Below are 72,089 nucleotides of genomic sequence, written 5' to 3'. Positions count from 1 at the left end.
TGCACAGCTCGTAATGAGAAAAGGCGTTTTCCCATACGATCATGTTGATACGTGGGAGCGTCTTGATGAGCGGCAACTGCCTCCCCAGGACTGCTTCTTTAATATTCTTACCGACTCTGACATTAGTGATGCCGATTACGACCACTCCAAGACTGTCTGGGACACATTCAAGTGCTCTACTTTAGGTGAGTACAGTGATGTGTACCTCAAGTCTGACGTCCTGATCCTGTGCGACGTATTTGAAAACTTCCGCACACTTTGCCTTTCTACGTATGGCCTGGACTGTGCGCACTACATCCGCGCCCCCGGATTATCGTTCGATGCTATGCTGAAGTACACTAAGGTGCAGCTCGAACTTCTTACAGACTACGACAAATATCTGTTTGTCGAGTCGGGAATCCGGGGAGGTGTGGCGCAGTGCATGAAGAGACACTGCGTGGCCAATAACACCTATGTGCCAGAAACCTACGATGCGAGCAAACCAATAACACAACTTCAGTATCTTGATGCCAACAACCTCTATGGGTGGGCCATGTCTTGCCCTCTGCCGCACAATCAGTTTCAATGGGTCGCCGACACAACCATCGACTTTTCTGATGTACCTGATGACGGCCCCATCGGTTACATTGTGGAGTGCGACATCGAGTACCCAGCAGCGTTTCATTCGTCCCACCGCGACTTGCCCTTCCTTCTGTGAGACAATGCCCTTCAAATACATCTCAACCGAAACTCCTCACCACCCTTACCGACAATTCCCACTATGTTGTTCACCATGTAAACCTCAAACAGGCCCTTTCCCACGGACTCCGCATAACCAAGGTGCATAGAGTCCTACAGTTCCAGCAGTCACCTTGGCTGAAACCATATATTGACCTGAACACCGTCAAACGCCAGGCAGCACAGAATGACTTTGAGCGGGACTTTTTCAAGCTGTGTAACAACTCTTGCTTCGGGAAACTTATGGAGAATCTTCGCAAGCGACAGAAGATGGAGCTAGTGTGCAGTGATGAGCGTCTGAGGAAACTTGTTGCACGTCCCACATTCATGGATCGTACAGTTTACGACGACAGTCTGGCGTTGGTTCGTCTATCTAAAGATGAAATTTTATTCAACAAACCGATATATGCAGGTTTCGCAGTTCTCGATCTGTCGAAGAGTCTAATGTACGACTTTCACAATGGTACCATGAAGCCCAAGTACCAGGATGACATTGAATTGGCTTACATGGATACTGATAGCTTCATATATCACATCCGGACAGTTGATTTTTACCAGGATCTCCAGAACGACCCCAATCTTCTGCAGAAGTTCGACATGAGTGGCTACCCCCCTGATCATGCACTACACTCGACTGCCAATGCGAAGGTTGTTGGCAAGTTTAAAGATGAGTGTAGTGGGAGGTCCATGGCCGAGTTTGTTGGGCTACGTGCCAAGCTGTACGCTTTGCGGTGTGCGGGGGTAGTTACTAAGAGAGCGAAGGGAATCCAGAAATGTGTTGTCAAGAAGACCATCACCTTTGACGACTATCTGAGGGCTCTTCGGCAGGAAGCGAGGCTGCGTGTCCAGGTCCGCACCATCCGTTCACGACAACATGAAGTGTTTTCAGAGTGTACGAACAAGCTGGCACTGACATGGAACGATGACAAAAGTATCATCACGAACGATGGCATCCACACGCTGCCCTATGGCTATACTGTATGAAAAGCGATGCTACGATTTTATTAATGTACTTTTTTGGACATAATATGTAAGGTCTTATCTTCCCGACCTCTTTGCTGTCATCTTTTTGTTGTTTTTTTTTTTGTAATTAATGCTGGGAAGTATGTTTCAGCGATGGTTATTTTTCCCTCAATGTTTGCACATATTTACCCTCCCCTTGTATGTTATTATGGAAATTAATTAATTTTCTGCTTTGGGGGGGGGGGGGGGTAACACAGCCAGGCATGGCACTTGGAATAATGTAATCGGATGGATGGTTTGTTTGTCGCAAATATAAATGAAAAGCCATTCCCTTGCATTACTCTTCTGGTACCATGCTTGCCCGGTGCCAAGTCCGGGTAAAATTGTGGAGGCATTATTTCTAAGTAGTGTCGAGATGTAGTATAGCGGTTCAAAACTGGCTCCAATTGCTCCAATTGCTCCAATTGCTAAACACAACACTATTCAAAACACCAATATTTTATAAATACTCTATCATTAAACCTAAACATATAAAGGCATACATATATAATAAACGTAGTTTAGAATATGGCTTCATGTTCCAAACTTATCTCGACTAGCCTCGACTGGTTACACATTGCATAACACTTGTAGGTTTTTAAATTCAAACTTAGCGTCATCTGGCGACAATGCCTTGAATTAAATATGGCCGACAGTGGCGCCATCTGGTAGCGACTTTATAAATTTAAGATGGCGGCAACAGAGAACTTGGTGAATACAGGCTACCGACTTGTCTCGTCTTGTCCCCCCGACTTGTCTCGACTGTCTAGACTTGTCTCGACTCGTTCCCGACTTGTCTCGACTGAATACATAACACTTGGCGCCATCCGGCAGTAACTTTAAGAATTAAAGATGGCGACGGTGGCACACTCTGGTAGCACCAGTAGGAACTAAAGATGGCGACGGTTGCGTCATCTGGTATCGATTATATGAACTAAAATATGGCGACGGCGGCGCCATCTACCAGCCAACTTGAGAACCAAGATGGCGGCGCCTCTGACAACTAATTTTTGAATTTGGCGCGCGATACTAGCGACATCTACCAGCCAACTTGAGAACCAAGATGGTGGTGCCTCTGGCAACTAATTTTTGAATTTGGCGCGCGATACTAGCAACATCTACCAGCCAACTTGAGATCCAAGATGGCGGCACCTCTGTCTACTAATTTTTGAATTTGGCATGCGATACTAGCGACATCTACCAGCCAACTTGAGGACCAAGATGGCGGCTCCAATGGGAACTAATTTTTGAATTTAGCACCATCTGGTAGTCTGTGCTGGAATTAAAGATGGCGGCTGTATAATAATATTAATTTCAAATGTGGCGCCTTAGGTATGCATTAAGGAAGGCAAAACCCCCCTTTCCCCCATTTATCATATACTTGCCGTCAGTACGTAGCATATATAGATTATTTATTCCATTATATCCTAACTGGTCTCGTGGTCTGGTTGGTAAGGTGCCTGCTTTCTAACCTCGACATCCTGGACGTTTTCACGTCCCATGGATCGAATCCCAGCCTCGGCACTGAAAATATTTTAGTTAAAGAAAAAAATAAAATAATCCCTGCTGCTACCTGGTGGCGACCAACAGAACTATATGACGTCACAAGATGGCTGCCTCCAGCAGACGAAAACAAGATGGCGGCCCCCAGCAGACGAAACAAGATGGCGGCCATCAGCAGACGAAACAAGATGGCGGCTGATGATTACAACGAATTTCGAAAAGTTGAAGTTCGAAAAAAAAAATCGAATCCAAGATGGCGGCCGTGACGAAAAGTGCAACGGTGACGTCACGATTCGAAGTTGGTGGAAATTTCTAGAAAAACAAAATGGCGGATGGATTAGCATGGATTAACATATGGATTAGCATAGATTGGCTTGGATTAGAAATCTATGCTAATCCAAGCCAATCTATGCTAATCCGTATGCCAATCTATGCTAATTCGTATGCCAATCTATGCTTATCTGTATGCCAATCTATGCTAATCCATATGCCAATCTATGCTAATCCATATGTTAATCCATGCTAATCCATGCTAATCCATCCGCCATTTCGTATTTCTAGAAATTTCCACCAACTTCGAATCGTGACGTCACCGTTGCACTTTTCTTATACGGATTGGCATAGATTGGCATGGATTAGCATAATTTGCATACGGATTAGCATGGATTAGCATACGGATTAGATGACGTCATCCAAGATGGCCGCCGGATCCTGGATCCTGCGCCTGTCCTTGAATCGGTATTTCCTATCTACTCATATTCAATAAATTATAATATTCAGTTACATGCCACATTTAAAAATAACTGAAAAATAGTTTCAAAACTATCATATGTCCCAATAATTATTTCTTTATACACAGGAATATAAATTATTCTTGTTTCCATTTGTTTCTTTTAATACATCCCTAAAAAATATACGAATGAATGTATTATTATTTATGATTTTATAAAAATAAATTAAATACACAACTGCACATTTACATAAATGCTATATATTGTAACGCCCCTCGTGCCTCAAAGTTTAATTATTTTAAATTAATTAAAAAAGCCTTGGAAACTGCTGGGCAAGAAAAATGAGACAATTAAGTTATTGTCCAGAGGTGGCACGAGGTGGAGAACAAGATAATTTGGAACTCCCTGACACAAGCAACTGGGGAGTTGGTGGATCTTTTAAGGGAACAAGGTATATCATAAATAAATTAACACTACACAAGTAGCTTGGTCTATAGGTTCCCTGTTTTATTATTAAGGAATTTTGTGTTCGTATTATTCAAACCTGACAATAAAAATCTTAGTAAATAACAAAGTTAAAGGGGGCGCCCCAGGATTAATTAAAACAGTACATGTTACACCTTAGCCAAAATTATTACATAATTAAAAATTTGACAATTGCACCAAATTTGAATGTCCCAACAATTACATCGATGATTAGTTTAATTGATTCTACATATTCTTGAGGAAAGCACTGTTCGCTGGTAGGCTATTCATTCGATTAATGTATTTCGTAGCTAGAAAGTGGGGGGGGATGTTGATTTCACATTACCACCCGGGTCTTCAAAAAAAACGTCGGGTCGCGGAAACCTCTCTTCTAACGTGACCCGCAGTGGAGGTGCAGGACCACGAGCTGGGGGCAATATGTCTCTCCAGCACTTCGACCCTGTCTGAAATCCAAATCAAATCCAAAACGAATTTGACTTGCTTCCAGACAGTCCTATACCGTCGGCGCAAAAGGCCAACAAACGGGAATGGGGGGAGGAAAAGAAAAAAAATTACTCACCAACCATGGTGTAGAGTTTGGAGCTCACTAGGTGTCTCGCGCCGACATCAGGATGCCGCGGACCGAGAAATCAGGATGCGCGGACGAAACCGGAATTTTTAGAATTAAATAAGAAGAAATAAAAATTTAACTACGCATGACTTTTCTAAAAACTACCTCTGCCTGGCTACTGTACAAACGGGATCACATCCCTTAAGCAAACTGACTACATTCTCGTGCACGCGAAAATCACCGTTCCCGCAAAAAGCCTCTTAGCGCAGAGGACGTAGATGAGACGAGGTCAGTAGCCGAGGTCAGAGGGCTGAGTCCCCGCAATCGGCCAAAACCCCTAATTAAATCGGGCGGTAAGGCCCCGGGTCAAAGGAGGGGGTAGGTTCGGTTCTAAGCCGAAAATTTCCGAAGGAGTCCGAGGCGGTCGTGGCAACAACACGACATGCGCGCTCTCTACCGGACCGAAACGAAAACAAAGAACAATCGACTTCTCCGGGCCGCGAGAGGAAAGCATAGTGCCTTATGGCACCACGACGCTGCCTTCTAGCGGCGTAAGGGGGAACTACTTGAGGTGGTGAGCAGACTTGCCACCAGGTGTCATGAGGGTAAGCTCTGCACGCTGGCGACCAGGCCCTCGGTTACTTTTTTTGCCGCTAGATGTCAGGGATGTCTCTGTCGGACCCGGGAGAAGGTTTTTGCATCAGGTCATCGTCCCGTCCGGTCACTGCTCTTAGCTTAATTCTCAGAACTAACGTGAGGAGGAGAGAGAGGAAGGGGGGGCAGAAATAGCCACTAAGGTGGGAACGCAGCTCCACTGGAGACTGCTTCGTGATGAGACATGCTTTTCTCAGCAGGCCTCTACAAGGTAGCAGCTTGCAGCCCAGGAGCTGCTCAAAGCAGTTTTGGTCATGCAGGGAATTAAAATTACAAACTCGGGGCGTGACTGCAGGCGAGAGAAATTTCAACCGGGCTGACCATGTCCACATTAGACAGCAAAATATCAGATTGGCCCCCTGGGAAGGGGCTTCGGTCCACTGGCACCAAGTTTAAATCGGTGGCGTACACCGGCCTAACAAAAAGTAAATCACCCCCATTAACCACCAGATAAATTAAAAAAAAGGAAGCCCCAAAAAAATTTAAAATTATAGAATAAATTAAAAAAGTGACGAAATGCCTAATTTCCGGCACATACTCCCCCGCTTGAATGCGGAGCATATAGGGAAGAAAAAAAAACAACACTTACACTGCTCAGTAAAACTAGTACCAGGTTCGCCTGTATCCTACTACTTACATAAAAAAATTTACGTTCAGTTCGAAAGTGTATTATAATTAATTAAATTACCCTTAACGGTGAATGATGTCATGAGGAAAGTTAATCTCAGATGTTGGGAATGGTGTCCCGTGACAAAAACTCTAAACATGGGCGCTGTGAGGCGGGCCTAAAACACTGGGCCGGAACCGGAACTTGGTCCGTCGGTTGCCAGGTAAGAAAGGTGGGGATTTGTGTACCCCTGAAAATAATGAAAGTGGGAATGTAAACCCCTGTACAATTGTCTTTCCATAAGAAGCCGAAGGCATTGGGACTTAGCCCTGCACAGTCAGGCGATGGAGAAGACAGTCAAATTTGCTGCTTGCTCGAAGACGAAACAGAGCCTCAGTCCCAGAGTGACACCGGGCCTAAGGGTGGTATTCCCTTGGCGGAATTTTAAATGATTGGGGATGAAAACCTCAAAAGATCAACAATCCGTAGGAAAGAATGAATTTAAAAATATTAAATATTCGATAAATTAAGAAATTTCAGTGCATACCACTATGATGTTTATTATTATTAACTAATATTTATTATTTAAAAGTATTCTGCAAACAAAACGATAAATTAACGACTCTTCGCACTCAAATTTAAATTATTTAAAGAAATGCAAAATGCAATAAACCAACAATTATAAATCAAAAAGGGGATAAATTATAATGGAGCGGTTAGATCTTCCATGACTGCTGATAGGCTTCGCACTGCCTGAGAGGGGGTTTGAACATAGGCCGTCCAAAGATGAGTGGTGGGAATGTAACCCAAAGAACACTCGAAAATGGTCGTGAGATATTTCACTCAGAGGACCTTGGTCATGGCTCGTTGGCTAGCTTGTCCTAGCTCCTATTTTAGAAAAACACATAAAAGAAACCAGTTTGCCATCTGGAAGTCACGTAGCTCTTACTTAAAAAAAAACAATCTTATCGATAACGATGTAAAAGAAATACAACCTTGGGGTAGAATGCAAAAGAAAAAAGAAAACTTGCTAGATGTGACAGCTTCAGTGCTCAGACTCTATGTACGTCTCTGTACATCACATTTACGTACAAGGAAAATAAAAAATATAAACTTTGTTAAATCAAAAGTCAGTTAACAAAAATTACTACAAAAATTATTCTTGCTTACTTTACGAATTATGGTAATTAAAAAAAGGAACGTAATCAGAAATTAAATATATAAACTCGTCGAACATGATTCATGAAGATTCAAAAAATATCAGAGAGGTATTTCTGAGTAAAAAAAAACATTAAAACTATTTACGTCAAGTAGCTTGTTAAGGACAGAACTTACGTATGTAAAAATTAAAAATTAAATTATTTTAAATTGCCTATAGTGTGCTAGCCTAGAAACGGGATGCTCAAACATACCCATATTAATTTAGGGGACCTCTCGTTGGAGGTTGAAAAGGATTTCACCACTCTCGGTGATTAGTATAAATATAAAATGAGGCTAGTCACCTCGTAGGTGCTTACTTTCGGTGAAAAACTTTTTTTTTATACGCTTGATTATATTATTATTATTATTTGTATAGTCAATATTGTTATAAGTTACATATATAAAATTATTATGTTATATTTTAAGTTCCCCTAGATTAAGAAAATACTTCGCTGCTAGATTTAGTGCAGTATAGATTAAATATAGTGCCTGGTTTCGTGACATGAAAATTATATTATTAGGACATACAAAGCATGGGTATTTTGTTTACAAAATACGTGGCACGTGGGTGGAGCACACAGGAGAGGAGAGTGGGTTCCGCGCAGTTGGCGGCCCTGTCATGAGGTGACGAGATAACATGTCGGCGCGCGTAAGACGCCGAGAGACAAAAGAAAAATACCACGTTATCCGAAAGGACTTCGATGATCTGTTTTTTTTACAAAGATGGCCTGGTTTGCAGGCGGATGTGTTATAAAAAAAACACAGATAAAGGGAAGAATTTAGACAAACTCAGGGCACTGTCGGCCGTGAGTAACAAACTAGATTGCAACGCATTGTTACGGTGCCGGACACGGGTCAACGACATGACCTTGTCTCCTCCAGCCGGTGAGGCGTGAAGGGGAGGGGTGAAGAGGATGACAGGGAGAATGACACGCGCGCCTGATAAAGCACGCTGCCTGGTCGTCGCACCGACGCGACGGAGGCCGCGCGGTGTCTGACCGCGCGCAAACACAATCACAGTGGGACGTAAAACTCAAAATAAAATTGAAAATTGAAAAGCAATATAACTACAGGGTGTACCAGCGATCATTTCACAATGTTATTATTACAAATTTGCTATCACAAAATGTAATTAAATTTTTTTTCTATATTTATTATTTTTTTATTTAGGTATGCCTACTCGATTAAGGTATGCCTATAGACCAAAACACGCTCTGCTACCAATTGTAACGTCCCTCGTGCCTCAAAATTTAATTATTTTAAATTAATTAAAAAAGCCTTGGAAACTGCTGGGCAAGAAAAATGAGACAATTAAGTTATTGTCCAGAGGTGGCACGAGGTGGAGAACAAGATAATTTGGAACTCCCTGACACAAGCAACTGGGGAGTTGGTGGATCTTTTAAGGGAACAAGGTATATCATAAATAAATTAACACTACACAAGTAGCTTGGTCTATAGGTTCCCTGTTTTATTATTAAGGAATTTTGTGTTCGTATTATTCAAAACTGACAATAAAAATCTTAGTAAATAACAAAGTTAAAGGGGGCGCCCCAGGATTAATTAAAACAGTACATGTTACACCTTAGCAAAAATTATTACATAATTAAAAATTTGAAAATTGCACCAAATTTGAATGTCCCAACAATTACATCGATGATTAGTTTAATTGATTCTACATATTCTTGAGGAAAGAACTGTTCGCTGGTAGGCTATTCATTCGATTAATGTAGTTCGTAGCTAGAAAGTGGGGGGGGGGGGGGATGTTGATTTCACATTACCACCCGGGTCTTCAAAAAATTAACGTCGGGTCGCGGAAACCTCTCTTCTAACGTGACCCGCAGTGGAGGTGCAGGACCACGAGCTGGGGGCAATTTATCTCTCCAGCACTTCGACCCTGTCTGAAACCCAAATCAAATCCAAAACGAATTAGACTTGCTTCCAGACAGTCCTATACCGTCGGCGCAAAAGGCCAACAAACGGGAATGGGGGGGGGGGGAAAGAAAAAAAAATTACTCACCAACCAGGGTGTAGAGTTCGGAGCTCACTAGGTGTCTCGCGCCGACATCAGGATGCCGCGGACCGAGAAATCAGGATGCGCGGACGAAACCGGAATTTTTAGAATTAAATAAGAAGAAATAAAAATTTAACTACGCATGACTTTTCTAAAAACTACCTCTGCCTGGCTACTGTACAAACGGGATCACATCCCTTAAGCAAACTGACTACATTCTCGTGCACGCGAAAATCACCGTTCCCGCAAAAAGCCTCTTAGCGCAGAGGACGTAGATGAGACGAGGTCAGTAGCCGAGGTCAGAGGGCTGAGTCCCCGCAATCGGCCAAAACCCCTAATTAAATCGGGCGGTAAGGCCCCGGGTCAAAGGAGGGGGTAGGTTCGGTTCTAAGCCGAAAATTTCCGAAGGAGTCCGAGGCGGTCGTGGCAACAACACGACATGCGCGCTCTCTACCGGACCGAAACGAAAACAAAGAACAATCGACTTCTCCGGGCCGCGAGAGGAAAGCATAGTGCCTTATGGCACCGCGACGCTGCCTTCTAGCGGCGTAAGGGGGAACTACTTGAGGTGGTGAGCAGACTTGCCACCAGGTGTCATGAGGGTAAGCTCTGCACGCTGGCGACCAGGCCCGCGGTTACTTTTTTTGCCGCTAGATGTCAGGGATGTCTCTGTCGGACCCGGGAGAAGGTTTTTGCATCAGGTCATCGTCCCGTCAGGTCACTGCTCTTAGCTTAATTCTCAGAACTAACGTGAGGAGGAGAGAGAGGAAGGGGGGGCAGAAAAAGCCACTAAGGTGGGAACGCAGCTCCACTGGAGACAGCTTCGTGACGAGACATGCTTTTCTCAGCAGGCCTCTACAAGGTAGCAGCTTGCAGCCCAGGAGCTGCTCAAAGCAGTTTTGGTCATGCAGGGAATTAAAATTACAAACTCGGGGCGTGACTGCAGGTGAGAGAAATTTCAACCGGGCTGACCATGTCCACATTAGACAGCAAAATATCAGATTGGCCCCCTGGGAAGGGGCTTCGGTCCACTGGCACCAAGTTTAAATCGGTGGCGTACACCGGCCTAACAAAAAGTAAATCACCCCCATTAACCACCAGATAAATTAAAAAAAAGGAAACCCCAAAAAAATTTAAAATTATAGAATAAATTAAAAAAGTGACGAAATGCCTAATTTCCGGCACAATATTGTTAGAATAAAAGAGAAAAATTAAGGGCTTTAATTTTAGGATAAATATTTATTAGTTTAACTTATTTAAAGCCTATAGCTACATAAAAAAAATTAACCATCTGAAATCCCTGAACACATACATTGTTTTAGAATCACTCAATTTCCCAACTGATCATAGAATTCATATTAACGAAAATCTTCTAAAATAAATATTTATGTTGGTATATGCTAAACTATTATCAGAAAAAATTTAGAGACTTTTGTACACTTCCAATTTTTTAGCATAAGCAGCACCAAAAACTGAGCTATACTAGAGCATCTTGGGTTGCAATTATTTAAGCAATTTTTCACATCAAAGATAAAAAAAGGAAAAGCTTTCACAAACCAATTTCATTAAAGTACTAAACATGAAACAGGTAGAGTGTTTTTTTATGAATCCTCGAATTTCAATAACCAATGTGTTTTTTTAAGTAGTAATTGACCGACTATTTAACAAACTGCAATAAATGGTACACAGGATGTAAAAATTGTAATTTGTACACAAAAGATTTACTCCTCTCTCTCATCATAAAAATGGTAAAAATGCAAAACAGTATGCTATAGCAGAAATTAATCGTAAGCAGGAATGATTACATTAAATTATGTGATCCCTGATACAAGATTATTTGGAGCTACAAACGAGTTTTTCAGATTTTAACCCGCAGTAAGGTGAATGCGCACCACTGCATCCATTGTCACAATCTCATACTGTGGACTGAAATCATCAGAGTTGTCTCCTTCCTCGGAACGGGGTGACCTTGCAGTCGTGGCCCTCCACCTCGGAGATGCACGGCCGGCGCCTCGAGTTATCCGGCAACAGTGTGCGTGTGGAGCAGCACACAACCTGGCAACACTGTCACGTTAGCACTGTGTCGACACTCGATACCGATTACTTACCAAATACAGGATGTACACACAACTCTGCAATAAAATGTCTCATAATATTTGACGTGACAACGTCTAATAAATCGATGAACGCCGGCTGCACGCACGAAAAAGTGTCCCGTTATGCACATTGTCCCGTTACGCTGTGTCCAGTTACGCTCATTGTACGCTTGCGCCGCATCTATCTATCTTACACTCGATTGGAACAACCGTCGGTTTGACGTTTTCGAGGCACATTAATCTTGAAACACTCCCATTAGTTTCCTACTTTTCCTATCATCGTCCTATCCTTAAAAGAATAACACAGATTGGAAGAAGGTAAATAGCAAACATGTATAAAAGTTATAGTTAAAATAATATCTTCGTTAATGTAATAAACATATTTCAATGAATGAGTGCAAATAAAAGTAAATTTATCAATTAAATTGTAGATTTCATTCACTCCTTCTTTGTATCCATACCAAATAGTGATAATTCAATAAAAATGATTCAATTTTATTCATAATAGTATGCAATCATTTCATCAATGTTTTGTTATGACGTTGTCACGTTAAACTATCGTCCGTAAACCGACTTTACAAACAACCAATTTTTTTTTTAATAATTTCAACCTTTTTGCAGTTTTCTCAAATAAATAAAATATAATACAAAATCAACCATTCTCATAGATGACTTAGTTGTAACTACATTGTCTTTATTTCTTTTAACTTACAAAATCTATTTGGAACAAAATTATAAAAAAAAATGAAGAATAAAAAAAACAGACTGCTACTTAGTATTTCCCTCCTCAAAATACTACCACTGGGAAATTTCCATGACTTTTCAAGTATTTTCAAATGAATCCCCTGACTCCTCCTAACCGATTCCCACGTCCCTGACATTTCCATGATCTTTCCAGAAACTCCAGAATGAGGACACTTTGATACTTAACACTTGAGATTTGCTTTCAGCTCTATATCTTTAAATATTTTTGCAACACCACACTATCAGCAAAAGCAAACATCACTTTCTTTATGCATTCCAAATTTTACAAACAAAATTTTTCGTGTCGCTGCAAAAAAAAAATGTTTGATAAAATAGGAAAATAGTAAAATAAACATAATTTTTTAATAAGGTAGACTAAAAATTATTTACATAATGACAATGTCTAATTCGAAAATAAAGCTGAGCCAAAAAAACATTGTTAGTGTTTGAGTCCCACAAAAACAAATATATCTACTGAGCAAAACACAAAAGGAAACTCTGTCAGGTTGAACGACAAGGCCTGCTGCACTGAACAGTTGTTCAGACTCAGCCGTAGCTGGCGGAGAACTCGAGACTCCCTCTCGGCTCGTGTGAACACGGAAACACACGGTGATTCTTCCAGCACAACTAGCGACGGGTATCCGTGCCGTGATGCGAACTTACAGGCACGCCCATCAGTAATTAACATTTATACATGCAATGAATAAGGACCGGAAAAATTCGCGGATTCAATGACCTCTAGGATAGCCTCCATTATCCTCTGCACTTCTCAAGTAAACACGCGTGTTCATTGGGTACTAAATTGTGAGGCGTCTCCACTGGGTAGCTTGTGATTCGACGCTTCTTTGGTCGATACTCGATAGTCTCTCATTGGCCCAGAGAGCTCCAGTTATACCGCGAGCCAATAGCAGAACCAGCACAATTATACACATGTTTGAATTTCAGCCTATCACGAAATGAATCGGCGAATTTTTCCGGTCTCTAGCAATGAAACACACGTACATCAAACGCGATCAAAATTACACCTAATACTAACTAAAGCTTAGACAGCAATAAGCTAAACCATCCATCATATACTTGAAAATTACACGGGACTAAAGGCAATATAATTTATAAAAAAAAGCTGAAATAAGTATCAGGATACATATTTCTGATACTGCAGCCTTTGTATGCTTGGATTCTTGAGTCTCCTTGGTGGGTAGATTTGTTTTTGTGGCACACACAATAATATGTATCAGATAAAACCAAATGGTATTTTATCAAAATTATATAATTTAAAAAATCATACATTCAAACATTAAAACTTGATACATGTATCAGTGGCAGATCTTAAATAAGCTGAGTAATAAATAGTTTATAGGGACAAGATCTTACAGTGAATTGTGATAAAATTACGAAATGACATTATAAAAAACATGCCAATACAAATATAACACCAAAATGCAATATAATACACCAAACAGCCACTAAAATCAAAGAAATTAAACAGCATTTTAACAAAACTTACCTCAAATCACAAAGTGTAATCACTAAATGAATTGAACTTGAAGAATGTCATTAATTTAGCATGAGGTTTGTACCAAAATATATTAACCAAGGAGACAGGATAATTTTAGACTGATTTTTTTTCTTTTCATTACTCATGGAATATATTTAAAATGCACAAATTATTATTCCTGAGTAGTTTTCATTCTTATAAGTATTTATGTTCTACAAACGCGTATAATGAGTTATTTTATGGCAAAAATGTATCAATGTAACATGCTAAAATTACGATATTTTGGTGAAATACGTATTAAGATACATTTTATCATATTTGCTGAATTATATACATTTTTTAATGAACAGCATTAAAAAATAAAATAAATAAACAACAAAAAAACTCCCTTTTTAAAATAAAACTTGGCCTAAAAAATAACACTGTAACTAACAGTCTTCACATATTTACTCACACAAGCATGTCCAAGCACACAGTACCTTTTCCCGAACACCATTGTAAACAAACATTTAGAAGCAAGATTATATGATGATAAAACATAAATAAAAGTGAAATTGAAGTCAATACACCGCAAAAAATCGAAATGGAAGTCAATACACAACATAATACTAAAATCCAGTTAAATATTCCTTAATTGCCACATTTCGTCTATTAAAATATAGAATTAATTTAAAACATCTAGTTTTGGCTTTAATTTAAATAGCTAAAATTTTATTTACTCAGTAAACATTTTTATGTAGTTTATATGTGTGTATTGACATTAGGGTGACTTACATTTTTACTGTCCTTAATACTTTTTCTGTGTTTGATACTTTTTAATATAGATATATACTGATATTTAATAAAATAATGTAACAAATTATTTTATTTATATTCAGTTAATTTATAAACGTGCGATGGTGGTATAAATTGGTTTTATTTTAGAAATTTTATTAGAAATAATTTTAACCATAACCTAATGCAAATAATCATGGTTTTAAATCAAATATCTAATTTAATAAACAAGGAAACTTAGCCTACACTGTAGAGACTTTCTTTAAGTAATGTTATCTATTGCGCATTCAAAAAATTGTCTATGCAAAAAACCGCAAACAAAATGCAACACAACATTATTTGATGTTTATTTTTTGAAAATTAACCTAAAATTTAGATACAAAATCTTTTGTGAATGACGGTATCAAATAGAAAATTCTGAAGTTTTTGTAAGGTACGTTCGAACAAATTTGAAAAATTAATTTTTTGGTTGAATTTATTAACATATATAAATTATTACTTAAGTAATAGCTCTTTCAAGATTTTAAATGTAATTCTCAGACAAATATTTGTTTCTGTCCAGCGAAATAACTTTAGCTCTATATTTTTCAACTTATTTTACGAGAGTGAGTTGTAAGGCCCACGATATTAATTTGTATAATAATGCGATTATCGTTTCGGTAGTTTTATTTTTGGTTGATAAAGGTGTCGGGGTTAAAAACCAACGACGTAGGGATCCGGTCGTGGGTACACGAAGACTGGACAGCTTCCAGTATCAACAGTTTTATTCCACAAGAGAACACAACAGCTACAAGTATAAAAGGGTTTATCATATACAAACATTCCAATTGCCGCAGTTCCTTCCCCCGTGGTTGGTGACACAGTATCTAACCAGATGATTACACGTTTATACACAGATACCACATAGTCAAACCACAACTGCTTGAACATTAATGACTTGTATAGGCTTTTCGGCAAATAAATAATTACATTAGTAAAGCTATAACACTCTCTCCAAGCACTCGTTGCCTCGGAAAAACAGACTAATGCGGTATTTTAATTATTTCCTGGGTAAGAGCGATTAACACACAACACCAGTCACCATTAATATTTAAAAAGATTTTTTTATTTCTCTCGTGGGCTTTTCGCAAATAAAATCCACTTATAGGTTTTTCTGATTAAAAATTTTAAATCACACTGCTCTAATGCAAAATGCATGACACTTAGAAACGCTCCTCTGTCTTTCACACTCAGCTTTAGAATGAAGTTCCCATAGTACTTCTCTTTCCAACTCCTCGCTAAACGAGTCAGGACTGCTTCTCTGGAACAACACGGCTGGCACTCGTTGGGCGAGTTGCGCGCTCGTCTGCCCCTGCTGGCTCTTGCCGGAACCCCGCACTCCCTGGGCTTGCTCGGCTTTCGCCTTGCCTTCTGCTGTGCCTGCGTGACGGACGGGAGACTCGCACTCGTTGAGCGAGTTGCGCGCTGGAAATATTAAGGAAACAGGTATTCAGACAACGATCGCAAATAAGGGGTGGGAAATGAAACGCAGATACGAAATAGGACATATAATAATGTTGGTAGAAGGTAGAATTTTTAGGTTAGCTAAATTAATTACACATTAGTTTTCTAAATATGTATAAAATATATCAATATCTTTTAAATGAGCTCACCTACCCAACTAAGTTTTCATTTGCGACCATCGACTGGAACTGATACTCGCCGGGCGACTCGCTGTCACCACGCTATTCACCTGGTCACTTCTTTTTGCTGCCGACCGGCACACGAGGCTGGCTCGTACGGGAGCGAGTCTCTTACCAGTTTCAGAGCTAGCTCGGGTACCCCCGGGGGTAACTCGACTAGCGACTAGTAGGCCGAGTGTCCTGAAGTTGGACTCCTGTCGTGTGTTGGCCACTCTGGCTCTGGCGACTGCTCGCTCATCGGTGACTGGCCACTGTTTTCCAGCAGCCTCCTCGCTGGGAGTTCTCTAGCATACTGGCATACTGGCATACTGGCACACTGGCTTCGTGAAGCCAGCTGATATTCTCCTTAGCTGCTCACCTGCGCCACCTGCGGAGACTTGGAGAGAGTTACTCTGCTCTTTAGGGTTACACTAGAGTTGTTAATCGAAGATACTTCATCCACTTCACATTACATTTTTTAACTAAACTACGTAGATTTTAAAGGGGCCTGCGCCCCGTTACAAATCTGTTAAAAAGGGTTTTACGATTTACAAAAGAAGCACACGAGTAACATTGTGTAAAAATATATTTTAAACACACTGCTTTACGTATTTCCTTTTGGCTAGCTTATTAAAATTATACTGGCTTCACAGAATAAAATTTATATGCCCCCCCCCCCCCCCCGTTTTTTTTAATCAATCCAATATTGTGACATCGATGAAACAAGTGAAAAACTTTATATTTTCACCTTACATTTATAACGGGAAAATACTTTTTGAAACTTTTGGAAACTTTTGATAATCCGTCCAAAATTATCTCGAGTGGTGTTATCTTCATACGTCGCTATTTAAAGACCGTTCAATAATTATATGCTCGACAACTAAAGGGATTGAGAAATATTTATGTGTGATGTATGGAGAGTTAAAATACAATCCTGTCATGAGGTGCATAAGCAAACCCCACAATGGAGTGAGCGTACATTACGTTTCTCCAAAATTACTCATAACCCCAGTTTCAGTAACCTTTAAGAAACGTAGGTGACAACTGTATAAAAAATATCAAATATATCCAGCCTTGTTGTAAATAACAACAGTTTTTAATAATACCCCTTTAAACATAAAATATTTATGTTGTATTTAAATTTACATTGGTTTTGGTAAACTAGTGTCTTGTAGTCAATATTTCATATACGCTGTGTGTAGGTTAGGCTCTGATAACGAATTTGTTACTCAAGCGGTGCCAATATTATAAAAAAAGATTTTTATTTATAATTTATATCCCTACATTATTAATGAAAATATATATTTAGACAACAATCGCAAACAAGGGATGGAAAGAAAAACAGTTATGAAATAGGAACTATAATAATGTTAGTAGAAGGTTGAATTTTTTGGTTAGCAAAATGAATTACAAATTAGTTTCTACATATGTATGAAACATATCGATGTATTTTGAAAAATCTCACACCCAACTAAGTTTTCACTTCGTGGCCATCAACGACTCGTGCGAAAACTTAACCTCTCTATTATTGAGTTGTTCTTATGTCGTAAATAATTTCTAAACGCTGCTTTCCCTGAATAATGTGCAGGAATACGTTAACATCAATAATATACTATATCGGGTGTTCTCGGTATTTTTAAGTGGTGCTAATACATTATCATATTACCCTCTTGTGTATGCTTATGTAATTAATTTTTTATTTATACTTACGTTTTACATGGAAAGGCCCACAACGATAATTGACCTGCAATTTACATAAACTGGAGCAGTTGTAGGCCTATATAATGGAAAATCATTTGTAAAATACAAAGAAAAAGTTATCTGCGTGATCTAAAAACATAACCTTAAAACAAAATGTTTAGAACTCAATACATTTTTCCTCCAACTGGTGTGCAACTTGAATGCGTGCAAATTTGGCCAAGAAGATTATTCCAATGATGGTACTTGCTTTAGTCTCTTAAAGGAAGTGCCACTGAAGGAAAATAATTCATTTGTAGTGTAAGAGTAATGTTTCAATGGTAAACCTGGATATTAAGGTCTCGGATTTATGTCTGAAAGCGTAAGGAGTGCCTAAGTTCAATACTGTAGTGATTTCAGAGCCACTTTTGTATCATTATGGTGCTTATAAACTGAAGCAGTATTGTCTCGGAATGTTGGCAGCGCATCTGGCATGGCGGGAAGAAGTGGCAGCGCGCCCCATTTGGAAACATCAACTAAGAGTGTAGTACTCGTGAGTATACTAACAGTATGTGTGTGTGTGCGTTCCTACGTGTGCGCACAGTCAGGTGTTCCACAATTCAGTCTAAACCTAGAGCATCAATTTAGGCGGATGTACGCAGATATGAGAGACTAGGAGCACGTTAACATGACACATTCCAACTATATATATATATATATATATATATATATATATATATATTCAGATACCGTGCTAACAATGTGATTACTAATTACTAGAGACCGGAAAAATTCGCGGGTTCAATGACCTCCAGGATAGACTCCACTATACACACTCGGGCAAATGCCACCTGTACATTGGCTGCTGACTTGTGAGTCGTCTCGACTGGGTGGCCTGTGATTCGACACTTCTATGAGTGAGTGCCTCTAATTGGCCCTCAGTTCTCCAGATTAACAGTGAACCAATGGCAGAAGCAGCACTATGGTTTAATTATTTGAATTTTAGCATAACAGGAAATGAATCCGCGAATTTTTAAGGTCACTAGTGATTACTGCTCGAATAAATTCCAATGTTCATGTGTGTTTTAAATTTTGGTTTTTATTACGATAAGCCTTTAAAAACATGCTTAATGCTATCATGTAACAAAATTGTGGTGTCGTGCTATCCTTTCACACAAACACAAAAAAAGCCGTTGGCTCATGTTATATATTTAAATTATATTTGCCTAGAAATTTTTTTCTGCAGCTGCAAGATTCACTTTGGCCATCGTTTAAGGGTGTACGTCCCGTTTCATATATATATATACATATACTAGCTGACCCGGCCACGCGTTGCTGTGGCTAAAGTTTTTGTTATATTACATTATAGTAAACAATCTAAGAGGAACAATAAGAGAATGTGTAATATGGTGATCTCCTTATTTGACTTTCTACTACTATAACCCTTTAGTACAGTGAAATTATTTACGAACAAAGACGAAAATATTGATGTTGGTATACAAATTCACTGGATTGAGATTTGAAGGGGAAGTACGTTGAACACAATTAATTAAAATGTTCTTACACTTGATATTAAGCAGAAATCAATAGGTACAAAATAAAAATTTATCAGATTTATTATTTCCATTTAATTTTATAACAAATAGCTGACCCGGCCACGCGTTGCTGTGGCTAAAGTTTTTGTTATATTACATTATAGTAAACTTTCTAAGAGGAACAATAAGAGAATGTGTAATATGGTGATCTCCTTATTTGACTTTCTACTACTATAACCCTTTAGTACAATGAAATTATTTACGAACAAAGACGAAAATGTTGATGTTGGTATACAAATTCACTGGATTGAGATTTGAAGGGGAAGTACGTTGAACACAATTAATTAAAATGTTCTTACACTTGATATTAAGCAGAAATCAATAGGTACAAAATAAAAATTTATCAGATTTAATATTTCCATTTAATTTTATAACAAATATAAGTATATTACACTATAATACAGTAAATAACATGTGACGCTTAAACTCATGAATGAGGTAGGCAAGTCAGACAGTCTTAAACTTTTAAACATTAATATCTATTTTTTTGAATTATAAATACTTTCAATTTCAATTTAATTTAACACCAATCGGTGCACAATGTTTTTGGTTAACCTGTCTTTAGCTAACACAAATAGATTCGACGGTTTCCCAACACGTGAACACGCAACATATAGTTGCCCATGAGAAAAACATGGATTTTCCAAATCTAAACCACAAATGGACATTGTTTGACCTTGAGATTTATTTATAGACATGGCGAAAGCTAAACGAATTGGAAACTGTAGCCTTTTGAAGGGTATGGTAGAATCTGATGGTATCATCGGAATACGTGGCAGCAGGACCACTTTTCCTTTAAACTTCCCAGCCAAAATGGTTGCTTCAAGAATGTTTCCGGTGATCTTTTTGATGACCAAACGCGTACCGTTACATAATTGAGGTGGATTCAAATTACGGAGGAGAATAATAGGGGAACCAATCTTTAATCGAAGATTATGTGGTGGCATTCCAGGGATATCTAATGAATTTAAAAATTCAATCGGAAAATTTACACTTTCATTTTCATCAACAACAGTATCGATTGATTTAAAAGACATCAGATCGCCTGGTAACAACTGTTGTATCTGGAAGTTAATTTCGTCAACATCAACGTTTTTGGCTGCCAAAATCGCCCGTTGACTAAGCCATTCATGATTCAAATAATTATTCTGTATATCCGGGAAAATACTCTGAATCAATTCATTTTTATCCTGAACAACAGTGCAAAAATTGTATGGTAGTTTAATGCATTGCGTATTTGGTTGCAGTTCTATTTTACCGTTCCCAATATCTAGTAGTTGTTCGGAAAATATTTGTGCCGATGGATCATTTTGCAATTGTACTCGCATATTTATGGTCAATCGAAGTGTTTCAACACTTCGCCATAAGAATGATTGTTTCAAACATGCATTAATCTCATCCGCGAAAGTAGAGCGAGGTATAACCGGTAAGGTCTGCCGGAAGTCACCAGACAAAAGTAAGATAGCACCACCGAAAAGTTTATTATTGCTGTTTAAATCTTGCATAGTTCTGTTTAATGCTTCAAGTGAATATTTGTGTGCCATTGTGCACTCATCCCAAATTATTATAGAACTCTTCCGCAACACTGCAGCTATTACACTATTCTTTTTGATGTTACACATTGCATCTGGTTTATTATGAACGTCCAATGGCAGCTTGAATATTGAATGTGCTGTTCGCCCACCATCCAGTAAAGTAGCCGCAATGCCTGGCGATGCTACTGCTAATGCGATTTTTTGTTGCGACCGTATTTTGGCAAGAATCAACGATATTAAAAATGTCTTACCGGTTCCACCGGGTGAATCCAAGGAAAAAAAACCGCCTTGTTCAGCAGCAACAGCCAGCATTATCCGATCATAAATAATTTTTTGTTCTGCTGTCAGTAATGGTTCACTGTTCATGATAATTGTTGCTAAACTTCCATGGTCATATTGATTTTCTCGTTGTAAATCGGTATTGACTAAGTCGGTGGCTGGACGATTAGGTGATGGCATACCATAATGATTAAGTGGTAAATTTGAAATAAGAACACATAAATCCTCGATCAAGACCAATGCTTCATTGTACATCTCTGGTGTATAATCTATGTTTTGGCATTGTTTTGATTGTCTAATTCGGTGCAAGATGTCTTCTGTCATACAATTTTTATATTTTTCCCACAAAGTTTGTGCTTGCGAGGGATAACATGTCGTCAAAATAATTGCAAACAACTGACGAATGTTATTCGGTGTTGATGTCAACGCAGCATCAGCAAGCGTTAAGTCCCAATGGTTATCGTCTTCTAGCAATTGCAATTCACGACATGCATCCTGGTATGTATTGAATACTCGACCATTAACTGTTCGTAAAAATTCAAAAGACGTTGGTCCGGGAACATTCACCAATAACAAACGTAAATAGAAGCACTCACGTTGCTTTGGATGTACCGTGTAAAGTCTCCCCAATGTGTTAGCTTTGAATATGCCTGTAATGGAAGGATGTGGTTTTCCTTGTTTCCGTGGCTCCCATTTTTTACTGGATTTGTTCCATGTGAAATAATGTGGAACATCACCATACACCAACATCTTCGCGATTTGGCCAAAAACATCAGGTTTTTGACACAATGTAAAAAATTCAGTTAGAGTCGTTTTCGGAGCTTCGAACGCTCTTTGGAGAACATTTTCTTCAGTGAAGTATACACGTTGACCGTTTTCAAGATGTATTGCCAGATGTTGGACAGCAGGATCTCTTTCGTGGATGGGAAAGCTGAGAATATGCCAAATAGCTTCATTGCTGCTAATGTATCTGCCCATTTGGTATCATGCTATTTCGTCATTTTTATTTATGTTTTGTACTTCAAATATGGCCAAATCACTGCCTTTGTTTACATATTTACAAATATACTTAATTGATTTAACAGAACTGCAAAGCTCAACATTGATATGAGCTTTGTAAGTTTTTGAAAGTAGTGGTGAGTATGGTACCACCCACTGATTATCAAACTTAACTTGATTTGGAAAGTTCGGCAGTCGCATTGTAAATGTGTGGCCACCATTCTCAGTACTTCTGCGGCGATACATTGGATAACCATCAATATCCGTGATCGTGTCATTCGTATGCGGCTTTGGGAAGTTTTTTTTACATTTTCCATTTTCCATGCACGGTGACGTCATGTTGAAAGCACCGCATGGCCCATGGATCATGTGTTTGGTGACAATATCAAATAATTCTTGATCAATTAATGGTTCTGGAATTTCGGCTGAAATTATTTGATCGATTTCTTCAGGACGGATTCTATCTTTAAGCCAAACCAAAATGTGGGCATGAGGCAAACCTCGCTTTTGCCACTCTATCGTATACAGCCAACAACGTGTGATACCAAAAATTGAATATTTAACAATAAAATCAATTAAGGATTTCAATTTTTGTTTAAACACACGTGCAGTTAAATCATGACGATGAATGGCTTGTTGTCCTGGCAATAGTAAAGTTTGTATCTCTTCCCAATTCGGATTACATGTGAATGTAATAAATAAATCCGGTCGGCCGTAATGACGTACGTAAGTCATCGCATCTTGTATGTATTCCTGCATGTTCCGTGGACTGCCGATGTAGCTTGAAGGTAAAATGAAAGCATTACCGATGTCATTGGGATTTAAATTTCCATCGATGTTTCCAGCAACAGCATCTCGTAAGTGAATATATTCTTCCGATCGTAGTTTTGCCTGGTTGAATCGAAGGAATCGCAAGCGTTCGCTTTCGACCTTAGCATACATATCAACAATGTATTGATGGAACAGCTGACGATATCGAAGGATATAATTGTCTTGATGTTGTCTAACCATTATTAGGTGTGCGTAGTAGTTCATTGAGCTAACTTTATTATTTCTGTAATCACCTAAAAAAATAAAAAATAAAATGCAATACGAAATTAAAATCTATACATACAGTAAGAAAGTAAATAGATAATTGTCAAACTTACCGGTATTTGGATCATACTGTTTGATATTAAGGTGATATTCATCTTGTCCTTGCCAAAATATCAATGGATATTGTAGTGCGTCATATGAACGGTGTAGATCCGAAATCGTACTTACAGTGTTGTCTCGCCGTGTAATTTTTATAGATCTTTTGTCAACTGGATCACCAACCATGATAACAGCAACCTCATCAACAGTTGGAGCGTTGAATCTACCAGCACGTTCACCTAATGGTACTTTGTCGGCTTTTATGACGATTTGATAATTGTCATTTTGCAGTCGTGGCGAAACTCTTTTGATCAATTGAATTAGTTGAATGTGATCTTCTAAAAAATTTTCCAATAATATCACAATTGCTCTTTCCTCTGCTTGTTCAATAAAATTATACAGGCACCGAGTCGTCACGCGCTCTTCACAATCGCCCATAAAATAAATTTGAAGAAATTTCGGATTGTTATCAGGCATTGGCATCAGTGATCCGATTTTATGGTACACCTGGCCTTGAATTTTGAATGTAGTTTCAAAATTACGTCCATCGGATGCACGATCGCAAATTTTAGTTGCCCCAAATGACGTCATTTGAAAGCAAGAATTAAATTTGCGTATCTTACGCAAAAATAATTTGGAATCATCTGAATTGCCAGTAAGAAGGGATAATAAAGGCTCCGGCGGAGCGGGTAGAGGTGACAGCACAACTTTTCCTGATGCGCAGCACATGCCGGCTGCTTCATTCCGAAATTTCAATGCCTGACAATATTGACATACTTTATCCATTCCACCGATAGCAATTTTTGAATGCGCTGAGTAGTTAATATCTGGTGCATATTCAAAGGCAAGCCGAACGAATGATGCACGTGTTAATGAGCGGCTGATCCGTTGCCTTTGTCGATCTAGTACTCGTACTGTAGCTATGTTTCGTTTTCGTGCCGCTCTTGTTCTCGTAATATTCTGTTGCAGACGTTCGTCACGCTGTTCTTGAGATTCTTGTGCACGACTTTCTGCTGTCCTGATTCTTTGAGCTGCATTTCTTGTTTCGATTTGTTCTGGTAATTGCTGAGCTCTTTCAACACGTTTGCGTCGTGACCCTTTGCTGCTCGCGTTGTTGAGGTTAGATTTTTTCGGTGGCATTTGACTCAAAATAATAATTTAAACGTTTAAATTTTAGAAAGAGGAACTGAAAAACATGTTATCATTGCACATTGAAATAATAAGTGCAAAATAATTTTCAATGGAGGTTAAATAAAAATAATATAAAAACTTTGTACAATTATTGAAAAAGTGTGGGGAGCTTTGTGCCATTTTCTCATTGATATATTAATTAACTTTTATAAAACTATATGATATTACTTACATGTATAAATTGAAATTATTGTTCCTGTGCTCCTACTGTGGCTATGTCTCGTTCTCCTGCTGCTCTTGTTCTTATGATATTCTCTTAAAGACGTTCGTTACACTGTTCTTGAGATTCTTGTGCATGACCTTCTGCTGTCCTGATTCTTTGAGCTGGATTTCTTGATTCAATTTGTTCTGCCAACTGATGGGCTCTTTTAATACGTTTGCGTCGTGCCTCTCTGGTGCTCGCGTTGTTGAGGTTAGATTTTTTCCATGGCATTTGACTGAAAATAATAAATTAATCGTTTAATATTTGAAAAAAAAATAATTGAAAATCATTCTAATTAACTTTTATAATTATGTGATAATACTGACATGTACATATTTAAATTATAGAGTTTAAATAATAATTTCAATAAGAATTGAAATACTAATTTAATCGTTTAAATATAAGAAAAATAATCTGAAAAACTTGTTATCATAGCACATTGAAATAATAAGTGCTAAATATTTTTTAATAGAGGTTAAATAAAAACAATAAAAAAATATTTGTACAACTATTGAAAAAGTGTAGGAAATTGTGTATCATTTTTGCATTGACATTTTAATTAAATTTTATAATTATGTGATAATACTTACATACATATAACTGATGGGCTCTTTTAATACGTTTGCGTCGTGCCTCTCTGGTGCTCGCGTTGTTGAGGTTAGATTTTTTCCATGGCATTTGACTGAAAATAATAAATTAATCGTTTAAATATTTGAAAAAAAAAAATTAAAATCATTCTAATTAACTTTTATAATTATGTGATAATACTGACATGTACATATTTAAATTTTAGAGTTTAAATAATAATTTCAATAAGAATTGAAATACTAATTTAATCGTTTAAATATAAGAAAAAAAATCTGAAAAACTTGTTATCATAGCACATTGAAATAATAAGTGCTAAATATTTTTTAATAGAGGTTAAATAAAAAGAATAAAAAAAAATATTTGTACAACTATTGAAAAAGTGTAGGAAATTGTGTATCATTTTTGCATTGACATTTTAATTAAATTTTATAATTATGTGATAATACTTACATACATATAACTGATGAGCTCTTTTAATACGTTTGCGCCGTGTCTCTGGTGCTCGCGTTGTTGAGGTTAGATTTTTTCCATGGCACGTTTGCGTCGTGCCTCTCTGGTGCTCGCGTTGTTGAGGTTAGATTTTTTCCATGGCATTTGACTGAAAATAATAAATTAATCGTTTAAATATTTGAAAAAAAAAATTGAAAATCATTCTAATTAACTTTTATAATTATGTGATAATACTGACATGTACATATTTAAATTATAGAGTTTAAATAATAATTTCAATAAGAATTAAAATACTAATTTAATCGTTTAAATATAAGAAAAAAAATCTGAAAAACTTGTTATCATAGCACATTGAAATAATAAGTGCTAAATATTTTTTAATAGAGGTTAAATAAAAACAATAAAAAAAAATATTTGTACAATTATTGAAAAAGTGTAGGAAATTGTGTATCATTTTTGCATTGACATTTTAATTAAATTTTATAATTATGTGATAATACTTACATACATATATTCAAATTAAATTATAAAGTTTTGATCAATGAAGCACAAATAAGTTAAAAACAGGATTAATTTCACTGTATTATCTTCATTATAATATGAATTCAATTTACACTTCAGTCTAAGTAACATGCTAACACCAAAAATTTAAAAAGTGGAAATAATTGAATTATACGGTATTTCGTTCACTACAAAATAAATTTAATTAATTTTATAGCGTCAACAACACGTGGTAATTATGCTGTTAAAATGTAGCTTATATGACACGTTCGTAGATTTACCATAGCAGCGCCATCTATTGATTACTTACTCAACCCAGTCGAAAGGTATCGACATCTGTTAGAATCATTTGGAGTTAACAGATAATTGTGACTGTCAAATAATAACAGACAAATAATTAGCTGAATTATACGGTATTTCGTTCACTACAAAATAAATTTAATTAATTTTATAGCGTCAACAACACGTGGTAATTATGCTGTTAAAATGTAGCTTAAATGACACGTTCGTAGATTTACCATAGCAGCGCCATCTATTGATTACTTACTCAACCCAGTCGAAAGGTATCGACATCTGTTAGAATCAATTGGAGTTAACAGATAATTGTGACTGTCAAATAATAACAGACAAATAAATAGCAATAAATTAAAATTGCGACTATAATTTGAGATTTAAACTATCCCATCTCTCAAGTTGGATCGAACTGCACATGGTGTGCGAATTTTATTATAATCGGTTAAGTGGTTTAGGAGTCCATTGAGGACAAACATTGTGACACGAGATTTATATATATTAAGACTAGTTTGAATATCTATTGTTTATTAAATACGACCTATAAATCACGTTTGTAATTTATTGTCTGTTTTATGTATGGTAAAATATCCCAATTCTCCTTGTTTCAACTGTCTAAATATTTGTCCTGAAAATTTCACAAATTTTCTCTTATGTGTATAATCTTATTTATTCTTTATAAAAACCTGACATTATATACATAAGAGTGGCGCCCATAATTAAAAATAATACAGACGTTGCAGTGGAGCGACCGATCAGCTGATCGATATAGAGCTAGGTGCAGAGCTATGCGATTGGCATAGAGCTAGCTGCAGCCATACCAAAAAAACAACATAACACAATATGTCATATTTTATATTTATGTATGTTTCTTCATCTGTTTTTACACAACTGTGTTAGATTGAGACACTACATATACTTTCTGTATTTACAGAAAGTGACAACCTAAGTGGAGATTAAGTAAAGACCACCACACACACATAATAGTATACATAAGTATATACACCTCTAAGGACTAATGGACTTGGAAACTGTAAACGGTAAAATTAACGCCGTGATTTTATAATGTAAATTATTATTTTAATATTTATTTATTTAAATTATAAGTGAAATTTTGTTATCCGCGCAATTATTGCGTTCGGTTTTTACGTTTTTGTTAAGAAATTAAGTAACCGATTTGGTTTTTTTGGCCAATCACGGACCACCATTTAAAAAGGTTGAGTCTTACTGGTTTATTTGAGAAGCTAGTAAGAAAGGAAGTTCTACCATGGCCAGCTGAATGAGCGGCTACTTCGTGACGTCGGCGATTTAAATCCTGAAAATTAGCTATTTAGCAACAGGCATCCCGGATAGAGGATAATAATTATGAACCATTAGGGAGTCCAGAATATTGGAATAGGATTTATCTAAAAAGATAAATAATATAGGAGTGAATAACGTGAGTAATAAAAGTGCCCAGATTTTGTGTCCTCATCTTATGCACAGATCACGCAACTCCCGTTTTTACGTCACATCGTCGCCGGAAATTAATATAAACATTGATTTTCTGAATTAAATTGATTTTATATATGACTAGCTGCCCGATCCGGCTTCGCACGGTTGTATTAATTGGAGGGGGGGGGGGAGGGGGAAATGAGACCAAATATCTTATTTACAGTTATAATAAATGAAATAAAATGAAAATTAATTAATTTTGACAAAAATTTAATACAATGCTTTGTAATGTACCAAAGATAAAACGAATAGCACCGATGGTTTCCCGACTCTCGAGCACGCAACGTTGTCATGGAGACGAAGTGCCCACTGTTTCCCGGGCTTAAACACCAATCAACATTGATGATCAGTTTATTATTAATAATAAATTTTTAAGACCATTGATCGAAATAAAAACTACCCTATCTCTCAAGTTGGAAAAAATTACACATAAATGCCCATTTTCATCGAAATCAGTTGACTTGGTGAAGGGGACCTTTTTAGAAATCAGATGTAGTTAGTAATTGTCTTCTTAATTTGAATAATTTATATCACTTTCAAATCCCGACCGACTTTGTTCTACCAGTGTATATATCTAAAAATTGGTGGTCTGTATTTAATGAGTGATGAGGACTACACTAACAATTTAATAGTCGTTGCCATGGAGACGAATGAAGCATCAACAATGCTACAGCCGTTGCCGTGATTTTCTGCCAACTCATACATACATCACATTATAAAACTCTAAAATTATAAGATTAAGACCATTAATCGAAATAAAAACTATCCTATCTCTCAAGTTGGAAAATATTACACCTAAATGCCAATTTTCATCGAAATCGGTTAAGTGGTTTAGGAGTCCATTGAGGACAAACATTGTGACACGAGATTTATATATATTAAGATATATATATATATAAAATTATTTACGTTGAACACGATTAAACTTGTTTGTAGAAAATTTGAGTTCCCGAATTTCAAATATATAGGGGAAGGCGGGGCAAGATGGGGTGGTTAAGGGATTTCGTAATATATTTAATAAATTATTTAGCAGAATATGTTTTATTATGTATACATGTTAACATTGTCTTGTTTTCTTTCAAACACATTGGTCAAAATGCTTATAACTTTTTACATTAACGAAAAAATTTCGTTTTCTCAGAGAGTGGCAAATGCCCCATCTTACCCCGACCCCCGGGGTAAGATGGGGTGGTTGTTGGGGTAAGATGGGGTATGAGTAAAAAGTTTTAAATGTGAAAGGTTTACATGTAATAATTAAAGTTTCAACATAATAATGAGTTATTATATATAATTACATAAAAACATTAGGTATTATCGCTCACAAGAACTTTAAAAGTACCTATTAAGTTTGAAACCTTAAAGCAATAAAGTTTTGAAACAAACCATTGCCATTAAACACACGCTTATAAGAAAGATTTTCATTTTCTTGCTAATAAAGTTTAGATTTTACTAAAGTGAACCATTTAGTTTTGCTTACAATGTTCACAGACAAAACTGACTTCATCAACTTCATCTTCCTCTCCGGCACATGAGCAGTGTGCCCATCTGTAGCAGTGTCTACATGACACCCATCCTTCATTAGACTGAGTATAAAAGTAGCCGCAGTACAAACATTCTGTATCACAATTTCCTTCACTGTCTGAGCTATCCACATCCTTTTCCGATGAAACATTTTTAGATTTTATTTTTCCTGCTCTTCTCTTGGCCTTAATCCCCTTACACTTTTTTGGCAAATTTTTCTTCAGTTTTTTGTCAGATAGTGTTTTCTTCTGTACTGTCTCATTTTGCAGTTTGCCCTTCCCTGAAAGTTTGTCTTCGAGTTCTCTTTTATAAGGAGAACTTGTAATTATCGCTGTTTTGCCTTTTCGACATGCTACCTTCCTAACGTTTCTTTTTCCTACATGAGGAATGGGCAATATTCGATCTGGAGAAGTGGTGAAAACACTCATCTTCCCTGAGTCACTGAGGATGGAGTCGTCTTGGTGGCTCGAAGGCACAAGATGATGTGAACATCCAGGTTCGTTGTTGACTTGAGACGTAACAGGGTCAGCTGTTGTTGCCTCGCTGAGTGCACATTCATTACTGACAGTAGGATAGGTGTGGTCAGTAGTGTTTGATTCATGAAAAGCTGAGTCAGGAAAAATATCTGAATCAAAAGGATAAATTCCTGTCGCCTTGAAGCTGTTTATGGCATTGCTCATTGTTGCAGCTCTAATGAAGGCTTTTCCTAGAATCTCAGCAATCTGAAACATAGTGACCGCCTTTCCTGGGTGCGATCTTAACCAGTTTTTTGTCTCTTGGTCATAATATGTGCTAAGAGGTTTCATAACTCCAACATCAAGGGGTTGTAGTCTGTGGGTGCAGTGAGGTGGAAAACACATTATAACCACCCCACATTCTCTGGCTTTATCGAGAATGTTTAAGTTTTGAACATGAGTTGAATGCCCATCCAGCAGGAGGAGAACTGGACGTTCCTTTGATGCACCTGAAAACTGCACAAAACTCTCAAACCAACTTTCAAAAATATCTTTCTGCATCCAGCCAGAAATGTGGCACTGCGCCCACATTCCAGGAGAGCAACCGTTAAGCAGTTCGGATTTCATCCTTTGCCTTGCGTACACCAGCATGGGTGGCATAAATGTGCCGGCAGCATTCATGCATAATTCAACAGAAACTGTTTTCCCTCTGTCAGCTGAAGTCAATGCTCCAACCTGCTTTTTTCCTCTAGTAGCAATAATTTTAGATGTCGATTTGGGAACAGCTGAAATTCCAGTCTCTTCACAATTGTAAATTCGGTCTGGTGTAAAGCTGTAGCTGTCATAAAGTTCTCCCAGCAACTTATAAAACTGCGAAATATTTTCTTTGTTGAATGCTGTAGCACGAGCTATCGATGTAGGCTCGGGCTTCCGAATCGACAGATCAGGATTCCTTCTCAAAAAACCGGCCAACCAATCTGCACCTGCTTCCTGCTTTTCTTTTTTAAAATTATGTTTCTTATTATTTTTTGCAGCTAGCTGAAAAGCCAATTTTTTCAAATCGTTTGTTCTGAGACCAAATAGCCGACTTTCCATGTGCTTTACATAAGCTGCCAGCTCCTTTTCTTCGTCCATGGTAAATACGGTGGTCATGGGACCTAACTTTTCTCTCACGCTTTCCACATCTGTCATCTCATTCTGCTCATTTTCTGTTCGATGTTTTCGTACCTTACGTTCCAGTGTGGTTTGTGGAACATCGAATATTGAAGCAGCTTTGTAGTAACCCATTCTTCCGCTCAGAACTTCATTCACTGCTTTCATCATAGAATCATCTGACCAAGCTCCTCTGTTACTGGTCCGTTTATAACAGCGAACCATTTCTGGAAAATAAAAATAAATACATTCAATTCACTGGAAAATTCCGAGTTTATAAACAGAACTATGAACATTTAAAGAGATACATTTCTTATTAATCTACTTTTGAATTTTGGATGATTTACATGTAATAATTAAATTTAAAACACAATAATCAGTTACGATATGTAATTACATAAATTGTCGGAAGACTAAAAACATAAAAAAAAATGCTTGCATGGATTTTAAAATTATAAATTTAGAAACCAATGAACAATTAAAATTTCAAATATACTTACCTAAACATTATAAAAGAACAACAGTTTGTAATAAAAACCCTCATTTTCATATTAATAAAGTTTCATTTACAAGAGTGATCCATTTAGTGTCACGCGCAATGTTCACAAACACAATTTATCTTCAGGATTAATTTTTTATTTATGTAGGTCAATACTGGGGTAAGACGGGGTACCTCCCCATCTTACCCCGGGCATTCGTCCCCGTCTTGCCCCAAACCACGCCTTATAGGTTATACCGACTTAGATTAGTACCAACGAACGATAAAATTATAGTAAATACTGCATTTAAATCCATAAAAGGAGCACTATTGATGGTATGATAAATTTTATTTAGATATATTAAAGCAACTTACCGTTGGATGATAGTAAAATGCTGAAAATTACATCAACGTCGGCGAATAATGCAAACTTGTATGTGTGTCATGAACAACTGAAGAGAAAATGGCTCCAACGCTGGTATTGCTCTCTACGATTATTTTGATTTAGTTCCAACTGTCACCGCTAGATTGCAACAGCTGGCAGGTTTGGAAGTGCCACTACCCGGTCTTACCCCATATCCCCATCTTGCCCCGCCTTCCCCTATATATATATATATATATATATATATATATATATATATATATATATATACTAGATAATGCCCGGCATGCGTTGCAATGCCTCAATCATTTTTTTTTTGTAATTTTTTAAACGTATACTAAGCATCTCTCTTTATCTCTCTAATTCTCTATCTCTCTATGTATATCTCTATACCTCTATCTTTCTATTTATATCTCTATCTCTCTATATATCTTTCTAGCGGACCCGACAGACATTGTCCTGCCCAAATGTACTTTTTGTGAGATATGGATATGGCGGTAAGTATTTCTACGCTGGACATTTTGTATCTTCTCATTATACATACCCCTCCTCTTGGGCACACCACTGCCGTTACCAAAAACCTTTCCCATGCTTACGCAGAAGGCAACAACAATGCAAAAGCCCGTTGCCATGGAGGCTAATTATCAACAATTCTTAGTTTTTTTGCTTTTAAAGCGTGTATTTTTAGTTTTTCTTAACTCAGAATCGAGATAAAATATCCAATTGTGAATCCAAACCATCCTCGAATCCCCGTGAACTCACACACAAAATTTCATCAAAATCGCGTACAAACAGACAGACAGAAAAAGTACTGTTTTACTATAGTAAGATAGATAGATTATTCTTACATGTTCGCATCCATGCAGTATATGAAAAATCAGCATGCATAGCCCCACACCTATAACTATACGTATCTGCTGCCCACGACTTTTTCCGCATGGAATTTTGTATTATCTTGCACCATTTAGAAATTTAAACATTATAACATAACAGTTGATACAGTTGTAGTAGTTTTCTTATGTTCACAAATGATAATTTTTCTCACCTCTATTTCAGTCTTTGCAATAAAAATATGTTACTACCTAAATTTTGAGTAAATATGTTTCTACTTTCAAATGTAATGACGGGAAGACACTTCATAAAATGTCTTTGTAAACCACATTTACTGTTTTTTCCGTCTCGAGCTAGAATGTAAAGATTGTCTGCATTACTGACCCGCGAGCAAGCTACATACATTTCAGAGAGAGAGAGAGAGAGTGAGAGAAAGACACCTATTGAATGTCTATCCAACTAATTTTTTTATGAGAGCATATTTTCATTAAATAAATCATGAAATCATTCAACGATAAAAGCTGTTTATTTAATTAAGCGGACGGGTTCGCTCCAAGGAGAAAATTGACGCGGCGAGACCTCATGGACATAGAGAAATGACACACACTCACTATTTGTGTGGCTATGAAACATGATTTTTTTCTGCAATTTAAATTGTAATATACAAAAAGGGTATTGAAAATTGAAACAAATATGGCGACACTATAAACTGTCAGGATCTTTATTTTTTTCTTACTCTCTACTTAGTTCCTTACAATAGTAAAACTTAATGGCTTCTAATAATGCGTTGCAATTTTTGCTTTTAAATTGTGTTTTTTTAGTTTTTTCTTAACTCAGAATCGAGATAAAATATCCAATTGTGAATCTAAACCATCCTCACTATTTGTGTGGCTATGAAACATGATTTTTTTTTCTGCAATTTAAATTGTAATATAGAAAAAGGGTATTGAAAATTGAAACAAATATGGCGACGCTATAAACTGTCAGGATCTTTATTTTTTTTCTTACTCTCTACTTAGTTCCTTACAATAGCAAAACTTAATGGCTTCTAATAATGCGTTGCAATTTTTGCTTTTAAAGCGTGTTTTTTTTTTTTAGTTTTTCTTAACTCAGAATCGAGATAAAATATCCAATTGTGAATCTAAACCATCCTCGAATCCCCGTGAACTCACACACAAAATTTCATCAAAATCGGTCCAGCCGTCTAGGAGGAGTTCAGTGACATACACACGCACACAAGAAATATATATATATAAAGATATATATATATATATTTATTTATACATGCAATTATATAAACATACTTTTTTATATAATTAGTTTGCGAATTTGAATTTTTCAACTTTTTTTCCAGTATGGATAGGAGAACCAAATGCTAATCATAAATAAACGAAAATTTTTGATTTTAAAGGCAGTGTTGGTGGCTACTGTTTGGAAACGTTTATAATTCAATCCGAAAAAAATATTTATTTGGTTTAACGTTTTAAAATCAAAATAATTCGGTTGATTATAAAGGGACAGGTATAATTAAAAAAAAATCCGAAAGAAATTAAACTATTTCATATAGCTTCCAGTAAAATTGATTTTAAACCTAAAATGTACCAGTTTTATATTACAGTCCATTATCACTAGCCATAAATATCCAAGCTTTTATTAAAATAATTACAAACCATTACTGATTACTAGAGACCTACAAAATTCGCGGTTTCGATGGACTTCAGGATAGACTGCACATACTCCTGTACACTCGGGCAAATAACGCAAGTTCATTGGCTGCCGACTTGTAAGTCGTCTCAGCGGGTTTGTCTGTGATTCGATACTTCTTTGGTTGAGGGTTGATAACTGGTTGAGATTCGTCCAGATGAACCGCAAGCCAATACCAAAATTATCTAAGAGGTATATGTGTTTGAATTCTAGCATATCACCGAAGGAATCCGCGAATTTTGCAGGTCTCTACTGATTACCTACTAAAACGATATTTTACTGTCTTATGTTGTAAAAAATTAATTAATTCGGAGATCAATAATGTAGGGAGCAGTATTTATTTGTTCTGGTAAAACGATTTTTAATTTTGTGGCATCCTGTCTTGTTTTACGAATTTTTAGGAATATATTTTAGTCTTAAAATCAGACTCACAATATCAATAAAGTAACGGCACAATATGCATTTAACAAAGGCTTTCTCTGCTGAACTTCAATGTTGTGGAGTGGCTACAAAGTTAAACTAATATTTCTGTAACTAATAAACTATTTATTTAGGAAATCATTAACTAATTTCCGAAGTGAAATTTGGTATATGGGTATAAATATTATCATTCTTAAATACATACATAATTGTATAACCAAAATAAATGCGTGTCATAGTTAAATAATGCTAACACACTGGAGTTAGTTTTCCCACCTGTTTTTCCCGTCCCTGAAAGCAGGCCAGTGTGAGTGATGTCATCCAACAGGCCTGGTTCGCTGGCCTGCTCAAAGGCTTGGTGGTCGCATTCTGTCTCGCGGCCTCCGTTTGGATTTACAAGCGCTGGGGTGACGAGATACGCCACCACATACTGCAACCAGTGAACAGGTACTGACTAACAAAACACTTAATGTTAGTAATAACTCCTCAGGCTTTTAAATAAAAACTGAGGAAATATTCCAAATTTTTAGTATCTTCTTCGTTATTATTGACATAAATGTAAGAATATTTTACGTAGGGGCTATGTACACAAGTAACTTCACTTGATAATAACAATTTTTGGTGATCGCTACAAAATATACAATTAGATCTTTATTGTAAAATATTTGTATTGAAATTAAACTATTTTCTGTAATTGTTTGACATAGACAGATGTAAGTTTTATTTTTTAAGAGAGAAATATGTAAGTTATCCGAACCAACGTTTACATGAATATGATCTTGTGGCTTTCAATTACTCAGAGGCAGAAGAGAACTATAAGAATCATTAAAAGCCAAGCCACTGTTATTTTTTGGTTTAAATATAGAACGCAAATCTTGCAGTGATTGACACAAATTCGAATTTTTGAAGGGGTGGTTTGCGAGTGAGATAGAGAGAGAAAAGAAAGAGATAGAGGAACATAAAGATAAAGAGGAACATAAAGATAAAGAGAGAGAAAGAGAATGAGAGGGAATGGGATAGAGAAAGAGAGAGAGAATAGGAAGAGAAAGAGAAATAAAAAAGAGGGAGAAAGAGAGAAATTAGGAAGGGTAGCTGATGACCGAGGTGCTTTGGGTTGTAGTTTTAAATACCTCCCAGTTAAATGAGGAGTCAGAAATGAGATATTTTAAAAGGAATATCCCTTTATATTTAAGCATTTCTAGCATATTAGCAAGTTTTTTATATCTCTAGTTATTTATAGTAATGAGGGTATTCTTTGGGTAGAATCACCCTATTACCCCTACCAATATAATTTCATTGTGGTCTTGTAGGTTTTGTGGTGGAATGGTATTTAGCCTTATGGAGAAGATAGGGTAGATTCAATATCGCGGAACTGTTGTGTTAATTTTTTAGAACGAATTTGAATCAAATTGGATACTCATAACTACATTTTCACTGCAGAAACAAGTCTTTATAACTATAATTCGGGAAAGTTAACCTCCTGAACGATTCACATAAGATTTTTGACTTTATTCTTTACATTATTTGAAGATTAACAGTATTTAATACATTATTTACCCATTATAAATGCCAATTTTGTACGACCTGATTGCTACATTTAAACAGATTTTTTTGTTTATTTAAATTGACTAATAATGCTACAAAGAATTGTTTTAAACAATCGTAACGGATAGAAGTTTATGTATCATATAAAGTTATATATTTAAATAATACCACACATACAATAATGCAGCAAACATAGGAAGCTGACACACTTAATAAGATTAAGTTAAAAATTTTAGCAAGTTTTTTGTTGCCAGCATTAGCCAGCAGATGGCTAGGTCAGCTTCGCAAAAGAAACGGGCAGTGTTGATATCTCCTAGATGAGTCAACACAAATTGACTTGCCGTTTCGTAAGCCAAATATGAGCGCAATTTGTTTCTTCTTTGTATGTAGTGCAGTTCACTTGAGCCAACTTTAACCAAACAGCTGCTTATGCCACAACCATTAACTTTGCTCTTTTAGTTTAGCGGTAATAGCCATTCCAAATTGAAAATAAATCATGAGCTCAGATTTTTCAATGGAATTCTTTATTCGAAAAAAAAATAAAAAAAAAGTTATTAACGTCAAAAACTTCGTATCGGAAAAGATAAAATTTTACTAAAAATGATAGTTATATCTAAATAACGTACAATTATTGTTTACTTCTGTTCTAGTACAAATACCTAACTAGGCCTACTTTTCTTTTAAAAATTATCTGTATAGTCAAAATGTTTACTTAAATTAGCCTACCTTTCACCACTGGTATCCTCATTTACACCTCTCATTCAATTTCTCTCAAAGAAGTTCAGGTATTTATAGGCATTACCTTCAGATGCCATTTACAGGCACTACATTTACATGCAAGAACATTTTAGTATTATTCGTTACTATTAGGGATTCAATCACTTTTCGTGTTCGTAATAAATATACAGACAGTCTGCCGTATGCAGATGGCTAAGACCAGCCACGGAAGCTGGAGAGAAGACGTTGAAGTCCGATCTCTGGTTTTACTACAGTGGTGGGCCTTAAGGCCGACTATGCCCAGTCCTAGGGCGGCCAATTTTCAGGAGCAGCCAGTCTGCGCGATATCAGCTCGGCAGCATTGAACACCGAGTGATAAGAGGCGGCTGGTACTGTCCGCCTCTATTTCACCTCAAATACAGTTTCCACTTGGGGGATGTGTTTTACAGGCGAAGACAGCCATCTCGCTCGTGTAATCGATCCATGTAATGGAAGATCAGTAGGAGAGTTTGATCTGTGCATGCATTTTTTTTTTTACACAGCGACCCTAAATTCAGGCTCTGGCAGCAAATCTCACAACCCTGCAGCCACATTCGCACGAGCTAGATGTCCATTAAAGGAGATTCGATAGTCCAGATGTAGCCATGCATGCATTACCCTGCGGATGCTTTATGTACAACTAATGATCTGCGCGCATGTTTGAGGTGCACCTAAGTAAGAGAGTGGGCAAAGTGTAGTGTATTTTAAGTCCATAAATGTGTTTAAAAATGGAATTGGTACCTAATTAATAGGTACTCAATACCATTCATAGAGCGTTGTCACTTATATACTACTTAAAAATTCACCCCAAGTTTAAGAAGAACGTTGGTAAGAAATCATCCCGAAATCTTCGTAAATTCATAGGTACTAAATTCACTTACTTTTAATCATGAATCTGCAATAATAATATTGCCATATCATCAATATATATAAAAAAACTGGTTGATACTCCTTCAAAAACACTCAAAAGTTCTTCCACGAGTGTTTTTTTTTTTTTTTTTTTTAAATCCGAAGTCGAAATACGGTGTGATTTCAAAGAAGAACCAGTTATCGGAAGTAACAGAAGAACTCTTCGCTCTTTTGAAGTGATTATTTCTTTAGCTGAAAAGTCCACGAATGATGTGTTTGGTGTGGCAGTGTGGCAAGTTGTTTCGGGCCGAAGCCCGGCCGAAACCTCACCACCTCCTCCTCCTGGGACTGAACCCGTTTGGGTATTCCAGGAGCACTGAATTTTTCTCTTCATCCAGATGTCAACTGGTGGTTTGATGGCATCTGGAAGATTGGCCTCAGATATACCATGTGCCAATTTTGAATGGTTTGTACAATTCTGTTTGAGCCGCCGTGCCTGCAGCCAGAATATAGCTTTGTCACGTTGGCAATGTGGCAGTGTGGCAGTGTGGGCGACTCCCTGGGGTGGTTGCAGGTGGTTGAGCCCGGCCGCCCAAGAGGAGGTGGAGGAGTCAGAGGCAGTGTGGCAGTGTGGCAGTGTGGGCGACTCCCTGGGGTGGTTGCAGGTGGTTAAGCCCGGCCACCCAAAAGGACGAGGAGGAGTCAGAGGCAGTGTGGCAGTGTGGCAGTGTGGCAGTGTAGGCGACTCCCTGGGGTGATTGCAGGTGGTTGAGCCCGGCCGCCCAAGAGGACGAGCAGGAGTCAGAGGCAGTGTGGCAGTGTGGCAGTGTAGGCGACTCCCTGGGGTGGTTGCAGGTGGTTGAGCCCGGCCGCCCAAGAGGAAGAGCAGGAGTCAGAGGCAGTGTGGCAGTGTGGCAGTGTAGGCGACTCCCTGGGGTGGTTGCAGGTGGTTGAGCCCGGCCGCCCAAGAGGACGAGCAGGAGTCAGAGGCAGTGTGGCAGTGTGGCAGTAAGGGCGATTACCTGGGGTGGTTGCAGGTGATTAGGCCCGGCCGCCCAAAAGGACGAGGAGATGTCAGAGGCAGTGTGGCAGTGTGGCAGTGTGGCAGTGTAGGCGACTACCTGGGGTGGTTGCAGGTGGTTGAGCCCGGCCGCCCAAGAGGACGAGGAGGAGTCAGAGGCAGTGTGGCAGTGTGGCAGTGTAGGCGACTCCCTGGGGTGGTTACATGTGGTTGAGCCCGGCCGCCCAAGAGGACAAGGAGGAGTCAGAGACAGTGTGGCATTGTGGCAGTGTGGGCGACTCCCCGGGGTGGATGCAGGAAGTTGAGCCCGGCCGCCCAAAAGGACGAGGAGGAGTCAGAGACAGTGTGGCAGTGTGGCAGTGTGGGCGACTCCCTGGGGTGGTTACAGGTGGTTGAGCCCGGCCGCCCAAGAAGACGAGGAGGAGTCAGAGGCAGTGTGGCAGTGTGACAGTGTGGGCAACTCCCCGGGGTGGTTGCAGGTGGTTGAGCCCGGCCGCCCAAGAGGACGAGGAGGAGTCAGAGGCAGTGTGGCAGTGTGGCAGTGTGGGCGACTCCCTGGGGTGGTTAAGGTGGTTGAGCCCGGCCGCCCAAGAGCACGAGGAGGAGTCAGAGGCAGTGTGGCAGTGTGGCAGTGTGGGCAACTCCCCGGGGTGGTTGCAGGTGGTTGAGCCCGGCCGCCCAAGAGGACGAGGAGGAGTCAGAGGCAGTGTGGCAGTGTGGCAGTGTGGGCGACTCCCTGGGGTGGTTACATGTGGTTAAGCCCGGCCGCCCAAGATGACGAGGAGGAGTCAAAGACAGTGTGGCACTGTCGCAGTGTGGGCGACTCCCCGGGGTGGATGCAGGTGGTTGAGCCCGGCCGCCCAAGAGGACGAGGAGGAGTCAGAGATAGTGTGGCAGTGTGGCAGTGTGGGTGACTCCCTGGGGTGGTTGTAGGTGGTTGAGCCCGGCCGCCCAAGAGGACAAGGAGGAGTCAGAGACAGTGTGGCAGTGTGGCAGTGTGGGCGACTCCCTGGGGTGGTTACAGGTGGTTGAGCCCGGCCGCCCAAGAGGATGAGGAGGAGTCAGAAGCAGTGTGGCAGTGTGACAGTGTGGGCAACTCCCCGGGGTGGTTGAAGGTGGTTGAGCCCGGCCGCCCAAGAGGTCGAGGAGGAGTCAGAGGCAGTGTGGCAGTGTGTCAGTGTGGGCGACTCCCTGGGGTGGTTAAGGTGGTTGAGCCCGGCTGCCCAAGAGGACGAGGAGGAGTCAGAGACAGTGTGGCAGTGTGGCAGTGTGGGCGACTCCCTGGGGTGGTTGCAGGTGGTTGAGCCCGGCCGCCCAAGAGGACGAGGAGGAGTCAGAGGCAGTGTGGCAGTGTGGCAGTGTGGGCGACTCCCTGGGGTGGTTACAGGTGGTTGAGCCCGGCCGCCCAAGAGGACGAGGAGGAGTCAGGGACAGTGTGGCAGTGTGGCAGTGTGGGCGACTCCCTGGGGTGGTTAAGGTGGTTGAGCCCGGCCACCCAAAAGGACGAGGAGAAGTCAGAGACAGTGTGGCAGTGTGGCAGTGTGGGCGACACCCTGGGGTGGTTACAGGTGGTTGAGCCCGGCCGCCCAAGAGGACGAGGAGGAGTCAGGGACAGTGTGGCAGTGTGGCAGTGTGGGCGACTCCCTGGGGTGGTTAAGGTGGTTGAGCCCGGCCACCCAAAAGGACGAGGAGAAGTCAGAGACAGTGTGGCAGTGTGGCAGTGTGGGCGACACCCTGGGGTGGTTACAGGTGGTTGAGCCCGGCCGCCCAAGAGGAAGAGCAGGAGTCAGAGGCAGTGTGGCAGTGTGGCAGTGTAGGCGACTCCCTGGGGTGGTTGCAGGTGGTTGAGCCCGGCCGCCCAAGAGGACGAGCAGGAGTCAGAGGCAGTGTGGCAGTGTGGCAGTAAGGGCGATTACCTGGGGTGGTTGCAGGTGATTAGGCCCGGCCGCCCAAAAGGACGAGGAGAAGTCAGAGGCAGTGTGGCAGTGTGGCAGTGTGGCAGTGTAGGCGACTACCTGGGGTGGTTGCAGGTGGTTGAGCCCGGCCGCCCAAGAGGACGAGGAGGAGTCAGAGGCAGTGTGGCAGTGTGGCAGTGTAGGCGACTCCCTGGGGTGGTTACATGAGGTTGAGCCCGGCCGCCCAAGAGGACAAGGAGAAGTCAGAGACAGTGTGGCATTGTGGCAGTGTGGGCGACTCCCCGGGGTGGATGCAGGAAGTTGAGCCCGGCCGCCCAAAAGGACGAGGAGGAGTCAGAGACAGTGTGGCAGTGTGGCAGTGTGGGCGACTCCCTGGGGTGGTTACAGGTGGTTGAGCCCGGCCGCCCAAGAGGACGAGGAGGAGTCAGAGGCAGTGTGGCAGTGTGACAGTGTGGGCAACTCCCCGGGGTGGTTGCAGGTGGTTGAGCCCGGCCGCCCAAGAGGACGAGGAGGAGTCAGAGGCAGTGTGGCAGTGTGGCAGTGTGGGCGACTCCCTGGGGTGGTTAAGGTGGTTGAGCCCGGCCGCCCAAGAGCACGAGGAGGAGTCAGAGGCAGTGTGGCAGTGTGGCAGTGTGGGCAACTTCCCGGGGTGGTTGCAGGTGGTTGAGCCCGGCCGCCCAAGAGGACGAGGAGGAGTCAGAGGCAGTGTGGCAGTGTGGCAGTGTGGGCGACTCCCTGGGGTGGTTACATGTGGTTAAGCCCGGCCGCCCAAGATGACGAGGAGGAGTCAAAGACAGTGTGGCACTGTCGCAGTGTGGGCGACTCCCCGGGGTGGATGCAGGTGGTTGAGCCCGGCCGCCCAAGAGGACAAGGAGGAGTCAGAGATAGTGTGGCAATGTGGCAGTGTGGGTGACTCCCTGGGGTGGTTGTAGGTGGTTGAGCCCGGCCGCCGAAGAGGACAAGGAGGAGTCAGAGACAGTGTGGCAGTGTGGCAGTGTGGGCGACTCCCTGGGGTGGTTACAGGTGGTTGAGCCCGGCCGCCCAAGAGGATGAGGAGGAGTCAGAAGCAGTGTGGCAGTGTGACAGTGTGGGCAACTCCCCGGGGTGGTTGAAGGTGGTTGAGCCCGGCCGCCCAAGAGGTCGAGGAGGAGTCAGAGGCAGTGTGGCAGTGTGTCAGTGTGGGCGACTCCCTGGGGTGGTTAAGGTGGTTGAGCCCGGCTGCCCAAGAGGACGAGGAGGAGTCAGAGACAGTGTGGCAGTGTGGCAGTGTGGGCGACTCCCTGGGGTGGTTGCAGGTGGTTGAGCCCGGCCGCCCAAGAGGACGAGGAGGAGTCAGGGACAGTGTGGCAGTGTGGCAGTGTGGGCGACTCCCTGGGGTGGTTAAGGTGGTTGAGCCCGGCCACCCAAAAGGACGAGGAGAAGTCAGAGACAGTGTGGCAATGTGGCAGTGTGGGCGACACCCTGGGGTGGTTACAGGTGGTTGAGCCCGGCCGCCCAAGAGGACGAGGAGGAGTCAGGGACAGTGTGGCAGTGTGGCAGTGTGGGCGACTCCCTGGGGTGGTTAAGGTGGTTGAGCCCGGCCACCCAAAAGGACGAGGAGAAGTCAGAGACAGTGTGGCAGTGTGGCAGTGTGGGCGACACCCTGGGGTGGTTACAGGTGGTTGAGCCCGGCCGCCCAAGAGGACGAGGAGGAGTCAGAGGCAGTGTGGCAGTGTGGCAGTGTGGGCAACTCTCCAGGGTGGTTGCAGGTGGTTGAGTTCGGCCGCCCAAGAGGACGAGGAGGAGTCAGAGGCAGTGTGGGCGACTCCCTGGGGTGGTTACAAGTGGTTGAGCCTGGCCGCCCAAGAGGACGAGGAGGAGTCAGAGACAGTGTGGCAGTGTCGCAGTGTGGGTGACTCCCTGGGGTGGTTGTAGGTGGTTGAGCCCGGCCACCCAAGAGGACAAGGAGGAGTCAGAGACAGTGTGGCAGTGTGGCAGTGTGGGCGACTCCCTGGGGTGGTTACAGGTGGTTGAGCCCGGCCGCCCAAGAGGACAAGGAGGAATCAGAGGCAGTGTGGCAGTGTGACAGTGTGGGCAACTCCCCGGGGTAGTTGAAGGTGGTTAGGCCCGGCTGCCCAAGAGGTCGAGGAGGAGTCAGAGGCAGTGTGGCAGTGTGGCAGTGTGGGCGACTCCCTGGGGTGGTTAAGGTGGTTAAGCCCGGCCGCGCAAGAGGACGAGGAGAAGTCAGAGACAGTGTGGAAGTATGGCAGTGTGGGCGACTCCCCGGGGTGGTTGCAGGTGGTTGAGCCCGGCCGCCCAAGAGGACGAGGAGGAGTCAGAGACAGTGTGGCAGTGTGGGCGACTCCCTGGGGTGGTTACAGGTGGTTGAGCCCGGCCGCCCAAGAGGACGAGGAGGAGTCAGAGGCAGTGTGGCAGTGTGGCAGTGTGGGCATCTCCCCGGGGTGGTTGCAGGTGGTTGAGCCCGGCCGCCCAAGAGGACGAGGAGGAGTCAGAGGCAGTGTGGACAGTATGGCAGTGTGGGCGACTCCCTGGGATGGTTACATGTGGTTGAGCCCGGCCGCCCAAGAGGACGAGCAGGAGTCAGAGACAGTGTGGCAGTGTAGCAGTGTGGGCGACTCCCCGGGGTGAATTCAGGTGGTTAAGCCCGGCCGCCCAAGAGGAAGAGGAGGAGTCAGAGACAGTGTGGCAAAGTGGCAGTGTGGGTGACTCCCTGGGGTGGTTACAGGTGGTTGAGCCCGGCCGCCCAAGAAGACGAGGAGGAGTCAGGGACAGTGTGGCAGTGTGGCAGTGTGGGCGACTCCCCGGGTGGTTTCAGGTGTTTGAGCCCGGCCTCCCAAGCGGACGAAGAGGAGTCAGAGGCAGTGTGGCAGTGTTGCAGTGTGGGCGACTCCCTGGGGTGGTTGAAGGTGGTTGAGCCCGGCCACCTAAGAGGACGAGGAGGAGTCAGAGACAGTGTGGCAGTGTGGCAGTGTGGGCGACTCCCCCGGGTGGATATAGGTGGTTGAGCCCGGCCGCCTAAGAGGACGAGGAGAAGTCAGAGACAGTGTGGCAAAGTGGCAGTGTGGGCGAATCCCTGGTGTGGTTACAGGTGGTTGAGCCCGGCCGCCCAAGAGGACGAGGAGGAGTCAGGGACAGTGTGGCAGTGTGGCAGTGTGGGCGACTCCCTGGGGTGGTTAAGGTGGTTGAGCCCGGCCACCCAAAAGGACGAGGAGAAGTCAGAGACAGTGTGGCAGTGTGGCAGTGTGGGCGACACCCTGGGGTGGTTACAGGTGGTTGAGCCCGGCCGCCCAAGAGGACGAGGAGGAGTCAGAGGCAGTGTGGCAGTGTGGCAGTGTGGGCAACTCCCCGGGGTGGTTGCAGGTGGTTGAGTTCGGCCGCCCAAGAGGACGAGGAGGAGTTAGAGGCAGTGTGGCAGTGTGGGCGACTCCCTGGGGTGGTTACATGTGGTTGAGCCCGGCCGCCCAAGAGGACGAGGAGGAGTCAGAGACAGTGTGGCAGTGTCGCAGTGTGGGCGACTCCCCGGGGTGGATGCAGGTGGTTGAGCCCGGCCGCCCAAGAGGACGAGGAGGAGTCAGAGATAGTGTGGCAGTGTGGCAGTGTGGGTGACTCCCTGGGGTGGTTGTAGGTGGTTGAGCCCGGCCGCCCAAAAGGACAAGGAGGAGTCAGAGACAGTGTGGCAGTGTGGCAGTGTGGGCGACTCCCTGGGGTTGTTACAGGTGGTTGAGCCCGGCCGCCCAAGAGGACGAGGAGGAGTCAGAGGCAGTGTGGCAGTGTGACAGTGTGGGCAACTCCCCGGGGTGGTTGAAGGTGGTTGAGCCCGGCCGCCCAAGAGGTCGAGGAGGAGTCAGAGGCAGTATGGCAGTGTGGCAGTGTGGGCGACTCCCTGGGGTGGTTAAGGTGGTTGAGCCCGGCCGCCCAAGAGGACGAGGAGGAGTCAGAGACAATGTGGCAGTATGGCAGTGTGGGCGACTCCCCGGGGTGGTTGCAGGTGGTTGAGCCCGGCCGCCCAGAGGACGAGGAGGAGTCAGAGATAGTGTGGCAGTGTGGCAGTGTGGGTGACTCCCTGGGGTGGTTGTAGGTGGTTGAGCCCGGCCGCCCAAAAGGACAAGGAGGAGTCAGAGACAGTGTGGCAGTGTGGCAGTGTGGGCGACTCCCTGGGGTTGTTACAGGTGGTTGAGCCCGGCAGCCCAAGAGGACGAGGAGGAGTCAGAGGCAGAGTGGAAGTGTGACAGTGTGGGCAACTCCCCGGGGTGGTTGAAGGTGGTTGAGCCCGGCCGCCCAAGAGGTCGAGGAGGAGTCAGAGGCAGTGTGGCAGTGTGGCAGTGTGGGCGACTCCCTGGGGTGGTTAAGGTGGTTGAGCCCGGCCGCCCAAGAGGACGAGGAGGAGTCAGAGACAGTGTGGCAGTATGGCAGTGTGGGCGACTCCCCGGGGTGGTTGCAGGTGGTTGAGCCCGGCCGCCCAGAGGACGAGGAGGAGTCAGAGACAGTGTGGCAGTGTGGCAGTGTGGGCGACTCCCTGGGGTGGTTACAGGTGGTTTGTTCCCGGCCGCCCAAGAGGACGAGGAGGAGTCAGAGACAGTGTGGCAGTGTGGCAGTGTGGGCAACTCCCCGGGGTGGTTGCAGGTGGTTGAGACCGGCCGCCCAAGAGGACGAGGAGGAGTCAGAGGCAGTGTGGACAGTATGGCAGTGTGGGCGACTCCCTGGGGTGGTTACATGTGTTTGAGCCTGGCCGCCCAAGAGGACGAGCAGGAGTCAGAGACAGTGTGGCAGTGTAGCAGTGTGGGCGACTCCCCGGGGTGGATTCAGGTGGTTAAGCCCGGCCGCCCAAGAGGAAGAGGAGGAGTCAGAGACAGTGTGGCAAAGTGGCAGTGTGGGCGACACCCTGGGGTGGTTACAGGTGGTTGAGCCTGGCCGCCCAAGAAGACGAGGAGGAGTCAGGGACAGTGTGGCAGTGTGGCAGTGTGGGCGACTCCCCGGGGTGGTTTCAGGTGGTTGAGCCCGGCCTCCCAAGCGGACGAAGAGGAGTCAGAGGCAGTGTGGCAGTGTTGCAGTGTGGGCGACTCCCTGGGGTGGTTGTAGGTGGTTGAGCCCGGCCACCTAAGAGGACGAGGAGGAGTCAGAGACAGTGTGGCAGTGTGGCAGTGTGGGCGACTCCCCGGGGTGGATTCAGGTGGTTGAGCCCGGCCGCCTAAGAGGACGAGGAGGAGTCAGAGACAGTGTGGCAAAGTGGCAGTGTGGGCGAATCCCTGGGGTGGTTACAGGTGGTTGAGCCCGGCCGCCCAAGAGGACGAGGAGGAGTCAGGGACAGTGTGGCAGTGTGGCAGTGTGGGCGACTCCCCGGGGTGGTTGCAGGTGGTTGAGCCCGGCCGCCTAAGAGGACGAAGAGGAGTCAGAGGCAGTGTGGCAGTGTTGCAGTGTGGGCGACTCCCTGGGGTGGTTGTAGGTGGTTGAGCCCGGCCACCCAAGAGAACGAGGAGGAGTCAGAGGTAGTGTGGCAGTGTGGCAGTGTGGGCAACTCCCCGGGGTGGTTGCAGGTGGTTGAGCCCGGCCGCCCAAGAGGACGAGGAGGGGTCAGAGACAGTGTGGCAGTGTGGAAGTGTGGGCGACTCCCTGGGGTGGTTACAGGTGGTTGAGCCCGGCCACCCAAGAGAACGAGGAGGAGTCAGAGGCAGTGTGGCAGTGTGGCAGTGTGGGCAACTCCCCGGGGTGGTTGCAGGTGGTTGAGCCGGCCGCCCAAGAGGAAGAGGAGGAGTCAGAGGCAGTGTGGCAGTGTGGGCGACTCCCTGGGGTGGTTGCAGGTGGTTGAGCCCGGCCGCCCAATAGGACGAGGAGGAGTCAGAGACAGTGTGGCAGTTTGGCAGTGTGGGCGACTCCCCGGGGTGGTTGTAGGTGGTTGAGCCCGGCCACCCAAGGGGACGAGGAGGAGTCAGAGGCAGTGTGGAAGTGTGGCAGTGTGGGCGACTCCCTGGGGTGGATGCAGGTGTTTGAGCCCGGCCGCCCTAGAGGAGGAGGAGGAGTCAGAGGCAGTGTGGCAATGTGGCAGTGTGGGCGACTCCCTGGGGTGGTTGCAGGTCGTTGAGCCCGGCCACCCAAGAGGACGAGGAGGAGTCAGAGGCAGTGTGGCAGTGTGGGCGATTCCCTGGGGTGGTTGCAGGTGGTTGAGCCCGGCCGCCCAAGAGGACGAGGAGGAGTCAGAGGCAGTGTGGCAGTGTGGCAGTGTGGGCAACTCCCCGGGGTATAGTTTAGGGGCTCCGGAAACAGGGTCCAGGGTGTGGGGTCTGTGGCCGGTGGTGTCGACCACCATATTGGTTGTGACGTCACGGCAGCCATCTTGGATGAGTGTAACGGGACACAGCGTAATAGGACAAGAAGGACCTTGACCTTTAACCTTAAAAAATTGTCAAAATTGGGCAAAAATTGTCCAAAATTCCTCAAAATTAATCAAATTTTCCATATCTGTGGAAAAAAATTCCGCCAAATAATCTCAAAAAATTCCACAATTCAAAAATCAGGATTTCGAAAATCCTTAAAAGTTGTTTTGCCCTAGAAAGAACCCCAATTCTTAAAAGCGGCTTTAAACTCCTAAGAGCTAGCCGCTCTAAGCCGACGAGGTCATGACCTTGAAAACTAGGATGCCATGGCAGCCATATTGGATGATGACATCACCGTTGCAATTTCCGTTACGGTCGCCATCTTAAAAATCTTTATTTATTATCCGATTTTAACGAAAAAAGTTATTACACTATAAAAAAATTCAAATAATAAAATTTAATAATTTTTTTTATAAAAAACAAACATTATGTCACGGAGCTCGGAGTCCGCGGTTCGAACCCGGTGAGGACAAAAAATAAAAATGACGACCGATCCTTCCCCCTGCGGTGGCTGCTGGCATACTGACTCCCACCACTTTTTTCAAAGCATATATATCGCCAGTGAGTATGACGTCATGTCCGCCATCTTGAAAATCCGTTATTATTTAGCTAGAAATTCAAGAAAAGTCCAAAAATTCATTAAATAAATCACATCATTAATTTACATATTGGTTTGATCCGCTCCTGTCCTCGGTTCGATCCCTGGACGATGCAAAACATATTAATTTTAAGTAAACTATAATAATTTTATTAAATAATCATCAAAGTCCTAAATGAAGCATAGTTTCCAATTCAACCATCATCCTATAAGTCATTATGGTCACCATCTTGGAATCGTGTAATTATTTAGCTAGAGATGCGGGAAAAAGTTCAAGATTTATTAACTTAATGTGTAATCTATATACTGATTGATTATATCGAATAAGGTCCTTGGTTCGATCCCTGGTCGATACAAATCAACTTTAATTAAAAAATACCACAAAAGCGACAGGTTTGAGACATAATAACACCGCATGTTCTTTTAAAAAAATTTATTACATAAATTCAATACACTACTACAAGTACAAAAAAAAACACTGACAAATTACTAAACACTTTTTGGATTCCTCGATTCAAACAGTCTTCTTATTGTACGGACTAAGCCTTTTACATGACTTTAAATGTCTATCCGATCCGTTCATCACCACAGCCAGAGACGGAAAGACGTTCATATCACTTATATAGTCTCATTAGCCGGTACAACACATGAGTCAAATCAATAACCATGCTCATTATACGTCTCGGAGCATTTTTTACAATGACGATGTAAGCTATCGAGACGTGAAATTAGTTTATTGCACTTATTGCACTGAAATTGTATTCTTTGAACATTATTAGAACCGCTTCTTTCATGACTGCGAGCATTTGAGGTGATAGGAAATGATGCACCAAAGTATTTGCACTGATGCGAAGTACGCTCTTCATTAATTGAAGTATTCAATGCTGATGAAACTTCAGCTGATGGTGGAACAGCACATATCGAAGTCTCCTCCAGTGTTGTCAGAGGCGTTGCCAACGGGATCTGCTCCAACATCTTCGGCGCTGACGTCATGGTTCCCATAGTCGATGGTACATCCTCCATCGAGTTCGACGTTAAAGTAGGTAAAGATGTAATCGAGGTCTCAAGAACAGCTAATTGACACGACTCATGCACCAGAAGAACAAACTAGGCGATCCTTACACCGCCGACGTCAATAACAAACTGAGCGACCTGCTGTCTAGGACTCGCTTATATACATGCACCGTATGGAATAATACGCTAGTCAAATCAAGAACCATTTACAATAATACTAGAGTCAAATCTACAAATTAAAAAAGAGGATCATTTGATCGAAAAAAAAAAATTCGATCTCTCCAATATACGCCAGGCTCCAAGAGCTACAATTCGCGTCATCAGATCCATCTACATTTTGCTCCTATGCTTCAATTGACCATTAGCTTCAAGTGCTCCAACAGCTCCATCAGCTCCAACACGTAATGTACGCAATGTACGCGCAATACATGCAATTTACGTGCAATAAATGTAATGATCACACAGTACACACAGGAAACGGAACGTACACACAGTACCCACAGGGAACGGAACGTACACACAGTACACACAGGAATCGGAACGTACACATAGTACACACAGGAAACTGAACGTACACACAGAAAACGGAACGTACACACAGTACACACAGGAAACGGAACGTACACACAGTACACAAAGGAAACGGAAGGTACACACAGTACACACAGGAAACAGAACGTATGCACACAGTACACACAGGAATCGGAACGTACACACAGTACACACAGGAAACGGAACATACACACAGTACACACAGGAAACAGAACGTACACACAGTACACACAGGAAACGGAACGTACACACAGAAAACGGAACGTACACACAGTACACACAGGAAACGGAACGAACACGCAATATTCACGCATTTTACGCACAGTACACGCAAAGTACACGCAATTTACTTAAAGTACACGCAATGTACGCAATATATATGCAATGTACACACAATGACTACTCTTCGTTCGCGTTGGACAAGCATTTAATGAAAACGAAGCACGTTTGGACGGAAATTCTATAAAACGAAAGCTCATTTAACGAAAGGAGGCACATTCTCTCGTTCATTCAACTTGGTAGGATACGGTCGTCAATGATAAGTTAGGATATAATCTCTCCAACAGTCTATGAATCCAACAGTTTATATTTCCATTAGCCATCGACTCCAACAGTCATTGGCACCAACAGTCATTGGCTCCAACTGTCATTGCTTCCAACAGTCATTGGCTCCAACGGCCTTTGTTTCATCAGCTCCAATGATATTTGGTTAGAATGCTACGACTCTAAGAGACTATGAGACTACAATTCTACGAGTGTACAAGACTCCTCCAACTACCTTCAAGTGTACAAAGCTCCAACTACTTCAGCAGCATTATGTTATAAGATTACGTGACTGCTTGTTTACATAGCTACAAGTCAACGAGGCTACTTGGCTACGTAGGTACAAGTATACGAGGCTCCAAGACATCATGACTACGCGACTACGAGCCATGAGGTAACGAGACTGCGTGACTACGGGTATTCAAGCTTACGAGACTGCGAGGCTACAGAGCTACGAAGCTTCTAGAACATAAGTTTACGAGACTGCGAGAATACAGGACTACAAGTCTACACGAGTACTTGACTACTTCTTAGCTCCAACAGCTCCAGATGGCTCCAACAGCTCCAAATAGCTCCAAATGCTCCAAACGGCCTCCAAATGGCTCCAACAGGTCCAACAGCCTCCAAATGCTTAACACAGCTCCAAATGGCTCCAAATTCTCCAAACGGCCTCCAAATGCTTGACAGCTCGAAATGTCTCCAGCAGCTCCAAATGCTCCAAATGGCTCCAACAGCTCCAACAGCTATAATGGCTCCAAATGCTCCAAACGGCCTCCAAATGACTCCAACAGCTCCAACAGCCTCCAAATGCTTAACACAGCTCCAAATGGCTCCAAATGCTCCAAACGGCCTCCAAATGCTTGACAGCTCCAAATGCTCCAAATGGCACCAACAGCTCCAAATGCTCCAAATGGCTCCAACAGCTACAAAAGGCTCCAACTGCTTCAAAAGGCTCCAAATGCTGCAACAGCTCCAAATGGCTCCAACAGCTCCAACAGCTCCAAAAAAGGCTCCAAATGCCCCAACAGCCTCCAAATGCTTAACACAGCTCCAAATGCTTCAAAAGACTCCAATTATCGCATCTGTCTTCGTCGGCATTTTCTCTTCTGCTCCCACTGCTCCAAAAGCATAATGTTATATGATTTCATGGATACTTTGTTAAGTAGCTACAGGTCTACGAGGTTCCAATGCATCATGTTTACAAAGCTTCCAGAACACAAGGTTACGAGACTGCGAGGGTACAGGACTACGAAGCTTCCAGGACACGAGGCTACATGGCTACGAGACTACATGACTCTAACTGATTACAATAGCACCACTCAGTGGTGAGAGTTAGGTTATCTAATGCAAAGCAAATTGATGCAAGTAGTTCTGGCTGTCATCAACAGATGTAGCCACGTGTTGCATGCAGGTAAATATTAATTAGTTATTTTATGTGGGATGCGGGATGCTCACTAACGATCGCAAAAGAAGGAGGGCTTCGCTAGACACCAAGGAGAAGGAAGTTCGTCTTACATGTTAACGCTTCGCTAATGTCTCATGGCATATTATTTGACTGAGAAATGGTTGTTTATTTCTTTAATTCCACCTGGTAAAATTATTGCAAGTGTCAATTTATTAGCAGAAATTCACTAATTTAATGTAACTCTGAATAAAATGACATGACCAATTAAGTAAATATCCTTCATGCAGAGATCGATTTCACGCAAATAATCAGCAGCACTCGGAGAAAATCATTAGATGTCTAGCCAGGAATAACCAGAAGCACTTGGAGAAAACCATCAAATTATTAACAAGAATAATCAGGAGCACACGGAGAAAACGTACCTAATGACAAGAATAATTGGGAGCACACGGAGAAAACCATACACATATTGAAAAGAATATTCATGAGCAAACATTATAACAAGAATAATCGGGAGCACACGGAGAAAACCACCACACATTTTTTGATACCATAAAATTACAGGGAAAAAAAATTTAATAAATAATAAAAAATTTAAAATGTAAAAAATTGAAAAATACATAAACAGATTCTGCTAGCTTGTGAACTTCTCATTGTTGAGCAAAGTTAGAGTTCTAGTACAAGCCAGAATTCTGGCTTTCTCAAACCTGTCGCTTTTGTGGTATTTTTTAAAATTAAAGATGATTTGTATCGACCAGGGATCGAACGAAGGACCTTATTCGATATAATCAATCAGTATATAGATTACACATTAAGTTAATAAAACTTGAACTTTTTCCCGCATCTCTAGCTAAATAATTACACGATTTCAAGATGGTGACCATAATGACTTATAGGATGATGGTTGAATTGGAAACTATGCTTCATTTAGGACTTTGATGATTATTTATTAAAATTATTATAGTTTACTTAAAATTAATATGTTTTGCATCGTCCAGGGATCGAACCGAGGACAGGAGCGGATCAAACCAATATGTAAATTAATGATGTGATTTATTTAATGAATTTTGGAACTTTTCTTGAATTTCTAGTTAAATAATAACGGATTTTCAAGATGGCGGACATGACGTCATGCTCACTGGCGATATATATGCTTTGAAAAAAGTGGTGGGAGTCAGTATGCCAGCAGCCACCGCGGGGGGAAGGATCGGTCGTCATTTTTATTTTTTGTCCTCACCGGGTTCGAACCGCGGACTCCGAGCTCCGTGTCGTAAATGTTTGTTTTAAATAAAAACTTTATTAAATTTTATTATTTGAATTTTTTTTTAATTTTTAAAATTTTTTTTCGTTTAAAATTGGATAATAAATAAAGATTTTAAAGATTGAGACCGTAATGGAAATTGCAACGGTGATGTCATCTTCCAATATGGCTGCCATGGCATCCTAGTTTACAAGGTCATGACTTCGGCGGCTTACAGCGGCTAGCTCTTAGGAGTTTAAGCTGCTTTTAGGAATTAGGGTTCTTTCTAGGGCAAAAATACTTTTGAGGATTTTCGAAATCCTGATTTTTGGATTGTGGAATTTTTTGAGATTTTTGGCGGAATTTTTTTCCACAGATATGGAAATTTTGACGAATTTTGAGGAATTTTGTGCAATTTTTGCCCAATTTTGACAATTTTTGAGGGTCAAAGGTCAAGGTCCTACTTGTCCCATTACGCTGTGTCCCGCTACACTCATCCAAGATGGCCGCCGTGACGTCACAATCCAATATGGCGGGCGACATCACCGGCCACAGACTTTACACCCTGGACCCTGTTTCCGGAGCCCCCAAACTATACTACTGGAGTCAGAGGCAGTGTGGCAGTGTGGCAGTGTGGGCGACTCCCCGGGGTGGTTGCAGGTGGTTGAGCCCGGCCGCCTAAGAGAGGGAGGAGTCAGAGGCAGTGTGGCAGTGTGGCAGTGTGGGCGACTCCCCGGGGTGGTTGCAGGTGGTTGAGCCCGGCCACCCAAGAGGACGAGGAGTAGTCAGAGGCAGTGTGGCAGTGTGGCAGTGTGGGCGACTCCCTGGGGTGGTTGTAGGTGGTTGAGCCTGGCCACCCAAGAGGACGTGGAGGAGTCAGAGGCAGTGTGGCAGTGTGGCAGTGTGGGCGACTCCCTGGGGTGGTTGCAGGTGGTTGAGCCCGGCCGCCCAAGAGGACGAGGAGGAGTCAGAGGCAGTGTGGCAGTGTGGCAGTGTGGGCGACTCCCCGGGGTGGTTGCAGGTGGTTGAGCCCGGCCACCCAAGATGACGAGGAGTCAGAGGCAGTGTGGCAGTGTGGCAGTGTGGGCGACTCCCTGGGGTGGTTGCAGGTGGTTGAGCCCGGCCGCCCAAGATGACGAGGAGTCAGAGGCAGTGTGGCAGTGTGGCAGTGTGGGCGACTCCCCGGGGTGGTTGCAGGTGGTTGAGCCCGGCCACCCAAGATGACGAGGAGTCAGAGGCAGTGTGACAGTGTGGCAGTGTGGGCGACTCCCCGGGGTGGTTGCAGGTGGTTGAGCCCGGCCACCCAAGATGACGAGGAGTCAGAGGCAGTGTGGCAGTGTGGCAGTGTGGGCGACTCCCTGGGGTGGTTGTAGGTGGTTGAGCCTGGCCACCCAAGAGGACGTGGAGGAGTCAGAGGCAGTGTGGCAGTGTGGCAGTGTGGGCGACTCCCTGGGGTGGTTGCAGGTGGTTGAGCCCGGCCGCCCAAGAGGACGAGGAGGAGTCAGAGGCAGTGTGGCAGTGTGGCAGTGTGGGCGACTCCCCGGGGTGGTTGCAGGTGGTTGAGCCCGGCCACCCAAGATGACGAGGAGTCAGAGGCAGTGTGGCAGTGTGGCAGTGTGGGCGACTCCCTGGGGTGGTTGCAGGTGGTTGAGCCCGGCCGCCCAAGAGGACGAGGAGGAGTCAGAGGCGCCGCTGAAGGTGTCAGAGGAGGAGCCGGAGGCGCCGCCCCGCACCAGGTCGTCCCGGGTCGACGCGGCGGCGGGCGAGCAGGTCGAGGGCGAAGGCGAGGGCGAGCTGGTGATGACGGCCTCGAAGGCGCTGCGGGCGCTGTCGGTGGCGCGAGACGGCAACTCGCTGTTCGCGGCGCTGGCGCACCAGCTGCTGGGGCACCAGCCAGGCTCACCCGCCCACCGGGAGGACACCGCGGACCTGCGCGCCATGGCGTGCCGCCAGATGCAGGCGCGCCAGGACACCTACTGGGACCTGCTGGCCACGGCAGCGGCGGCCCAGGGAGACCTGGTGGCCGACCAGCGCGGCGTCGAGGAGTTCCTCTCCAGGCTGAGGGTACGGCACCTCTCGATATTTGGTCAAATAACCACAGAAAGAGTATTTTTGGTGAGTAGTAACCTATAGGTAGGGACAAGGGCGCAACAACAGGGGGGGGGGGTTTGGCAAGAGTATTTTGCCCCCCCCCCCTGAAACCTTTGAAGTGGGGGAAAACGGGGGCAAAAAAGTGCTGTGTAATCAATTATGAGATAATAAAACTGCTTAAATAGCACCATTTTCCACCTTGAAGTGCAAATTTCCCGGGGGAGGACCCCCGGGCCCCCCCGCTTCAATAGGGGGAATTGATGATTCTTTATAAAAAGGTATATTTGCCCCCCTTCGGAAATTTAGTTGTTGCGCCCCTGGGTAGGGACACATGTATTTCGCGAATACATTTCGTGACAAGGTATTTCACAAAATGCTGTAGCTTTTCTCCTGTGGTTATTGGCTGAGGTCGGTGAGAGGTGTCGTCCCGCTCTTGACGGGGCCAATGAGAGTGTGGTCACCGTACTGCTGCACCCTCACAATTTGCCATGACTCTTAGAAAAAACTACAGTGTTTTGTGAAATACCTTGACATCAAATGAAATCGCGAAATACGGGTGTCCCTACCTATAGGAGAAAATTTAGGAAAAATAAAAGCCACAATGGTTTAAAAAAAATGTTTAATAATGACACAAAATATTCATTCATTTTGGTATTGAAAATTTTACATTCGTTCAAGCAGAGTTCACACATTTAGAGATTTACAAATCTATAAAATAGTGTAAGTATATTGGCAGTATAAGCAAAAAAAAATTATCAACTAATAGCCCAGTCGGATTTTTTTTTTGCAATATACAAGAAAACCCCTTTCAATTTTTGCTTTATTAATTAAAAATGGTGACAGGATTCTGCCGCTGCGTTGGCTGCCATTTTAAAATTGTTTTGATTGAATAACTGGGCGATTTAAAAATCTTTACTACAAATTTTAATTAATGATTGTAGATGTAGGAAATTGAATTTTCTACGTCTTTAGTCATAGCAGTTATTACTCTACGATCGATATAATTCAAACTAAACATAAAAAAGTGGTAAAGTATTACATTTGCATTATGTTTCATGTTATTTGTTAAATTAATGATATGAACGAGAATAAACATTCTTGTAGGGAATTAAATCACCAAAACTTTTAATTGAAAACCGAAAATTTTATAATCAATATTTAAGATAGGTACTACGCCTGTGGTAATGGAAGTGAAATGTTATAATTTATCTTGCGAATCATTTGAAAATTGTATGTGTTTCTGTGAAATGAATTTTTTTTTATTTTAACAAAAACAAGTTCCTTATCACCACAAAGGTAGTTAGTGTTTTTAGACGCTTACGTTTTTGACAAGTTATCCCTAATAAGCCTAATCAACGTATCACCATTTGCGTGTTCGTTTCGTTCATTTCTTCCAAATAAAAAAATAAATAAATACTACCTATTGTAGCCGTTAACATGGTGCGACTTTCGGGAAAATTTTACATAGTTTTTAAGACAATACATTGTTGCATGTATTTGAAAAAAAGGAGTAGTAATTTTAAAAAGTCATAATTTAATTACCAAATAAACTGTTAGATACGTTCTTGTCTTGTAAAACCTTAAATTATTCTATACATTTTTCGTCTGAACTAATTTTTTTATATGACCAACAATTGCTTTCCAACATTCGCACATTCTTCCGCAATTTGTTTAACATGTTCAGTAAATGTATTACAATACACCTTAGGTCATCCATGGCTTCTAAAATTAAAGACGGTTCTATTTTATATGCTGTTATTCTAATTTAGGTAAAAGTGAATTTTGAGCGGGAAATAAACCAAAACTCAACCTTATTTTAAATTTACAAACTTACGCTACATAAATCATGGTTTAGAACCCAGGAATACTAGCACCATAGATGGGGTCCAGTCTGGCGCCAAACGTTTTAGTGCTTGGAGCGGAGAGCTGGCAGCCATATTGGATCCGAGATGGAGTCGTAATGCTTTTTACCTATTATATAGGTACCTGTTTTAACCATAAAATCTTAAAAACACTAAACATTTTGTTTTACCCCTCTAAGTTTACTGTTGTAAGGCTAAATTTTACATAATAATATCTAATTATTTTAAATGCCCCTAGACTACAGGTTTATTTTCCAGCAGTGGCTCACTCTCCGTAAATGTAAGCCCTGTGTTCACAACCTTGACATTCACCCCTGCCGCCTTCTTGGATGCGTTAGTGGATTTAGTAATAAAGGAAATAAATAAAGTTATCTATGAGTATAGCGACCACTTCAAGGAAATTGAAACCCACCTTCCGATCAAATAGGAAGGGGGGTCCCGTCCCCGACTCACCCTGGGTAACTATCGAGACAAAAAAAAAAGGCAAAATCTGAAATAGGTATTGCGCTCCAAAAGTTGCACCCAGGCGGTCGAGCTATGAAAGGGAGAATAATGACAAACGTACACAGCAAGACTTTGGCTCATTAAAAAACACAACGCAGATTAAGGCTATCCAAAATTTTAATATCGGCAACATCTTTCGTAGGACTCATAAACAAAATTATTAAACAATCGTACATGGCATTTACCTAAACCTACTTTGACATTATATAATGTAAATATAAAACTATCATAAAAATCAGGAAATAGGTACTAATACCATAAAAAATAGTAATGACAAAATACTATATAAAAAAAGGATTAATTATGAAAGTTCAAAAAAAGTCCTACTGGGAGCCGGATTTATACTCGTGCACGTCCGTCAATACTTGCACGTCTTGTTGCTTAGAATTGAACAGCTGTTAACCGTGACCTTCAGAAAATGCATATAATAGTTCAGTCAAATGTGCCGTGAAAAATGTCACTTAGTCTGTCACTGAAAATGTTTTAGCTCCGAGGGAAAAACACGCAGGGAAACCAAATTTAAATTATAAATCTCTTGAGGTAATTATGTGAATTCCTACAAAAGTTTTGATGCACTCAACATTAATCAAATTCAAGCAAAGTAGCTTGACCCGTTATAACAAATGGGAGGGTCTAATCAGTAAGCTTCCACTGTAATACGTGCTTCGTAAATAAGTTCGACTTGCAAAGCTATGCTTCTTATGAATAATATATTCTTCATCCACAACCGCTACATCCAATGCTACGTGTCGCCTCTTTACCTTAGCGTAAATCTTGAATATATCGCCGCTGAACAGGCCTCCGGGCAAGGCAAGGCCCCATCTCAGCGGGCCCCGGCCAGGGCTGGACGGTGCAGAGTCGAAAAGCGGTTAAGCTTGCCTCGCGACGTGGGCCCTCCACACGTCCGGTCGCGGCGACTCCCAAACCAACAGTCCCGCGGCCCACAGTTCACCTCGGCACCGCCGGCACTCGGGCGCTGATGACGTCATCGGTGAATCGAACTCGCGCTCCCAGTAGCCGGCCATTGAAACACAATCGATGTATATATATTGAATAGCAATAAAACTAGAACGAAACCAAACCAAAATATAACTATAAAAGGAAATAATCACAATAATTAAATAATTAACCAAAAATACAGTAACTAAGATATTACAAAATTAAAAATAATTCTTTAAAATGGAAATGGTTCGTAAAAACAATAACAGCTAAAATATATATATATATAAATACCATAAATATGGCCCGGGGGCCACAAAATACTAGCTGTTCCAGGCGTTTCGGTTTGTCCTGTTGCATCCTGATTACTGACACATTATTGAAATATGGTTATCCAGGTACGAACTTTAATTGATTCCCCTGTGGGCGGCCATAGTCATATGAAAGTCTAGCCAATCATGGTGAGTCTACTGAGTAGAATCTAAGTTTTCCCAGTTTTAAGGAATCAGCAAATATCTAATCCCCATATAGTCGCATAATAAAACTAAGTAGTAGAGAATTTAGAAACCAGGGTTTTTAAACATTTCATGGCTTTTTGGTTATGAGTACTTCCAGGAACCGATGGAAACAGTATTTGGTCCCCTGTGGCCAGTCTTGTGGAGATAGTATTCTGGCCAAATCATGACTGTTAAGTCTGCTAAATAAGTCTCTACAATACTTTGGAGACCATGCTTTCCTAGTGGCCAAGCAGGATCCTTCGGTGCGTGCGATGGTGTGACCCCAAGGAGGTGGTGAGTGACCAAACATTCTGTCAGCAGCTCAGTTCCTCCCGTTGTCTCTCCACTCCTCTAGAGACAGGACTTTCCTGGTGGTCAGGAGTCTTTACGCTTGGTGCTGGATGCGGTGGGCGTTCACGTCATGGTGTACCAGGAGCACAGTGGCTCAATGAGCTCACCTTGCAGCATATCCGCTCGTGCAGAGACCGGGCTTCCCCGGCGGAGAGGAGTCGGTGCGCGCGGTGGCGGACGCCGATGGAGCCCACGTGACCGTATACGAGGAGCACGGCGGCGCCAAGGAGGTGTCCAGCGACCAGCCCGGCTTCCAGCGCACCTTGCAGGTGGTGCAGCGCCTGCAGGAGGAGCTGGCGGGTCACCCCGCGCGCCACTATGACTCCGTGCTGGAGGTCCAGCCTCTGGGAGCCATTATCCCCCAATAAACACTTGTTAAACTGCTCTGCTGTTTGGTGTTCTTTTGGTATCTTGCTACCGGGGATGCTTGATCGTTGGAACCAAGACTGAGCCCTATACAATCTACTGGCGTTCACATTTTACATTTCATGCCAACTCAACACATCCTGTACCACCTTGGAGTTTGTGTGTGCAATAAAGCCAATTTAATAATTGTAGTTAAACTGAGAACGACTAACAAATATAACTGACTTGTTCTTAACGAGAATTAAGCCGGTGACAAATATCGGCGGTTACAGAGAGATTGTCTGAAAAGAGAATTTTTGGTCATAATGAATTTTAACGCTATTTCCTTGTAGATGTGTAATAATGTTGCATGACATTACTTTTTTACATTATGAAGTTTTTGCGATTTTTCCTAAAGTTTTTTCAAGGTAACAAACCAAATTTTAGAATATTTGCCTTTATAAAGCTAATAATTGCTTTGCTATCCGATTGATATACCGTTAACTTCAACAATATACACAGAATTTGTGTTGATCCGTCTCCTTCTCTCGCACCGAGCCCTCTTGGGTGAGAGCCAGGTATCGGGTGGAGAAGGTCAAGCTGCTGGTCTTGCGGCAGGATTCGCAGTTGGCTGGTGAAGGCGAATAGCTAGTGGGGTGAGGGATGGGGCTAGGCTATTCATTGAAAAATGTCGGTATCTTTACAAGGAAAATTTTAATTGTCCAGAATGTCCAAACAGTTCAATTTGTCGCCTGCATCGGCTTTCACTACATACACAGAATTTATACACGGTACACCCTATCGTCAAGAAAAGGGGGGGGGGGAGACAAATTCCCTAGGCCGAGATAGGTCCTCGGATGGCCTGACTTGCGAAGGAGGGGTGCGAGCAGCAGAAAACGGATAGCCAGTCGTTCTGCTGCTCCCCCTATGATCGTCCTATGGCCAGTGGGCGGATTCCAGCCTCACTGGCCGTCAGGCCGATCAACTCACTTTCAGGTGGATGACCTCGCCTTTATATAGGGAGAAATGCGCGGGAACGAAGAAAAAGAAGGGAGGGGCGAACTAACTCCTCTTTGGAAGGGATGAGATGCGCGCGCATGAATCTCGCTGAAATTTCCCTGCCCTGGTGGTGGAAGTATAAACTAGATATTAATAATTAAAAAGAAAAGATAAATGTGGCATAAATAATTATATGTACATACATATATATTCAATCCTATGTATTAAAAAGTATTTAAACTTTCTTTCACAACATAATTAGTTAAATTTATACTATTTTAAAATACTAGCTGACCCGGCAAACGTTGTTTTGCCATATAAATAATTTCCTAGTAATTTCTAGTGTAGACATAAAATAGCTTACTTATTGTAATGTATGTTAGAATGTGTATATTGTATGTATGTACGAATGTGGTATATGCGTGAAATAAGCATGGAGCGCTGTGAACGATGAGGAAATATAAAAATAACAAAAGGCAAACATTATTTTTAAGTTATTATAATTTATTCCTTAAAATTATATATCATTAATTAAACAATTACGACAGTAACACTATTAAACAATATCAATCTCTTAATGCTATAGCGTGAACAATATTTTTTGTTAGTCCATCTTTAGCTAACACAAACAAACTGGATGGTTTACCCACTCGAGAGCATGCCACGTATAATTGTCCGTGTGAAAAACATGGTGTTCTCAAATCTAATCCACAAACAGACATCGTTTGACCTTGGGATTTGTTGATAGTCATTGCAAATGCCAATCTAATCGGAAACTGAATACGTTTGAATTGAATTGGCACATCTGTAGGTATAATAGGAATCCGTGGTATGAGTATTTTTCACCTCTGAACTTGCCATTTAAAATCCTGGCTTCGATCACGTTTTTCATTAATTTTTGAATGACTAATCGCGTACCGTTGCACAGCCGGGGCAGGTTCAAATTACGAAGCAAGATAATTGGAGATCCAACCTTTAATTGTAAATTATGCGGTGGCATGCCTGGCAAATCCAGTGAGTTCAAAAACTCTGTGGGAAAATTTACTGCTTCGCTGTCGTCGCAAACTGTATCAATAGATTTATATGATACCAAGTTCCCTGGCAACAACATTTGTATCTTCAGATTTAAATTGTCGACGTCTACATTTTTTGCCGCTAAAATCGCTCTTTCTGCAAGCCACTCATGATTTATGTACTGTGTGTGTACATCGGGAAATATTTGTTCAATGAGAGTATCTTGCGAATCAGCGATTGTGCAGAAATCGGTCGGTAATTTTACGTATCCAGTTTCATCTATAGCAACTTTTCCAATACCGATATCTAAGAATTGTTTTGAAAATGTTTCAGCGGATGGATCTTGAAGCATTTGAACGCGCATATTTATTTTTAGCTGTAATTTTTCAACATTACGCCACAATGGAGATGATTTTAAGCAAGCGTTGATCTCATCAGCGTATGTTGAACGTGGAATGACTGGAAGTGTTTGTCTGAAATCACCTAAAAGGACCAACAGAGTTCCGCCAAATAGTTTGTCATTGTTTTTAATATCTTTCAATGTCCTGTTCAACGCCTCAAGTGAATGTTTGTGTGCCATAGTACATTCATCCCAAAAAATAATTTTACACCGTTTCAGCACAGTGGCCATGGACGATTGTTTCTTAATGTTGCATACTGCGTCAGGGTTATTCTGAATATTTAGTGGCAGCTTAAATACTGAATGAGCTGTTCTACCTCCATCCAATAAAGTTGCTGCAATGCCCGATGATGCAACGGCCAATGCGATGCCATTATTTGATCGTATTTCAGCAAGAATTAGCGAAATAACGAATGTTTTGCCAGTTCCACCCGGTGCATCCAAAAAGAAGAACCCACCTTGTCCAGCTGAAACTGCGAGCATAATGCGATCATAAATGGTTCTTTGTTCCTCATTCATTAGTGGGACATTGCGGGCAACAATCGCTGCCATTGCCTGTGTCTTAAGGCTGCAGTCTGCCCGGGCATGCATACGGTGCGCAGAACTTCAGGATATCAGAGTGTTTACGAAAATATATTTTAGTTATAAATTTTATTAATAAATATAAAATAATCCAGTTGCATTAGTATTTCGAACTATTTCTGTTGCTCCGAACGATGTCATTTGAAAGCATGAATTGAATCTTCGAATTGACTTCAGGAACACGTTAGAATCTGGATCCGTGCCGATAAGTAAGCCGTTCAATGGTTCAGGTGGTGTTTCAATTTCAGGTAGTTGCACTTTTCCTGACGCGCAACACATCCCAGCTGGCTCATTTTTGAATTTCAGAGCATGACAATGCGGACATTCCTTGTCCATAGCACCAATTACCACTTTTGAATGAGCATAATATTCAATATCGGGCTCATACTGGAATGCTAGACGCAGGAATGAATCAGATATAAATGCTCGATGTACCTGTTGTCGTTGTTGGTCATTTGTTCTTCGTCTATTGACTGTGAAACGGCGTGATTGTCGTTGTTCTAATCTTCTGACTTCATTGCGTTCAGCTCGTGTATCTTCCGGCTCTTCTTCATGCAATTGCGCCATTCTGACACGTGCATCAGTATTTTGTTGCTGGATTTGTTCTTCTGTTCTTTCGGATCTGCTATTTCGCAAGTTTCGAGCTTTACTTGTACTGCGGCTCAAATCAGCCCCTTTGCGTTTTCTTGGCATTGCTCACTGTACAAAACATACATAAATAGAATTAATGAAATTATTTAATGATGAAAAATGTTAAAAGTATAATTAGGGCCAGGATTTTTGCCGCAGCTTTGAAATGATTTATAACAAAAATATAAGTTTTAATGGAAAAATTTTTCAAACAAAAGTAAAAAATTAAATTTTATGAAAACATTGTCTCTTATAATTTTTTCATACAACCAATATTTCCATTGACATTTCAAAATAAAGATTCATAATGATTGATGTGTTGGAAACTATGAAAATCTTAATTGTTCAATTACATTGTTTTAATAAAATTAAATTAAAATTACATTTTTATAAGATCAACAACATTTTCGATATAAATAAAAAAAAGTATACTTACAACACAAAATCCATTGTTATTGGAAGCTCATGTCACGTGTTGAGTACTTTTGAGGTTATAAAATCACTTGATTAACTAATCGTGCAAAATACACTCAAAATTGATAATTTAATTATTATTGATAAAATAGGAATGATTAAAAGTTAATATGAGAGTTACACTGAAATAGCAAAATAATAGCTGTCAACGTTACTACTACACTTGATGCATAAACAATAATGATGGCCGACAACTGTGTAGGGAGTGAGAAAGAAAGGAGACCGGCTTCGTTCTCATCCCTACTCCGTGCTGTTTACTGGGTCAGAAGTGACACCTGTAGACATCTGGCGGGGATAACTAATTAAATGACGATTGATCAGTTTTCGACCGGAGAGGAAAAATGATTAAATTACTAAAATGGCTATTAAAAAATAAGGGTTGATCGTAGAAGGGTGAAAATTGAGGATTGTATGTATTTTTGTATGTTGTATCATAAAAAAATAGAAATTAAAAATTTTGTCTAAAAAATAAAAATAAAAATTTAGGGGTGGACTACCCCTAACATTTAGGGGGATGAAAAATAGATGTTGGCCGATTCTCATAGATACCGGATAAGCACAAAAAATTTCATCAAAATCGGTCAAGCCGTTTCGGAGGAGTATGGCAACGAAAACTGTGACACGAGAATTTTATATATTAGATAAAACAGTTGGTAGATCGCCGGTCACAAGATGGTGTCACAATGTACATGTTTAGCTGTGGCAAGAGAAAAATATACATTTGTGTACATAACTCGTCCGTCCATATTTACAATTATATTCTGAAGTACATTAATATGTGTGGTTATAGCGACGTAAAAAATAAAGGGCGGAGATGGTTGGTTGCTTTAATGTATTATTCTATTGTTCGTCGCTTTGTTTATAACCTACGACGTCGCACAGATTCGTCGCTGCATATTACGTGAGTAGGCTTACTGCCGAAATACCTTTTTCCCCTGAATTGCTTCTGAACTTATTAAAACTTGTTTTGGGTTTAATTATCACGTAAAGTAACGTGATATTTAATATAGGAAGGGCGGGCAGGTGTCAATTTCCCCTCTAGTGGCGAGCGTTACTTTACGGGAGAAGAAGCTAGGACATCTTGGAGGAACACTTTACACATAGATAACTGTCAGTCTCTGTAGTGTACGAGTCTCTGGGTTATCACTTCGTATATGGCTTCTTCAGCCTTCTGGAAGTCCTGATGGGGGACAGCTGCCGGTGGTCTCCTGGGAACGCCTATTGGGACAGCTGCCGGTGGTATCCTAGGAACGCCTATTGGGACTGCTGCCGGTGGTTGTAGGAATCGGCCATTGTTAAGGCCGTTGGTTTGGTGTCCGCCAAATCGTCTCTCGGTACCGTCCTGGTAGGTCCTTGGGGTCTCCTTTGCAGCTCCGCCACGGCATCTGGCGTCGCTGTGGAGGCTGGTAGAGGACTAGTTTGGGTTTGACTGGCCTCTGCTGTATGAGCTCCATTTGTTTTGGGTGCTGTCCTGTGTTGAATTGCTCGGAGTTCAGGGGCTGCCTTGAAGCACACGGTTGCTCTGGAGCGGTTGGTTGTCCTTTCTCTGGGAGATGTTCTGGATCCTTGCCCTTGGAGTGGTTGGTCCAGCCCTGGTTATCCTGGAACTGGGTTGGTTGAACCTCCTTTGGAGTGGTTGGGAGCGGGATTCTGGTCGGGGTCTCCTGTGTTTTCCATGGGTTCGTGGTTGGCATTGCACGTTCTGGCTGGAAAGCCATGGGTGGTTAAGTTTACTTGGTTACTGAGGGCAAGATGATGGATTTATTACTTGCTTTACCCATGGTGACTTGCCGGTTTCTATTGTCAGCTACTGAGCTCGGACAACCTTCATCTTCCTGGTTTTCCATTGCTGGGGTGAGGATGCCTCTTCTTCTTACTTGTGTGGGAGGAGGAATGGGAGCCTCCCTCGATATAGTAGCTGATGGTGCTAGCTTGAGCTGGTCACGAGACATTTTCCGTATTTTCCCATGTGGGTCCTCTATCCAGTAGACATTTCCTTGTCGCTGGAGGACTTGGTAGGGTCCTTCCCACTTTTGTGCGAATCCAGCGCAGAAGTGGTTAGGCTTATTGCTGAGTGGATGGGTCTTGGCTAGTACCATTTGTCCTTCGGCAAGCTGGTGATTGGGCATATTCTTCGGTGTAGGATACTTGCGGGTAAGGTACCCTAGTTGAGCCTTTCATGCGGCGTCTATTCTGGTGGCAGCTTGTAGACAGATCTCTTCAGCTGAAGGGCGGTATGTGGGGTTGGAACTCCATTTCCAATGTCCAGGTCGCTGGATCTGTCGTCCCAAGTTTAATTCGCTGGGGCTGGTCCCGATTGCTTCATTGTGTCTACGCCGCAGTGTGAAGGGGATTTCTCCCAGGTAGCGATCCCAGTGGCGATGATTGCCCGCGGTACGCAACCTGAGCCCTTTCTTCAGTACCTGATTACGGCGGTCTGTAGGGTTTGCCTGGGGATGATAAACTGGAGTGGCCCAGGTTTCTATTTCCCATTTGGCGCAAGTGTCGGCCCATAGTTTGCTAGTGAATTGCACCCCATTGTCTGTAAGTATGCTTTTGGGGTATCCCCATCGAGGGAACACTTCATCTTGGAGTTTCTTTAAGATAGAAAATGAATCAGCTTTAGCGAGGGGAAAAGCTTCGATCCATCGTGAGAAAAGGTCTGTGACGACGAGAAGGAAGCACTTACCAGTCGTGCTTCTGGGGTAAGGTCCCATCAGGTCTAGGGCTAATTGGTTCCATGGTGTTGTTGGGCGCCTCGGTGTTCCTGTAGGGTGTTGTGTAGCACTTGCTTTGGTTGCTGCACACATGTGGCATTGGCGGACATGTTCTTGTATGTCCCGGGTCATTCCTCTCCAGGAGTATCTTCTCTGGATTTCTCGAATCGTTTCTTGGGTGCCAGGGTGTCCTACCAATGGGTGATCATGGAAGTGTTGTCATATGGATATTCGTAGTGATTGTAGTACCCATATCTTCCATTCGGTGTTTTGGTTGGGGTGGTACCAAATTATCCCTTGGTCCTGTTTCCAGGTGGATGGACAAGTTTCTATTAATTGGTGAACCTCGGGGTCCTTCTGTTGTTCAGCCAATAGTCTCTCCAAACTATTATCATGCTTGATAATTTGGAGATGGTGGTGAGGTGGTCGGCGCAGTGGTGAAGGTGATGGAGGCAAAGTCTCCTCCTAATTGTGCAGCGAGACTGTCTCATATTTATGAGTGGGTTGTCGGGACAGTACATCGGGTAGATAATTTTCTCGTCCCGGACAATGCTCTAAAGTGAATTGGAACTCTTGCAGTAGTAGCGCCCATCGGGACAGTTTGGTTTTCTTGTCCTTGGCAGAGTTTAACCAGGTAAGGGCTTGGTTGTCTGTCCTCAGTACAAAAGGGCGGTCTTCCAAGTAGTACCTGTATTTGCGTACAGCCCAAACAATTCCCAAGCATTCTTGTTCATATATGTTATATTTCTGTTCAGCTTTGGTCATCAAGGTACTGGAGTAATCGATGATTTTTCTTTGTTTCTGGGGTCCTTCTTGGTATAGGACTGCTCCAAGTCCCCTCTGGCTGGCATCTGTTTGAAGTATTAGCGGTATTTCCGGTATTGGCCGGTGTAGCTGGGTTGGTTGCTTGAACTTTTCTTTAAGCTGCTGGAATGCCTCCTATTGTTGGGGCGTCCACTTCCAGCGCTGGTTTTTAGAAAGCAGGGTGGTCAGAGTTCCCATGTTGGGAGCTACATTGGGGATGTATTCCCTCAACCAGTTGCATAGGCCTAGGAAGCGTCGAAGCTGCTTCCGGTTCCCAGGTACGGGTGCTTCTTGAATTTCCTGGATTTGTTCTGGTCGTGCTTGATTTCCCTGAGGTGTGATAAGGTGTCCCAGGTACTCGATAGTTTCTTGCCCAAAGCGACATTTCGGTAAGCGGGCGGTAAGTCTATGGAATGCCAGGCGTTTTAGTACCAGATGTAGGTGCCTTTGGTGTTCTTCCCAATTGCGAGAGTATATGATGATATCATCGAGGTAGGCAATGCAGAATTTACCTATGTATCCGGCAAGGATAGTGGTGTTCATCATTTTTTGGTAGGTTGCCGGTGCATTTTTCAACCCAAAGGGCATGACACGAAATTGCAACTGTTCTCCGTCAGGCGTGGTGAAGGCGGTGAGGTGCCTGGCGTCTTCATAAACAGGAATCTGCCAGTAACTGCTTTGCATCTCGAGGGTAGAGAAGATTTTTGCTTGTCCCAGATCTTTGAGGGTATGCTGGACGTGAATGGTTTGGAGGTGCGACCATCTGGGTGATTTTATTGAGGCGGGAGTAGTCTACACAAAATCGCAGCTCCCCACCTTTCTTAGGAATTAGCACGATTCGAGAGTTGTAGGCAGAGTTGGTGGGTTCTATTATTCCTTGCCTCTTCATCTCCTCGACTTGCTCTCGTATGATTTGCTGTTTCTGTACAGATGGTAGGCTTGGCCGATCGTAAACTGGTGTTGGGCTGTTGAGGTGAATCTGATGTTCTGTTGAGGTGGTTTGCTGGAGCCGCTCTCTGACTTTGAATACCTTAATGTGAGTGTTGATAAGACTCAAGAGTTGAGGTACTTGGTCTGGTTTTAACTGGTGTGTTACTTCGCCCACTGTCAGGGGTTGGAGGGGAGCCGGGTCTTGCGGTGTTTCCCAGTTGATGGCATATCTCTTTGTGTTCCCAAGGTAGATTCTCCTTTCAAGATAGTCCAGGATGCAATGTTGTTCCAGTAGCCAGGGTCGTCCTAGGATGATGGGTTCTTCAAGGTCTCTGGCTAGGAAGAATTTCACTTCACTGGTCCCAGCTGCTGTGGTTAGTGGTATCTCGACGACTCCTTGGATTGGTAGATATGTGCCTTTTTGTGCTAGGCCTACCCGTCCTTGTGGTGGTGAGTAGATCTGCTGAATATCAGGTGGTAGTAAGGTTGGGTTGATGAAATTTGCTGTCGCAGCTGTATCCAATGGGGCCATAGCTTCGTGGGTTCCTACTTGAACTAAAATTCGTGGTGGAGAGTAGGCTAGGTTTTCCACCTGTTCTTCCTTTAAACTGAGGGCCTGGGGTTTTGTGCCGGGGGTGGCGGCCTGTTGAACTTCCCGGCGTTCCTGTTTCCCTGTAGTTTAGCAAACTCGGTGGTTTCTGGTCGCTGCCATTGTTGTTGCGCTGTCTTGGCGTTGATTCTCTGGTGATAAATAGGGCAGTCTCGATGTAGGTGGCGTTTGGGACAGTACCAGCATTGGGGTAGTTCCATTTTATTGGGTGGAATTGCTGGCTTATATTCCCTGGGTTTGCCTTCTGTATAACAGGGTCCCCGATTGCCATGGTTGCGATGGGTCGCCTTGTGATCGTTTTCGATCTCTTTTTTATCTCTCGATGAGCTCCTCTAGGTTCTGTGCCTTGGGTATCCGAAGGAATGATCGTATTGTGGCATCCATAAGTCCTAGGATAGTGCTGATACAGGCTTCTTCCGTCCCATGTGGAAACACTCTTTTGTATATTTGAGCCTTCCTTCTGATGAATGTTTCGACATCTATGTCGGGGGTCTGGCGGATACTGTATAGGTCCTGGGTAAGCTGGGTTACCACATCAGGTCCGGAGAACTGCCTCTGAAGTCGTGTCCTGAATTGCTGCCAGGTAGTGATGAATTCTCCGTACTTGTCCCACCATTGGATGGCTGGTCCATGGAGTTGTCGCCGAGCCATCTGTGTCCAGTGTCCTGGTGGTAAGTGATTTGCTTGAAATTCTTTCTCACATTCGGCCAGGAATGTTTGTGGATCTTCATGTGGTTTCCCGTGAAACTCTGGAAGTGCGAGATGTTCAGGTCCACCCCATTGTGCCCGTGATGGTTCCGGGGGTCTGTGATCATGGCGAGAGGCTGCGTGGACCATTCGGCATGGAGGGCAGCGATAGGTCATACCTTCCAGGCTGTGGATGGTGTCTGCCCCCCCCCCCCCCCAGACATAAGTTGTGGAACAGCCGTTGGCAGTAATCACACTGAATTCGGTACCGGCCTTGCCCAGGGCATTGGTCCAGGCTGCAGCAGGCTGCTGGTCTTGCGGCAGGATTCGCAGTTGGCTGGTGAGGGCGAATAGCTAGTGGGGTGAGGGATGGGGCTAGGCTAATCATTAAAAAATGTCGTTATCTTTACAAGGAAAATTTTAATTGTCCAGAATGTCCAAACAGTTCAATTTGTCGCCTGCATCGGCTTTCATTACATACACAGAATTTATACACGGTACACCCTATCGTCAAGAAAGGGGGGGGGGGAGACAAATTCCCTAGGCCAAGATAGGTCTTTGGATGGCCTGACTCGCGAAGGAGGGGTGTGAGCAGCAGAAAACGGATAGCCAGTCGTTCTGCTGCTCCCCCTATGATCGTTCTATGGCCAGTGGGCGGATTCCAGCCTCACTGGCCGTCGGGCCGATCAACTCACTTTTAGAATTTTTTTTTTCCTAACCTTACTAAAACTATGTGTATTTGGGAGAGGTCTGGGTTAGGGAGAGACTCTAAGTGCGTCTCAGGCCGAACCTATACGCTCTATACATGCATGGGTTAGCCATGCGGGAGAGGGAGCATGCATCATGTGCTAGGAGGGGGATTGGCCAGCCATGGCAGCAATTGGCGCCATGACTAACTCCCCTCACTGACTATTCTAGACTATAACTAGATAAGTTGGGCCCAGGTAAAACCTGCATAGACACAGGGAAAACCCTGGGCACTTACATGCGGGATGCAAAATGCATGCATTATTGGCAAGCAGGTTGTATACGGGAAACAGAAGGATGGTTCAGGATGAAGAGTTGGACAGAGTAGAAAAGAGTCTACCATGCGGGGGTTGGGGGCTTGCACATTGCTGTGCGCATTGTTTGGGCAGTACTGGTTGTTTCGGGGGCGACTTTAGTCGTTTCCCGCCTGTCTGCCAGCCAGCCAAGTGAAGTGAAAAAAATTTAAATTTAATTATATGACCTCAGCTCCCAGGTTGCCCCAGTTGCTGCGGCCATGTATGCCCGACACATTGTGCTGCCAGCCTGGGCATGTCAATAATTGGCTAGTCCAATGTTGCTTATTTGCACCTCTGGGCGTGGTCAGACACACAGTCAAACACCTATAAACCATTGGTGAGTCTGCTCACTTATATAATTAAAAATAAAATAGTATGTAATATAATATATGTAATATACCACTCAACTGCACCCACCATTGCTGCAGCATTCCACTCGTTGGCAAGGTCAGCTTCAACGGTGTGTATTTGCACTGGCAGCTGGCAGGCACAGCAAGGTAGCGCCTAATTGCTATTATTTAAATTAATCAAGCCCCCCGATTATTTAAATAAATTTTAAATTACGTTTCGAGCTGCCTTGTGTGAGTTTAAATAATTAAATTATTTAAGTAAGCCATGAGTTGAAATGAAACCTCGCAGGTTAAATGCCTATGCGAAAGCAGTAGCCAGTAATTCTAAATCTCATGTCTTTCAGAAACACAGCCAGCACTGGGGGTGAAACCATCCAGGCGGGCCATGCCCATCAGTCATAGAGAGTCAGCCCTAACATGTCAGGCAGTGAACTCCTAGGAGCTGAACCACCACCCGCATGCTTCGGACCATTTTGAATTAGCATTCAAACAGTTTGGTCGTGCGTGTAATTGTGTGTTGACTGGTGGGCGCCGTGTAAGCCTAGTGGGAAGGCTCTACTCATAACACGTTCTATGAGCTGCTTGGGTGACGCGAGCTCCGCGCGCGAGGGTGCGCGCACGGAGCCGGAGAGGTACTGCGCTGCTACGAGCGCCGGCAACTAGTTTTGTTTGGAGGGGGTCGCGCGCTGATTGGCTGTCAGGCTCGGCCAATCAGCGGGCGCCTCGCCCGCAGCTACGGCGAGCGGTGCGCCAGGATTGATTTCGGCAGCTTATACTTCTGTGTATCATTTGGATCATAGTTTCCAAGGGAGGAAATATGCGGATTTAAGCTATTTACGCATTTATCGTAAAAATTTTGGGTTGTGCGGATATAAAAGTCTTGCAAAGTTTCAGTGTTTGTTTCATTGTGCAAGTTCTCTACTGGACAGTATATCGGGGCGTCTGCAGCGATTCGAATGCTGAACTCGCTGCAGTTTTATTAGATGGCAGTATGCTGCAGTGTTCCAGACTGGGGCTGCATACGTGATTATCGGGCGTATGAGAGCTTTGTAGAGCAGAAAGCCATTTTTAACTGTGCTGCCACATCGCCAGCTCATTACAGGATATAATGCGCGCATTCTAACCTGAGCTTGGGTTTGTTTGATGTCAATGTGCTGTCTCCACAGGAGTTTCCTATCCATGTGGACACCTAGTTATTTAACTACGTCCTTGTGAGGGATTACCTCATCAAATAGGCGTAGTTGTGGCCTGTTGTCGGCTGGCGGGAGGTTTTTGCGTGTAAACACAATCGCCTCAGACTTGGTCGTGTTTACTTTCATGCGCCAGGCTGTACACCA

The 72,089-nt window shown here is 42.6% G+C and overlaps 1 protein-coding gene across 1 annotated transcript; it reads left to right on the top strand.

The window, feature by feature from the left end:
- The first annotated feature begins 14,870 nt into the window (after positions 1–14,870).
- Positions 14,871–59,554, top strand: LOC134540131 (uncharacterized). The gene is made up of 5 exons (XM_063382657.1): positions 14,871–15,006; positions 18,395–18,464; positions 35,442–35,560; positions 54,567–54,987; positions 59,299–59,554. Exons 2-5 carry the CDS (start codon positions 18,405–18,407, stop codon positions 59,533–59,535), a joined length of 837 nt encoding a protein of 278 aa, XP_063238727.1. The 5' UTR covers positions 14,871–15,006; positions 18,395–18,404; the 3' UTR covers positions 59,536–59,554.
- The last annotated feature ends 12,535 nt before the right edge of the window (positions 59,555–72,089 follow it).

This window comes from Bacillus rossius, chromosome 16 (genome assembly GCF_032445375.1).
Source record: "Bacillus rossius redtenbacheri isolate Brsri chromosome 16, Brsri_v3, whole genome shotgun sequence".
In the NCBI taxonomy this organism is placed as follows: domain Eukaryota; kingdom Metazoa; phylum Arthropoda; class Insecta; order Phasmatodea; family Bacillidae; genus Bacillus; species Bacillus rossius.
The sequence above is the reverse complement of the archived record's forward strand: the minus strand, read 5'-3'. Positions and strand labels throughout refer to the sequence as shown.

Coding starts and splice junctions, on each gene's coding strand:
- LOC134540131 (XM_063382657.1), top strand. CDS start 18,405: ATGGCGGGAAGAAGTGGCAGCGCGCCCCATTTGGAAACATCAACTAAG. Junction 18,465..35,441: donor CAACTAAGAGTGTAGTACTC/GTGAGTATACTA, acceptor GTCATCCAACAG/GCCTGGTTCGCTGGCCTGCT. Junction 35,561..54,566: donor ATACTGCAACCAGTGAACAG/GTACTGACTAAC, acceptor GGGTGGTTGCAG/GTGGTTGAGCCCGGCCGCCC.